Source organism: Arachis hypogaea, chromosome 10 (assembly GCF_003086295.3).
Source record: "Arachis hypogaea cultivar Tifrunner chromosome 10, arahy.Tifrunner.gnm2.J5K5, whole genome shotgun sequence".
Taxonomy (NCBI): domain Eukaryota; kingdom Viridiplantae; phylum Streptophyta; class Magnoliopsida; order Fabales; family Fabaceae; genus Arachis; species Arachis hypogaea.
In genome coordinates, this window is record NC_092045.1 from 7596559 (window position 1) to 7663899 (window position 67341).

A 67341-nucleotide genomic window follows, 5' to 3' on the forward strand; every position below is an offset into this window, starting at 1 on the left:
ATGTTGTTCAAGTAAAGAGTTTTTCCAAGTTATACAAGAACGCAATTAGAACAAGGGTCATACTTCTGTTCCACCCAAATTCATAAGATAAAGAACGAAAACAATTCTTGAAATATAAATCAGTACATGAATTAAAATAGAAAAATAATAGTATCAATCCATACAATAGAAAGAGCTCCTAACCTTAACAGTGGAGGTTTAGTTGCTCATGATTCACAGAAAAAAACTAGGATTCTGGTAAACTGTAAATTGTGGAATGAGGTAGAAGAGAAGAAAATTTTTTTCCTTTTATATCTAATTCTAATTAATGTAAAATATATTTTCTAAAACTAAATAATATCTTTTCCTATTTTTAAATAAAATAAAATTTAAATCAGAATTAATAGGAGATTGCGTGCTTGCTTCTTGGAGAGTTGGGGACCACTTGATTTCTTAATAATCCACGCCTAACTTGAAAAATCTCAAGTTAGGCGCAGCCTTGGCCGAATTGATGGAGAAGAAGTATAGACTATTATATATTGTTAGAAAGCTCTGAAAGTTAGCTTTTCAACGCCACTAGAATCACATCGATTGGACCTCTGTAGCTTGAGTTATTTAGGTTTGAGTGCAGAGAGGTCAAGGTTGACAGTATCATTCGCCTTCTTCTCTTTTTCTGCGGAAACTCCATCAAATCCATCCTAATGCTATCTAAAATAAACAAAATTGCACAAGACTCAAAGTAGCATCCATAGTAGCTAAAAGATAATTAATTCTTGATTAAACTCAACAAATCAAATGCAAATTCACTAGGAAAAGGTAGGAAAGATGCTCACGCATCACAATACCAAACTTGAATTGTTGCTTGTCCTCAAGCAACCAAAATTAGTGCATGATTAAGATGTGAATTTGCATAGAGGTGAGAGTTCAGTTATGCTCATGTCTCTTCTTAAAGTAGGATTTATCTAGTGCAATTCTGAATAGTTTTGGCATCTCACTCTCCTTTGAATCAGAGGAAAGTCAATGTCATTCGGAATTAGAATCCGGATCATATTATGAATTCCCTGATCTTTATATTTCAGTTTAATCCTTGAACACAGCAAATTCCTCTTAATTCTCGTCTCTTTGGTGCTTTGCACCTTGAGCCTAGCCGTGACTTTAACTGCTTTGTCTCAACGGTTACTTGACACAAAAACACCACAAACACTTAACTGGGGAACCCTCTTTAAGTTCTGATTTTTCTTTCAGTTACTCCCAGACAGTGGTGCTCAAAGTCTTTGGCATGCTCTGTCTCAAGGATTACTTGACACATTCACACCACAAGCATATGACTAGGGAAACAACTCTTTGAGCTTTTAATCATGTCAGACCTGCCTAGTCATTGATGCCCAGAGCCTTGGACCTTGCTCTTATTTTTCTTTTGCTATTTCTTTTGCTTCAAGGATTAAGCTTTTATTTACTTCAGAGAATTCATAATAGTTCTCTAAATTCCTGTTCCTTATACATCAACATCCTTTGATTCAAAGTCAAATATGCACTATTCATGTCATGCATTCAGAATCACAAATAATACCACCACATTTAGGTAAATAAAACTACTCTTAAATATAAACTCAATTTCTCATTCAATACCTCACTTCTTTTTCTTTTGAATTCATGCTTAGTGAGCAATACTTGAGAAAAATTTTTTTTAACTAAAATCAAATAACTGAATGAATCAAAATCTAAGAACTGAAAGTACTAAAAATTATGCAGGCAATCAAAGCAACAGAAAACAGAAGACAACAAAATAAGAATAGAAGAGAAATAGAATGAAAGGAACTCAACCACCTCAGTTATGCTGGTGGCCATCTCATTCCTCCATGAAGAACATTCATCTCTCTTTTGTGCTATTAAAATAAACAGAAAAGGCCAAAAGTGAAGTGACAACACCAAACTTAAAAGTTTGCTTGTCCTCAAAAAAAGAAAAGCTCAAAACAGGGTGTCAAAAATTCTTTTTAATTGCTCCTGTTCCTGTTCTAAAGATTCTGCATGATCAAGCATACGTAAAACAAAGGAAAACAGTAAAACCTCAATAAAAACCAAACAAATAAGATAATTAATGCAACGGAAAAATAGCTAAGGATACGAAATTATTGGGTTGCCTCCCGACAAGCGCTTCTTTACCGTCACTAGCTTGACGGTCAGCTCCTCTAAGGAGGAGGATCATAGGGGCTCAGCTCTTCATCCCTCACTATGAACTTCTTTCCTGTGCTCCCATTAAGTAGCTCAATATGATCCAGAGAGAGGATTCTATTTACTGTATAAGTGAACACTGGATTGTTAGTCAATACCACCTTCATTCCTGGGGAGAAGTCTTCAGTGGGAATCTTTTTGTTTCTCCATCTCCTTGGTACTTTCTTCTTTTTGGGAACCTCCTCCTTAGTGGATGATGCATTCCTGACACCAAACTTAGATCTGATATTGGTGCACAAAATTGTAATCACACTTTTGCAATCCCGCACAACTTACCAGCAAGTGCACTGGGTCGTCCAAGTAATACCTTACGTGAGTAAGGGTCGATCCCACGGAGATTGTCGGCTTGAAGCCAGCTATGGTTATCTTGTAACTCTTAGTCAGGATATCAATAATTATCAAGTTTGATTGTGAAAAGTAAAGAACATGAAATAAGTACTTGTTTTGCAGTAATGGAGAATAGGTTGAGGTTTTGGAGATGCTCTGTCTTCTGAACCTCTGCTTTCCTACTGTCTTCTTCTTCAAACACTCTAGGCTCCTTCCATGGCAAGCTGTATGTAGGGTTTTACCGTTGTCAATGGCTACCTTCCATCCTCTCAGTGGAAATGTTCAACGCACCCTGTCACGACACGGCTATCCAGCTGTCGGTTCTCGATCATGTCGAAATAGAATCTAGTGATTCTTTTGCGTCTGTCACTAACACCCCACAATCGCGCGTTTGAAGCTCATCACAGTCATTCAAATATTGAATCCTACTCAGAATACCACAGACAAGGTTTAGACCTTCCGGATTCTCTTGAATGCCGCCATCAATTCAAGCTTATACCACGAAGATTCTGATTAAGGAATCCAAGAGATATCTACTCAATCTAAGGTAGAACGGAGGTGGTTGTCAGGCACGCGTTCATAGTTGAGAATATGATGAGTGTCACGGATCATCATATTCATCCGGGTTAAGGACAAGTGATATCTTAGAACGGAAGCAAGCATGATTGAATAAGAAACAGTAGTAATTGCATTAATCCATCAAGACACAGCAGAGCTCCTCACCCCCAACCATGGGGTTTAGAGACTCATGCCGTAGGAAGTACACCAAGAAACGTGTAAAGTGTCATGAGGTACAGATACAATGTCAAAAGATCCTATTAATAGTAAGCTAGTAACCTAGGGTATACAGAAATGAGTAAATGACGTAAAAATCCACTTCTGGGTCCACTTAGTGTGTGCTTGGGCTGAGCATTGAAGCCTTCATGTGTAGAGACTTTTTTTGGAGTTAAACGCCAGCTTTCATGCCAGTTTGGGCGTTTAACTCCAGTTTTTATGCCAGTTCCGGCGTTAAACGCTGGGAATTCTGAGGCTGATTTGCAACGCCGGTTTGGGCCATCAAATCTCGGGCAAAGTATGAACTATTATACATTGCTGGAAAGCCCAGGATGTCTACTTTCCAACGCCGTTAAGAGCGCGCCAATTGGCCTTCTGTAGCTCCAGAAAATCCACTTCGAGTGTAGGGAGGTTAGAATCCAACAGCATCTGCAGTCCTTTTTAGTCTCTGAATCAGATTTTTGCTCAGGTCCCTCAATTTCAGCCAGAAAATACCTGAAATCACAAAAAAACACACAAACTCATAGTAAAGTCCAGAAAAGTGAATTTTAACTAAAAACTAATAAAAATATACTAAAAACTAACTAGATCATACTAAAAACATACTAAAAACAATGCCAAAAAGCGTACAAATTATCCGCTCATCAGATATCAGGAGGAGTTTTATTGATTGTCACCAAAGGAGGTTTGAGCTACAGATTCTGATGTGCATCATCAAGGGGTTCTCGAAGGTTTGGATCAATAAGCTCAGTCTGCATGCACATCTCTTCTTCACCCGCTGAATGTATATCTTTGAAGACATGAAAGATGAGTTGCTCATTATGCACTCTAAATACTAATTCACCTTTTTCCACATCAATCAGAGCTCTTCCAGTGGCTAGGAATGGTCTTCCTAGAATTATAGAGGCATTCTCATCCTCCCCTGTGTCAAGAATCACAAAATCTGCTGGGAGGAAGAACTTACCCACTTTGACCAAGATATTTTCCACTAATCCGTATGCAGGCTTTATAGATTTATCTGCCATCTGTAATGCTATCCGTGTGGGTTGTGCCTCTTGGATTTGCAGCTTCTTCATCACAGACAAGGGCATTAAATTGATGCTTGCTCCCAGATCACATAACGCTTTCTCAAAGGTTATGCTCCCAATGGTGCATGGAATTTGAAAGCTCCCTGGATCCGACATCTTCCTTGGTAAGTTATTCTGAATGATGGCACTACATTCCTTAGTCAGGACCACTGTCTCGTCTTCCTTTAAAGGCTTCTTCTTTGACAACAACGCCTTCATAAATTTGACATAGAGAGGCATTTGCTCCAAAACCTCAACAAAAAAAAATATTAATTTGCAACTTTCTGAAGACTTCCAAGAACTTCGAAAACTTCTTGTCCTTGGTCTCCTTTTAAAGTCTCAAAGGATATGGCATTTTAGGCTTGTACTCAAGAGCCTTTGACAATGTAGGATAAGTGTCAAGAGAGTTTGGGAATGGGTTGTCCGCACGCTTTGGAGGGACGTGCTCTACTTCTCCTTCTTCTCCTCTGGAGCTTCTTCTTCAACTGGCTCCTCATTAACTTGTGCTTCCGTACTTGCCACTTGTCCACTTATCAAGGAGATAGCCTTGCATTCCTCTCTTGGATTCACCATTGTATCACCAGGGAACGTACTTAGAGGCCTCTCAGATATTTGCTTGCTCAACTGGCCTACCTGTACCTTCAAGTTTCTGAGGGAATCTCTAGTTTCCTGCATAAAATGATTCGTTACTGCTTCCATATCAGTATTTTTCTGGGGCTGAGAATTTGCCTGCTGAGGTGGTTGTTGATAATGAGACTAAAACTGGCGGTTATTATGATTATTCTGCTGAAAATCGTCCTGAGAATTACTGTTAAAATTCTGTGATCCCTGAGGTTGCTCTCTCCACCCAAAATTTGGGCGGTTTCTCCACTCCTGATTATAGGTCTTAGAGTATGGGTCATTATTGGGGTTTCTAGGAGCATTCCCCATGTAATTGACCTATTCAAAAGAAAATTGAGTATAATCATAATTCTCATTTTGTACAAAATTACCTGTCATGTCATAAGGGGTCTCTTGATGTGCATTCTAAGTGTTGACAGCTGAAACCTGCATCCTACTCAATTATTGAGAAATTAAACTCATCTGCTGACTCAAAATTTTATTCTGAGCAAGGATAGTATCAAGAGCTTCTACTTTCATAACGCCTTTCTTTTGAAGGGTCTCAGAGTTCACAGGATTCCTGTTAGATGAATATAAATATTGGTTGCTAGCAACCAATTCAATAAGCTCAGTAGTTTCCTCCAGTGTCTTCTTCATGTGCAATGAACCACCTGTAGAATTATCTAAACACATCTTGGATATTTCACCCAAGCCTTCATAAAAGATGTCTAGCTGGGTCCATTTGGAGAACATATCCGGAGGGCATTGCCTAGTTAGTAGCTTGTATCTCTCCCAAGCTTCATAAAGAGTTTCACCATCATTCTGCCTGAAGGTCTGAACCTCCACCCTAAGCTTAGTCAGCTTCTTTGGTGAAAAAATTTAGTAAGAAACCTAGTAACAACCTTGTCCCATGTATCCAGACTCTCCTTGGGTTGAGAATCTAACCACAGCTTTGCTCTATCCTTCAAAGCAAATGGGAAGAGCATGAGTTTGTACACATCCGCGTTCACTCCATTTGTCTTCACAGTATCACAAATCTGCAGAAAATTAGAAATAAATTGATTTGGGTCTTCTTAGGGAAGAGCATGATATTGACAATTTTGTTGCACCAGAGTGATCAGTTGTGGCTTCAACTCAAAGTTGTTTGCAGCTATAGGAGGCACCACAATGCTTTTTCCATAAAGATCTGCAGTAGGAGTAGTGTAAGAGCCATGCACTCTTTTGGGTTGTTCATTCCCAACTGGATTTGCCATATTGACATTAGCAGCATTATTATGATCCATATTGGACTCTGCAGCCTTGTAAAGTCTAGCTTGTTGCAAACGCCGTCTGAAGGTCCTTTCAGGTTAAGGATCAAAATCAAGAAGGGACTATTTATCCCTGTTCCTGCTCATAAACAAACAGAAAATAAAGGAAAGTGAGAATCTCTACATCAAAGTGTAGAGAATTCCCAGTGAAATAACCTGTGTAAAAAAATTAAAATAAAATAACTAAATAAATAAGAAGTAAAAACTTTGAAATTTATATAAAAAAATGAATGGGAAAATAAAAATAACTAGGGACACCAAACTTATTTAAAAAAAAAACTAATTGAGCAACAATTCAAGAATTAAAGCTAATTTTTTTATTTTTTATTATATTAGTGAACCTGAAAAATAAAAATAAAAAAATAAAAAAAAAACAAAAATAAAATAAAATGAAATGAATAAAATATATATAAAAAACAAATGACGGAACAAAAGAAAGTAAGAAAAAATAAACAAAAAATAGAGTAAAAATAAAATAAAAAAAATGACGTTAAAGAAACACAGAAAAAGGATACAGGGGGTAGGGAACGTGCTAACGGAAAGAACAATAAAGGGAAAAGAAATAAATAAATAAATAACTAAATAAATAAAAATTAATAATAAAAAAATTAATTAAAAGAAAAATTATCTAATTTATGCAATTAAACAACTAATAGTTGTCAATCACAGTCAATCTCCAGTAACGGCGCTAAAAATTTAGTGCGAAAATTATAACCCACAAACTAACTGGCAAGTGCATCGGCTCGTACCAAGTAATACCTCAGGTGAGCGAGGGTCGATTCCACGAGAATTGATGGATTAAGCAACAATGGTTAAGTGATTTACTTAGTTAGACAAACAGAAAAGAGCGTTTGGGTCTCAATTGCATTAAACAGTAAATTCAGAAAATTAATAAAGCAAGCAGTAAATAAGTTGTGAATAATATATGGAAAAAACAGTTAAGGTTTCAGAGTTATCTATTTTCCGGATTGACTTTTCTTACTAACTATTTTAATCATGCAAGATTTAATTCATGGCAAACTGTATGTGACTAAACCCTAATTCCTTAGACCTTTTTAGTCTCCTCTAAAATTCATCAACTGCCAATTCCTTGGTCACTTAATTCCTATTAGAGGGTGAAGTTCAATTCTAGTTTATATGCCACAAAAATCCTAATTACCAAATATAAGAGGATTATATGTCACGTATCCCGTTAAGTCCAGATAATTAGAAATTTAGGAGAATATGTTTTCAAGCTATTGTTCAAGTAAAGAGCTTTTCCAAGTTATACAAGAACACAATTAGAACAAGGGTCATACTTCCGTTCTACCCAAATTCATAAGATAAAGAACGAAAACAATTCTTGAAATATAAATCAGTACATGAATTAAAATAGAAAAATAATAGTATCAATCCATACAATAGAAAGAGCTTCTAACCTTAACAGTGGAGGTTTAGTTGCTCATGATTCACAGAGAAAAACTAGGATTCTGGTAAACTATAAATTGTAGAATGAGGTAGAAGAGAAGAGAATTTTTTTCCTTTTATATCTAATCCTAATTAATGTAAAATATATTTCTTAAAACTAAATAATATCTTTTCCTATTTTTAAATAAAATAAAATTTAAATCAGAATTAATAGGAGATTGCGTGCTTGCTTCTTGGAGAGTTGGGGACCACTTGATTTCTTAATAATCCACGCCTAACTTGAAAAATCTCAAGTTAGGCGTAGCCTTGGCCGAATTGATGGAGAAGAAGTATAAACTATTATATATCGTTGGAAAGCTCTGAAAGTTAGCTTTCCAATGCCACTAGAATCACGTCGATTGGACCTCTGTAGCTTGAGTTATTTAGGTTTGAGTGCAGAGAGGTCAAGGTTGACAGCATCATTCGCCTTCTTCTCTTTTTCTGCGAAAACTCCATCAAATCCATCCGAATGCTACCTAAAATAAACAGAATTGCACAAGACTCAAAGTAGCATCCATAGTAGCTAAAAGATAATTAATTCTTGATTAAACTCAACAAATCAAATGCAAATTCACTAGGAAAAGGTAGGAAAGATTCTCACGCATCATCTCTCCCCATGGATGAGCTTGGGATTTTTATTTTTTTCATGGATATTATTGAGTTTGGGGATGCGCATACAAAGGGACTATCCAATGGTTAGCTACCAGAATATGTCGGGTTGCTTGTATAACCGATAGATGAGCTCATTAACCATAAGGCAGGCATTCATCATATGTATCTATGTGACATTATTTGGATGTGTATATTGTAATTAGTTTGCCTATGTGAATAATTTTATTTAATTGTTAATTGCTATATTTGACGTAACTGCTCTTGATTGTGTTTGAACCTTATTACATGTGTTTATGACTGAAATTGGTTGGGTTGTGGAGAATTGGATGTTGATTGAGTTGTTTGGGCCTGAAGTCGTGATTGATTATGTGATGGGCCGAAGACCGTGATTGGTTTGAATTCTGGTTTAGTAAAGTATGAAATATCAAGCTGGTTCAGCATAGACTTAATGAACCTATGTTTGAAACAAGTTGGTTATTCATGCTGTTAGGAAACTTTTAAGATTCTTTTATCTGAAAAGGGAGTTTGGATTTCTGGTTAATTAACTGATTTTTTTTAAAAAGGTTTTGAATTTTTTATAGTTAAACCATCGATTTTCAAAGGATTCATAAAACAACGATAACTGAGTTTGAAAACAATTTTTCTTGTTAAATATCTTCTTATAACAATTCTGAAACTCTGTGGTGAGACCGTGTGGTTAGATTCTCACCCCCTACAGCTTCATCTTTTTAGGAGACGAACGAAGAGGCTTACGAAGAGTTTAATCGCAACTTTGCTTATACGATTTTGTTGTTATATTAGTTTAATTGTTATTTATTTTTTCTTGGCCATCAATATTGTATTTTAAAAGAGGGATAAGAAATGTATGTTATGTATGTATATTATATTCATAAGTTACTTATGTAAGAACTTTTGTATATATGTATATGCTTGTCTGTTTTTAAGATAAAATATTTTTGCGATTTTTTTCAAAGAAAACAACAATATGGTTTCAAGTCAAAGACTCTTATTTTATTATTAAGTATATGAAGTCGTCGTAATACTTCTTGATATCAGAGTGGCGCAGCTGAAAGCATGACATTCTGACAGTGATGGTGTTATAGCTGTTATTGTTGTTATTGCAGTAGAAAGTGAAGGAGAAAGAGGAGAAAGTTTTGAATTGTGCAGGAGAACGAGTCCATTGCACTTAAATTCACTCAGAAATGAACCAAAATTATATAATGATTGCGACACAATTAACTCAAAAATGAACTGAAATTACATAATGAACTGTGACACAATTAACTCAGAAATAAACCGAAATTGCATAACAATTGTGACATAATTAACTCAGAAATGAATCGGAATTTACCATAATAATTGCGACACATAAACTCAGTTTGAAAACAAATGCATAAACAAGACTGAATCATAAATAAAAACACATCTAAAATCAATTTTGGATCAGACAACATCATTAATATGTATCTTCTTCTTTTTTGTTTGGTATTTTTTTTTTGGTTTTATTCCTATTAAGAGAGTGAGATAAGAAGAACTATAAGAAAATGAAAAAAGAAAGAGAAGATAAAGAAGAAAAAGATGAAAAAGAAGAATAAGTAGCAACAGAAAATGATGAGGAAGAGGAGAATGAGTTTTGCATTGTGCAAGAGAATGAGTCCAAATGCACCTTAATTCACTCAGAAATGAATCGAAATTATATAATGATTGCGATACAATTAACTCATAAATGAATTGAAATTACATAATGGACTGCGACACAATTAACTCAGAAATGAACCGACCCGAAATTACATAGCAATTGCGACACAATTAACTAATGAATCGAAATTTACCGTAATAATTGCAACACATAAACTCAGTTCAAAAATAAGCACACAAATAAAACTGAATCATGAACAAAAACACATCCAAAATCAATTTTGGATTAGACATCGTTATTAATATGTTTCTTCTTCTTTTTTGTTTGATATTTTCTTCTTTTTTTGGTTTTATTCTTCTCAAGAGAGTAAATAAAAAAAATTAAGAAAAAAAGAAAGTAAAGATGAAAAAGAAAAAGATGAAAAAGAAGAAGAAGAAGCAGTAAAAGATGAGGAGAAAGAATTTTGAATTGTGCATGACAACGAGTCCAAATGCACCTTAATTCATTCAGAAATGAATTGAAATTATATAATGATTGCAACACAATTAATTCATAAATGAACCGAAATTACATAATGGACTATGACACAATTAACTCAGAAATGAATCGAAATTATATAATATACTGCGACACAATTAACTGAAAAATGAATCGAAATTACATAACAATTGTGACACAATTAAAAAAGAAATGAATCGATTACATAATGATTACGATACATAAACTAACTCAGTTAAAAAATAAGTACACAAATAAGACTAAATTGTAAATAGTAACATTTAAAATTAATTTTGGATCAGACAACATCATTAATATGACAAAAATTTAACAATAAGGACAATATGTATAAAGAAAAGAAGAACAAGAAGAAAAAAAAAAAAGAAAAAATGCGTGATCTAAAATTAATAAGATAAACTTAAATGTTAAAATTACTTAGATGGGGTGAATAATTCAAACTCTAAAAACCGAAAGTTATAACTGAATTATAATAACGTTCTTTTATAATAATGTTTGAATTATAGAACAGTTAGGGTTGAATTATAATGCGCAGATTAATTAATTTTACTATATTTGTTTAATAAAGCGTTTTATTGTGGCTTTATGCAAAAATTGTGTCCAAATAAAATGGATGATGAAATAAGGGGTGGCTACGTGTTATAACTTATAAAATATTATTCAATCCTAGTCTTGATGAGCTGTAACAGTAATCCAAATCCAATCTCTCAAGTTCTACTTGCCATTTATCCAAATTAAATATTAGCCAAAACAAATGCACCTGATTCTGATCAAAAGAAACGTCTCCATTGTATGAATGGAGTGTTTAGTGAGATAGACTAATTTTCTTTAAAGGAATTGGAATAACAGATTGATTAATTTTATTGATTATAACTAGCTTTAGCATGTCTTGATATATTAATATTTGTTGTAAAATAAAGGATATATATAAAATAAAGATGTATAAATAGAAGATTCTATTATTAATATAATTAGCTCAATAATTTTTATATATATATAATAATATTATATGTTGTATTGTGTATATATATACAAAGATAAGAAAAAGTATTAAAAATAAAGAGAGAGAGAATTGCATTTGATACTATCTCAATATAATAAAGATAGTTAATATTGCTATCAATATTATATGTAAAGAGTAATAGAAAATAGAATTTAAAATACTTATAAAATAAAAGAAGAGAAATAATTGTAATAGAAATATAAGGAGAAGAGTATTTGATTGTAACATAAAGAGGGAATAGATTTCTTATTACTTATCACAATATAATAGAAACTTATATATTTACTACTTTGATATATTAGAAGTGTATTAAGAGGGAGGAGAAAGTATAAAGAGAGGAAGAGGATTTTTATTGCTGTGTGTAAAAGCATACGATGATGCTTGCTATTTATACATGAAGAATGATACCACTTTCAACTTTCATTTATTTCCATTTGTCTTGTAAATGGATTCATTTAGTCTTGAGAATGAAATCCAACTAAGCCTTGCGTGGTCCATGGTCATCCACTTTTATCACAACACTCCCCCTTGGATGACCATTTAGGATTATTGCCTCGTTAAAACCTTACTAAAGAAAAACCCAGTGGGAAAAAAACCTTAGTGAAGGAAAAAGAGTACAATATCCTTTAGTGATAGGGACTGCCTCATTAAAAACCTTGTCAAGAAAAACCCAATGGAAAAAAAAACCTGACCAAGGGAAAAAGAGTACAGTCTCCCCCTCTTGCCGACATCATTTAAGGTCTCGAAATCGGCGCATTCCAATCTCATGTACCAATCTTTCAAAGGAGGATTTTGGGAGTGACTTTGTAAATAAATCTGCCAGATTGTCACTTGAACGGATCTGTTGGACATCAATTGTCCCTTGATTTTGAAGGTCATGAGTGAAGAAGAATTTGGGAGAAATATGCTTTGTTCTATCACCTTTGATGTATCCTCCCTTAAGTTGAGCAATGCATGCTGTATTATCTTCAAACAGGACAGTTGGAGCTATCTTATGATCAATCAGTCCACATGATAATAGAATATATTGAATCAGACTCCTCAGCCAAAAACACTCGCGACTAGCTTCATGAATCGCCAGTATTTCAGCATGATTAGAGGATGTTGCAGCAATCGTCTGTTTCGTGGACCTCCAAGATATAGCTGTACCACCATATGTGAACAGGCATCCTGTTTGAGATCTCCCTTTATGTGGATCAGACAAGTATCCAGCATCTGCATAGCCAACTAGTTGTGACTTGGATCCATAGGGATAAAGCAATCCCATATCAACCGTTCCATGAAGATATCGAAAAATTTGTTTGATTCCACTCCAATGTCTTCTGGTTGGAGAGGAACTATACCTTGCTAGTAAATTCACCGCGAATGATATGTCAGGTCGCGTATTATTAGCAAGATACATTAGTGCTCCAATGGCACTAAGATATGGTACTTCAGGACCAAGGATATCTTCATTTTCTTCTTTAGGACGGAATTGATCCTTTTTCACATCCAAAGATCTTACGATCATTGGTGTACTTAATGGATGTGACTTATCCATATAAAATCTTTTCAAGATCTTTTCTGTGTATGTTGTTTGATGAATAAAGATCCCGTCTTTTATATGCTCGATCTGCAGGCCGAGACAAAATTTAGTCTTTCCAAGATCTTTCATCTCAAACTCTTCTTTTAGAGTTTTTATAATTGTTGGAATCTCTTCAGGAGTCCCAATGATATTTAAATCATCAACGTACACAGCAATTATAACGAATCCAGATGCATATTTCTTTATGAAAACACATGGGCAGATATCATCATTCTTGAATCCGTTTTTGGCCAGATACTCAGTAAGACGATTATACCACATTCGTCCAGATTACTTTAGACCATATAAAGATCTTTGCAATTTGACTGAGTATAACCCTTGCGAATATTCATTGGATGGTTTAGATATCTTTAATCCTTCAGGGACTTTCATATAGATATCCCGATCTAATGAGCCGTATAAATAGGCTGTTACCACATCCATTAAATGCATATGCAGTTTATGATATGCAGATAAGCTGACCAAATAACGCAAAGTTATCGCATCCACTACAGGGGAATACGTTTCTTCATAATCTATACCGGGCCTTTGTGAAAAACCTTGTGCTACAAGTCGGGCTTTGTAGCGCACAACTTCATTTTTCTCATTTCGTTTTCTCACAAATACCCACTTATATCCAACAGGTTTTACATCTTCAGGTGTACGGACTACAGGTCCAAAGACTTCACGTTTTGCAAGTGAGTCTAATTCAGCCTTCATGGCTGCTTCCCATTTTGGCCAATCATTTCTTTGTCGACATTCTTCAACTGATCTTGGCTCAAGATCCTTACTTTCATGCATGATATCTAATGCCACATTATATGCAAATATTTCATTGACAATTGTCTTATTTCGGTCCCATTTCTCTCCTGTAAAGACATAATTTATCGAGATCTCGTTATTTTCACAATTTTCAGGTACCTGAACGTCTTCTGGCGTTATATCAGAATTTTGGACAACTGCAGGTGTCTTTACTATGTCTGTTTCGACAGGAATATTATTTACCTCTTTTCTCTTTCGAGGATTTTTGTCTTTGGAACCGACAGGCCTGCCACGCTTCTGGCGTGAATTTGCTTCAGTGGCTACTTGTCCTACTGGGACATCAATTCGAATGGGGGCATTTTCCGCTGGTATATAAGATTTGGTAATCCTCTTTGTATCGGAAAATGCATCAGGCAATTCATTTGCTACTCTTTGCAAATGTATAATCTTTTGAACTTCCAGTTCACATTGCCCTGATCGAGGATCTAAATGCATCAAAGATGATGCATTCCAATTAAGCTCCTTTTCAGGAAGCTTCTTCTCTCCCCCTAATGTTGGAAATTTTGATTCATCAAAATGACAATCCGCAAACCGGGCTTTAAATACATCTCCAGTTTGTATCTCAAGATACCTCACTATAGAGGGAGAATCATATCCAACATATATTCCCAATTTTCTTTGGGGTCCCATTTTGGTGCGATTAGGTGGTGCAATGGGAACATATATCGCACACCCAAATATTCTTAAATGGGAAACATTTGGCTGCTGGCCAAAAGCTAATTGTATAGGAGAGAATTGATGATAACTCGTTGGCCTCAAACGAATAAGTGCTGCGGCATGTAAAATAGCATGCCCCCAAACCGAGGTTGGGAGATTTGTTCTCATAAGCAAGGGTCTAGCAATTAATTGGAGGCGCTTAATAAGTGATTTTGCTAACCCATTTTGTGTGTGAACATAAGCTACTGGATGTTCAACGCTTATTCCATTAGCCATACAATAAGCATCAAAAGCTTGGGAAGTAAATTCACCAGCATTATCAAGACGAATTGCTTTAATTGGATTTTCTGGAAATTGTGCTTTTAATCGAATAATTTGAGCCAGTAATCTCGCAAACGCCAGGTTGCGAGAAGATAATAAGCACACATGTGACCATCTCGAAGATGCGTCTATCAGGACCATAAAATATCTAAAAGATCCACATGGTGGATGAATAGGTCCACATATATCACCTTGAATCCTTTCTAGGAATTCAGGGGACTCAAATCCAATCTTTACTGGTGATGGTTTTAAAATTAGCTTTCCCTGAGAACATGCAGCACAACAAAATTCACTAGTTTTAAGAATCTTCTGGTTCTTTAGTGAATGTCCATGAGAGTTTTCAATAATTCTTCTCATCATGGTTGTTCCCGGATGACCCAATCGGTCGTGCCAAGTTATGAATTCATTTGGGCTAGTAAACTTCTGGTTTACAGTGGCATGTGATTTAATTGCACTAATCTTGGTATAATACAACCCAGATGAAAGTGAGGGTAATTTTTCTAATATAACTTTCTTATTTGAATCATGAGTTGTGATACATAAATACTCATGATTTCCCTCATTCATCGTCTCAATATGATATCCATTTCGGCGAATATCTTTGAAACTCAACAAGTTTCTCAGAGACTTGGTAGACAATAGTGCATTGTTTATTATAAATTTTGTTCCTCCAGGAAACAAAATTATAGCTCTTCCGGAGCCTTCTATCACATTGCCTGAGCCAATAATAGTGTTAACATATTCCTCTTTTGGCACAAGATGGGTAAAATATATATCACTTTTGAGAATAGTGTGCGAACTTGCACTATCCGCAAGGCATACATCTTCATTACATATCCTTGCCATTCTCTGAGTCTTCCTAAAGGTTTGATCAGAGTCTCGTGCTGATAACGTGTTGTAAAATAAAGGATATATATAAAATAAAGATGTATAAATAGAAGACTCTATTATTAATATAATTAGCTCAATAATTTTTATATATATATAATAATATTATATGTTGTATTGTGTATATATATACAAAGATAAGAAAAAGTATTAAAAATAAAGAGAGAGAGAATTGCATTTGATACTATCTCAATATAATAAAGATAGTTAATATTGCTATCAATATTATATGTAAAGAGTAATAGAAAATAGAATTTAAAATACTTATAAAATAAAAGAAGAGAAATAATTGTAATAGAAATATAAGGAGAAGAGTATTTGATTGTAACATAAAGAGGGAATAGATTTCTTATTACTTATCACAATATAATAGAAACTTATATATTTACTACTTTGATATATTAGAAGTGTATTAAGAGGGAGGAGAAAGTATAAAGAGAGGAAGAGGATTTTTATTGCTGTGTGTGTGTAAAAGCATACGATGATGCTTGCTATTTATACATGAAGAATGATACCACTTTCAACTTTCATTTATTTCCATTTGTCTTGTAAATGGATTCATTTAGTCTTGAGAATGAAATCCAACTAAGCCTTGCGTGGTCCATGGTCATCCACTTTTATCACAACAATATTATATTTTTTAGGTTACGTTGGAAATAGAAACTCAATCTTATTCAGGGAAAACTCAAACCTAATTAACTTCATCAATTAAACAAGCAGCGATGGGTTAAGATTTGGTTCGCTAGAATGTCGGGTCGTCGACTTTTACCGATGTTTACACACAATAATTTTCCCCCTCCAATTCTACAAATTCATCGTATAATAACTTCGAGTCTTTATCCTAAATATATAAAATAATACAATTGGTTTTCATTTAGAAGATAGTTACATTTATATTAATCATTTGTTTCAGTTTAAAATATGATTTTACAACAAAATAAATTAATTTTATAAGACAAAAATTATACTAAATTTCTTGGCGGTTGCTAGCTGTTAGCACAAATTTCGACGTATAAAAAAATTTAACCATAATTCATTGAAATATGGCATGAATAGTTTGGCCATAGAAGAATTCCCCTTCGACCATAGCAGGTAATCGAAGTCGAAGACTTAATGATTTGAGGGATTAAGGAAATAGGGTGGAAACCAGAATATATCACGTTGTAAATATGGATACACCGTAAGAATATGGGGCTTGAAGAATGAGACAAAATAAAATGTGGGATATTACGATAAAGATTTTTTAGGGAGACAAGGTTTTGGCAAAGAAATGAGTGAATATTCTATTTGACTTTTAACAATTGTTTTAAAAGGATAACGAGATCTAAAAAAAAATATTTAAATTTTTATTTTATTTTTGGATTGAGTAGTTTTTTGTGTTAAAAAAATAACATTGATTTTTTTTTTTGCTCAGAGTTAATTAGTCTCATAAAATAAATTTCAGGACCAAATTTGGTATTTTTTGTCAAAGATCTCGTTATTTTTTGAGGTAATTGTCTGTCTTTTAAAGTAATTGTCAGAAACTATTTTAAATTTTTCTCAATTAGATCGTGGTCAAGACCATTTAAAAACAAGTCTATCTTCGTAATTTATAAATAAGAGAAACTTAGAAAGACTCAGAAATTTTAATTAATAACACCGTATTATTACACAAACTCATAAAAATTTTCAATCTTAGTGACATAATGAAAAAATATAAAGTACAAATACATGTAAATGTTGTAAGTCAACTTTTAATTTATTTATTTTTTTATTATGTTCGATTCATTTCCTTTCATTTTTTTATTTTTGTTGTGATTCTATTTCCATTAAAATTCATCTTTTTTACACATTTATTTATTTAAATTTATTTATTTATTTATTCTTTTCGTCATAAATTTGTCACCAATATCTTGACACAATTTGTTTTTATATTATTACTAAGTAAGTTTTGAGTCAAATTTAATCTTTTTCAAAAGAATTATATCTATTATCTGAACTAAAATCTTAATACAATTTTAATTCGATATTCTCTAAAAAAATCAAAAAAATAAAACACTAACAAATACAATGTATAAGTCCATAAATGAATGTGAGAGAGAGAAAGAGAGTAATTTATATAATAAAATACTGACGGCCTAGCTTTTTGAAACTGTATAAAAAACCAACGACTTGGGTGTTATTAACTTCTGAATCATAATTATTTTTTTATATATTTATTAAATTATTGACAATCGAAACTTTCTTTAATTGTATTTAGAAATAAAAAATAAAATTATCTTAAAAAATTAACAACGACTACTTTGATGAATTATAATTAAATGACAACAATATTAAGTGCATCTCAATTTACATGAAATATATCCAAAGATAAATTAAATGTATTGCTATTTTTTTATTACAGCAAATAAGAGTTAATAGTCAAAATCCTTTTTGAAAGATACTTTGATTTTCATTTTCGTCTCCGAAAAATAAAATTAATCAAATTTGTTCCCAAAAGATAACTAACCTGATCGCGTTAATTCTTTCGTCATCTCCTGTGATGAGGTGGCTAACGCTTGCTGACATGGCCTGTTAACTGCCAGTATGGCACTCGTTTAGTATACCTTCTTGTTGCTGATAAGATAAGTTTATTAGATCAATTCAAATCGATCCCTAAATTCATGAACCCTAATCTCAAATCCAAAGGAATCGAACCTCACATCCATAGCAAATTCCATGTTCCCAGGTTGTCCCTGCTGCCATCGGCGTCACTGCCTACGCCTTTAATGTTGCCATCGCCAGCGCATCGACGTCGTCTGCATCATAGCCGTCGCCTAAAGTAGAACAAAGTCTATCATTAACGTCGCTCTTCGCTATAGATTTTGTCGTAGCTCTCATGCTTGTCCTTCGCGTCCTTGTCTTTCTGACCCTTCACTAGGTGAAAGCCATGGTTGCACCCTCCAATGCAAACAAGTTGCATACAACACTTCCTATTCCGAAATCGCCACCCATTATTACTGCTATCTTACCCTAAACATCATTACTTATGTTAATCTAATATAAGAGCCAAGCAAACAATGATACACAAAATATGGAATATGGAATTTGGTATTTAATTCAAAGGTATGAACTAAACAATGATACACAAAATAAAATTTTAATTATTACTTAAAGTTTATTTGATGGTTGGTAGTTAGGGGAGGTGAACTAGGGTGTTGGATCCGTAACATGTTCTTTCCTTGGTTGTGTGTGTTGCTTCTGGGAAGCCATTACGAAGGATTTTGGTTCGAAAATTGAAAATGTACTGGGTTATTTTCACATCAAGTCTAATATAGATTTTTTAGACTCAGGATTCTTTTTTCCAACCAATGCCAATTATTAGAGACGATATTATCTCAGAAATTCAATAAACAATTGACAGATATGGAGCTGGATGAGTGTAAGAAGACCACATTACATGGTGTCAACATACATGAAGGATGAGATAAGAAGAAAGCAGCAACAACAACTACCACGAGACATATAATGATGATGATGAGCAATCCATGCCTTGAGTGCAATTTCGGATTAGAATTCATGGACTTAGGGAATGATTTGAATTTATCTAATAAACTTATCTTATCAGCAACAAGAGGGTATATTAAGGGAGTGCCACGCTGGCAGTTAATAGGCAATGTCAGCGAGCATTGGCCAACTTAGCGCAGGAGATGACAGAAGGACTAATGTGATCAGATTGGTTATTTTTTGGGGACGAATTTGATTAATTTTATCTTGGGAGACGAAAATGAAGATTGAGGTATCTTTTAAGGACGATTTTCACTATTAACTCTATCAAATAATGTCAGTTCAAAACGACATGCAACTCAATTAAACATGCACAAAATGTCACCAAAAGTATTATAACAAAATTCTATAGACTAGTTACAACAAATTCATGAACAAAATCCTTTAAAAATGGACAAAAATATATACAAATCACTTAAACATGCACAAAATAACATCAGAAGCATTATAATAATATTTTGTTGTCTAGTTACAACAAAAAGAGGACAACAACACCAAGTGCACCTCAATTTAGATAAAATACACCGAAAATTGTTACTAATTACTATACACTAACCCACTTTAAACATAGAAACACTCAAATATGAAAAAAAACACATTCAAATCTCTCAAACACATGCAAATATAGCTAGGTTAAATTATACGAGAAATATTACGTAACATGTGTACACTGACCTAACAAAGTTATTACCAAATGAACAGTATAATTGAGAACAATAATATGTACTTTAACGCAAGAACACAAAATCAATCTATTAAATAAACAGAAATATGACTATCTAGTGTTTTGTGATCGAAAATGGGAAAGAAAAAAATGAAAAAATTGGACGATTAGTGAACAACACCTTCAATAATTTTTCGTTTTCTGTTTCTGTGTTTCTTGGTGAAGATTTCGAAAATAGCTTTGAGATTTCTGTGATTTTTTGCGAAGATTTTGAGCGCCTTTGAAGTTTGATCGTCTTAGTTTTGATCGAGAGAGAAAATGTGTTTTTCATACTACTGAACAGGCATGTATTTACACACTCTCTAATTTGAAATTAGTTTTTATTGGACTTGGACCAACTTAATTGAATTTGAATGGCCAAAAAAATTTGTATGTGTTCCGGCCAAGCCCAACCATGACCCAAGTTCGTCCCAAGTCATCGATCCGACGGGTCCACCGACCCAGATCAAGAGGATATCCGCACGTCATCTCCCACTCCACAAGAAATTTGCACAGCTAGCAGAAGCTTCCAAGCAGGTGGGCTTGGTCACAAGGGGTCCACCGAGTACAGGGTATAACTTGGGAGGGACCTACCCTTCCCAGAGGTACGTCACCCTTCTAACCCTAATTGGTCGACTATTCGTACAGACTCTGACTTTAGTATCGGGGTGTCCTTGCAGATGGCCCCATCCACCGATAGATCGACGAATAGGCCAAACGCGCCGCTCCAGCAGCTCACGCCTAGGTCCAGATCCTCTCCTTCCCTTACTCCATTATTCACCTTACCGATCCACCAAACACCCGAGCAACCGAACAGTATGTATAACGTAGGATTTTTTTCTAAAATAAAATAAAAAAATAATTATTTCTCTAAACCCGGTTTTTTAACTTTAATTCCTCAAATATGATTTTTTTTATTTTTTATTTTTTGCATGTAGGGCAAGTTCGCCGCATCTCTCGGCAAACTCTATAATTTTTACCGAGTTTGCCTGACCTCGGAAAACTTCTATATTTTTATAAAGTTCGCCTTATCCTGACGAACTTTAATATGTTTCTTCATAAATATCAGATTGGGTGAGGAAAAAAGTTGAAAGGTTAACAATGGCAATCATTATCATCGTCTCCAAAGTACACAAGAATAAGTCGTATTTTTTTTGAAAAATAGTGATTTATAATTAAAAAAATTCTGGTTAAATATGACTTATTGCTGTGTGTACTTGTGTATTTCTGGAGACGATAATAATAGTTGTTATTGGTGTTGTCGACATTGAAAAAGCCATATTTATTGTCGGTGTACTTTACTGCATTTCTATATATTGTTGGAAACGACGATAATGGCTTAAAAATTAGAATTTTTGAAAATTTGGGTGAATTATAAGAGCTAGACGAGTTCACTCTAACAAAAAAATCACATTCCTAAAATTAAGGTTGAAATATTGAATTTAAAAAAAATAATAATTTTTTTATTTTAAAAAATATCGTATAACGTAACTACTATATATACAACTTTTTAGGACCTAAATTGAATGGCACTTTATCAATAAAATAGTTATTGAATTAAATTTTAAATACTTTAATCCATTTATATTTGCTCGTATCATGATCAGTGGCGGATCCACGGGGGACCTAAGGTGGCCATGGTCCCCCCAATTTTTTTTAAAAAAAATAGTAAATAGTAATAATTAATAATATTAAATTTTTTTATATATAATATTAAAAAAAATATAACTTACAAAATTTTATAAATTAAAAAAACTAAAAACTGCATTATGTATTAGATATTTGAATTATTGTTGCTCTTGTTAACAAATAGTCCATTCTAATAATTAATAAAAATGGTTCTATTATACTAGCCCAAGCCCATACTATTAATTAAAGTAACCCTAGTACATTTTTCAAATATTTGTTTCAAACTATCATAGGCATAGCGCCACTTTTCTCTCTCTTTTAGTGATTCCCAAACTTTTGGTCTTCTACTCTTCTCATTCTAATTTTCTTTCCATACCAAAACAAGACATACGAAGAAAAACCATTGAAGAGAAGTGAACAACAAAATATTAACCATTGAATGCACAACAAAGATTCAAAGAGGTATATTTCAATTTTTTTTAAGTTAATGACAATGTCAAGTATTATTTACATTATTTATTTAAAATAATTAATTTATTTTTTTTTATAATGGACAGTGTTCAAAGATTGAAGTGAGGACAAAACTCAATAGAATTATTTTTTTGTGAGACTTGGAACAAAAAATAATCAGGTAAATCAATAACTTTATTTTTGGTTATTATATATTTGTGTTTCTAAAATTATTTGTTATTGCTCAATAGGTTTAATATTTTTTTAAGAAAATAATATATATGCAATTATTTTTGTTAGATAGTTCAAGTTAAGTTAAAAATGTCAAAGATGAAAACAATTCACTCATTTTTCAAGAGAAAAGAGATAATATATGATGAACAAAATTCAGCTTCAGATTCTTTGAGTAATGTTCAAAATATTATTGAACAACCTGTGACACAACTTGTTGAGCAAGATATTCAACCCCCTGCTTCCAAAATAGCAAGGACTGAAATAGATCAAGTTAATATTGATACATTGATGCGTGATCCCGGAAAGCGTCCGCAAATTTGGAATTATCCTATCAATCAACAAGATGAAATCCGTAGAGCATACATAAAGTTTGGACCATATCAATTTATTATGGATGAGTACCCTCTTTCTGGTCTAGAAAGTCATCCTCGTCGTTTCAAAGCTCATTGGTTTAAGAGTTTTTCTTGGCTAGAATATTCGCCAGAAGTGGATGCTGCATTTTGTCTTCCATGCTATTTATTTTCTAGAAAATCAAGTCCATTCACATAAGGAGGATTTTGCAATTGGAAAAAAGTGAATAATGGAAAGGATTGTGCATTTTTATCTCATGTGGGTAAATCTCTTAATTCTCCTCATAATATTGCTGTTAAGTCTTGTAAAGATTTGCTTAATCAATTATGTCACATTGACAAAGTATTGGCTAAGCAAAGCTCACAACAAGTTTTAAGCAATAGATTGCGTCTTAAAGCCTCTATTGATACTGTCAAATGGTTAACGTTTCAAGCTTGTGCTTTTAGGGGACATGACGAGAGTCATGAGTCTCAGAATCGAGGAAATTTTCTTGAAATGTTAAAATTATTAGCTTCTTACAATAAAGAAGTGGATGCAGTTGTTTTGGATAATGCTCCTCAAAATGCAATATACACATCACCTTCTATTCAAAAGGAAATTCTACATGTTTTTGCTAGAAAGGTGCAAAATGAAATTCGCAATGAGATTGGTAATGCAAAGTTTTGTTTGATTGTTGATGAAGCTAGAGATGAATCTAGAAGAGAACAAATGGCACTTGTTGTTAGATTTGTTGATAAGCATGGATTTGTCAAAGAAAGGCTAATAGATGTTGTTCATGTCAAAGATACTACTTCTGCTACTCTAAAACAAGAGATTTGTTCTGCATTATCTCATCACAATCTCAACATTCAAAATGTTCGAGGTCAAGGGTATGACGGAGCTAGTAATATGCGTGGAGAGTGGAAAGGGTTACAAGCTTTAATTATTCAAGAATGTCCTTATGCATATTATGTTCATTGCTTTGCTCATCAATTACAGCTAGCTCTTGTTGCTGCGGCTAAAGAAGTTGTTGATGTTCATGCTTTTTTCCAAAGTTTGAGTAATATTATCAATGTTGTGTGCTCTTCTTGCAAACGCAATGATGAATTACGATCTGCTTATGCAACTGAAATTTCCCATTTAGTTGCAACTAATCAAATTGAAACAGGAAGAGGAGCAAATCAAATTGGCACATTAAAAAGATCAGGAGATACCAGGTGGAGCTCTCACTTCAACTCAATTTGTAGCCTTTTACGTATGTTTGGAGCAACAACTTCAGTTCTGGAAGATTTGGCTACTAATGGATCTACATATTCTCAACGTGGTGATGCTACTTATGCTCTTAAATCTTTATTATCATTTGATTTTGTTTTCATTTTGCATATGATGAAAGAAATCATGGGAATCACTGATAAACTTTGTCAAGCATTGCAACAAAAATCTCAAGACATTTTGAATGCTATGCATCTGGTTTCTAGTACAAAGTCATTGATTCAACAGTTAAGAGATAGTAGTTGGGGAGCACTTTTGGAGAAAGTTAGTTCTTTCTGCAATGATCATGCTATTCAGATACCTGATATGGGTGCTTCTTTTAGTGACATAATTCGGTCTCGTCGTAAAAAGGATGTTGTCACTGTTGAACACCACTATCGTGTTGACATTTTTACTAGCGTGATAGATTTTCAATTGAAAGAGCTAAATAGTAGATTTAGTGAGCAAGCAACCGAGCTCCTCATACTGAGTACATCTCTAGATCCTAAAGATGCTTTCAAGTTATTCAGTGTTTGCAACATATGCAATCTTGTAAAGAATTTCTATTCTTTAGATTTTTCTGAGCAAGAAAAGATTCAATTGGATTATGAGTTACAACATTATGAACTTGATGTGGTTAAAGCTCCAGATTTTCAGAATTTGTCTACTCTTGCTGAATTGTGTCAAAAATTGACAGAGACAGGAAAATCAAATATATATCCTTTAATTGATAGATTAATTCGTCTTGTTTTGACTCTTCCTGTGACAACAGCAACAACTGAACGGGCCTTTTCAGCTATGAAGATTATTAAAACAAGGCTTCGAAACAAGATGGAAGATGAATTTTTAGCAGATTGTATGATTGTATATATTGAAAAGGAAATTGCTTCAAAATTCACTTCAGAGATGATAATTGATGATTTTAGTTCCATGAAGCATCGTCGAGCAAGTTTAAAAATATCAAAATCTTAAAGTATGTAGTTGAACATTGACTTTTATATAATATAATTACTTTTTTGATATATATGCTACAAATCATATTTTGTTAATTTTTTGTTATATTTTATATTTAATTGGCCCCCCTCTTATGAAATTTCTGGTTCCGCCACTGATCATGATAAATATAAAAGATAAAATTATTATACGTTTACGTAATCAAATTTATACTAAAAGGGATGCAAATAAAATATTAAATTTGGCCGAAAATGAATACCTTTTCTTTTAGAGTGTTTGCTAATGGAATTAAAATAATCATTAAAACCTAAATTTTAAAGTTTTTTATTTGTTATAAATAAAATCTTTTAATGTTTATTTTCTCCACAAATAATCTTATAGTCCTAGTTATCTAAAATTCTAAACCCGTACAAGTAATCAATCATCAATGATTACCATAATTAGACCGGGAGATTAGTATTACACGCTATTAGACTCTCACACCAAATAATTAATCAAGTCCGAAAAAGCTTGAAAAATATTTGATTGATATTGGTTTCTAACCATTTTTCTAACAAGTGATTAATCTCTTATAACAAAATTGATAAAATGGTATTAATAAAGTAATTTCTTATTTTCAAAAAATTTAGATGATTCAATTGCTCCATTATATTATTTTTAAAAAATTTAAGAATTGATTGGTTTGTGAAAATATTTTTTAGAGTAAAGTATCATTTTTGTCCCAAATGTTTGGGGTAAATCCTATTTGTGTCCCTAACGTTTAAAATGTCCTATTTGTATCTCTAACGTTTGTAAAAGCGATTCAATGTTATCCTGCCGTCAATTACACACCATGAACGCTTTAATTTGAGTTTTAAAAATCTCTTCTTAAAGTTAGAATACAAATGTCTGGGATAGAATCGATGATCCACTCTGAAAAATAGCTCATCAAAAGTTGAAACTAATTCCTACAATATTTACATAATTCACTTTTCTAGGACATAATTGAATCTAAACACAAATAGTGGGTATAATATTAAAATCAAACACATCCAAGTGAGACCTAATTGAGAATGAATACATCTAAAGAGAATAATTGAAAAATAAAATCTGATTTGTTAGTATAATTGATAGTAGGATAACATTAAATCACTTTTATAAACGTTAAGGATACAAATAGGACAATTTAAACGTTAGAGACACAAATAGAACTTACCCAAACATTGGGTACAAAAATGATACTTTTCTCTATTTATTATTTTTGTTTTTGTATTTTTATTTTTTTAAAATAATTTTTATTTTTAACTTTTTACATTTTAAAAAATATGATTGGTTTGTAAAAAGAGAATTTATTTTCAAGCATTGAAAATAATGAAAATATGTTTGGTTAGTCTATTTTTAAAATGTATTTTTAATATTTTAGAATTTAAATTTATATTTTTATTCAATTATAATTTTATTTATTTAATTTTTTGTTAAGTTAACATTAATTTTTATATGGTATCAAATATGAAATAAATTACTATCTTAAAATAATTAATTGCATCCATAATAAAAAAAATTATTTAACAAAAATAACAATAATAAGTTTAGGGTAATATGTGATATTAAACAAAATGGAAGAGGAAATTACATGATTCTACCAAAGCCAAAAACATAACTTGGATCACCTAAATATAGATTATGTAATTCGAATGAGACTGATTCGAATTTTCTATACCAAAAATAATTTGAATCAGTTAAATTCGAATTAGACAAGTTCAAAATAATCCAAATTAAACCAATTCGAATTATGCATGTATTGAATTCAAAGAGTAATTCGAATTACCTTTATTCGAACTACATGCAAAGGTGACTCACAATAGTTCGAACTAGGCTGATTCGAACCAGCCCATGACTTTGACACCCATAGTAATTCGAAGGATGCTCATTCGAATTACAAAGCTTTACCCTATAAATAGAGTTCGAATTGAGCTCATTCGAACAACAATCCCAAACCCCTACCCCACCAAATCCCAGAGAAAACTCTATCCGTACGACTCTAACAAAGTGTTCAACTTCACAATCAACTGATGGAGGATAACCCAGATCGACTATATCGTTTGGAAGGGGTCGCTCACATAGCTGGTGTCATCAATGAAGAGATTAGTGTGCACTTATCCTTTTAAAATACGATTTAATGTGTTATTTTTATATTCATGCGTTTTGTGTGTTATATTGGTAGTTGTTATTTACCATTATTTAGTTATATAGAGTTGTTTTATTAGTCGTTATATTATTGGTTTATTAGTGAGTACAAATACATAGAAAAGTATCCTACCCTCATCCCGATGCTGAGTCCACATCGCATACTCAATCTTGTTAGCCCAATCACACATGATAGGGTCTTTGGTTCGTAGAATATCAAACCAGTAATCAAATTCAACCTCAGTCTTAGCATATGCCGCATTGACTAGAAGCCTACGTGCATCCTTTCCCTTAAAAGTCAGGGAAAAATTTGCAGCCACATGTCGGATGCAAAATGCATGGTATGCAGCTGGTGCTAGCCAACCTCCGTCAGGAGTCTCAAGTGCCACCTTGATACCGTTGTGCCGATCTGATATCACCAGAATACCCGGCTGCGGAGTGACGTGCTGGTGGAAGTGGGATAAGAAAAATGATCAGGACTCAGCATTCTCACCCTCCATGAATGCAAATGCAACAGACAAGATGTTGAAGTTTCCGTCTTGTGTAATCGCAACTAGTAGGGTACCCTTGTATTTTCCATATAGGTGAGTCCCGTCAATATTGACCAACGGTTTACACTGCCAAAAAGCCTCAATACAAGGTGAAAATATCTAAAAAAGCCAGTGAAAATACGCTTGCGAGTCGTCCACCTGCCCACCCACTCGCAAAGGACTGGTCCTCAATACTGCAACACAACCAGTCATTGTCAACTGCACACCTAAGATCCATCATGGCAACTCATTATATGACTCATCCCAATCTCCATAAATGTGTGTTAGGACCTTTTGCTTAGCCAACCAAACCCTCCTATAAGTCGTCTTGAAGCCGAAATGTGCCTCTGTCGCATGCAGTAGCACCTTGATACAAACGGCTGCATCAGCTCTAACCATTGGTAGTATGAAGGCCGAAATCACATGATAATTAAAACTCCTGTGATCGCTCGAGATAGACATGGCCAGACAAGTATGAGGGCAGTTGTACCTTTTTACCTCCCAAATACCTCTACGCTGGCGGAGACCGATCCTAATCAACCATGTGTACCCATTGCCAAATTCGGTACAATTGCCAAGGTACTTGCGATAATCGGACTCCACCACTTTGTACTGTACCCCACGTCGGATGCTATATGTCTTTACACTTAACACAGCCTCCTCTTTATCTTGAAATTGCTGACCAACCTGAAACTCTGATAGGCCTCAGTTACCTTGAGTATGTCTGGCACCAAATCCAATAGGTTCTCCAGCAACCCCCTGCTCTCTCATGGCATCCAAGTCCAAACATGAAAAGTGCGAGGGGTATTGCTGAGTCCCTAAGCTAGACGCTCCGCCAGTCCCAGCTGGATTACTCACTGATAGCACTGTTATCATCGACAATGATGTCCGGCTCCAAATCATCAGCGTCATCATCATCCGGCAATGCATTGTCTATACCATTCGGTGCCCCACGCTGTAATGAAATCGGTACCCTATCAATGATACCAACTTCTCCGTCACCACTGCGGTTGAGATCAACTACAAAGGACGGAGAGGCAACCACCATTTCCCGAGGTGCAATCACATGCACTGATGAAGATACACCAACAAGTCTCAAACTAGAATAGGCTGCCGTTGATGGAGTTTGGATATTCTGGTTTGAACCACCTGAGTTAGAAACCACATCTGCAAGCTTTGCCAACAGCTCAGGTGCCCTGACCTCGAAAAACTGCCTACGACAATGGGATAGAACCTCCAAATCCTCGTCACTCCCTATGACAAATGAATCGTATTTCACATCATCTCGCAAAACTGAAATTGGAATGCGATAGAATAACTTTTAAACCCGTTTCACGACTTGCAACCCCAGTTTCTGTATTATAGAATTCAGAAACTCAGCGAAGCTTGTTGTAGGTTTTAGAAAAATAATGAAGCAATCTTTATCGCTAAACTTAACACCAGAACGTCTTTTCTTTTTAATCAATCCTCTATAGTGCACCAACACTAGAACACTCTCCTCACTCGCCATTGTGTTTCATTTTAACGAGAAGAATTTACGTTCGCACTATATTTATACACGTCTGGGGCTTCATAATTCGAAACACCCTCATTCGAACTACTATGTCATTGCTTCTTTGTATAATTCGAATCAGTATGATTCGAACTACCCTATCACAACATCCATGCATAATTCGAATCGAACTGATTTGAACTACCCTAGGACTAAATGCATGCATAATTCGAATTGGTCACATTCGAATTGCACTTCCCTATTAATTCGAATTGGTCTAATTCAAATTACTATTAATTTTTCTAGTTCGAATGAGTCTCATTCGAATTACATTAAACTGTACTTTTGGGCGATCCAAGTAACGAATTTTATTTCGGTAGAAATGTGTAATTTCTTTTTCTATTTAGTTTAATTTCGAATTTTACCCATAAGTTTACATGACATGATTTTTCAATATATATACAAAGTAAAAATCACCATTAAAACTAAAAAGAAGAAATAAAAAATATCTACATTATTCAACACTTTAAAAAAGTACTAATCAAATTATTTATGATAATTATTCCACATTTAATTTACAATTGCCTCTCTTATCATTTTTATTTATTAGTATTTTATTAATTAATTATTGATTAAATAAATTACTTTCGTAACAAAATCATGTTTTCTTTATTTTATTAAAGAAGAGGCGATCATCGTGTTTAAAAAAATAACGTGAAAGAGAATTTTTAAATAAAAATATTTAAAATTAATATTTTTAATACAAAAATAAATTATATTAATATTAAAAGATAAATATAAGATACAAATGCAAAATAAATAAAGCATACAAAATAATTATGGTTAAATTTGATTTTGAAAATAGAAGTACAATTGAAAAAAAGAGATTATATTGACTAATAATAATACAAATGAGTATTTATATTGAATACAAATACAAATGAATCTTTATGCCTCTTGTTAATTATTGTTGAATTCATTTTACAAACTTTAGTGTGGCATCCGGCTGTCACGATAGTGTAACGTTTGTACGTTGAAAATTGTTTCAAGGACTAACATGAGTTATGTTCACAAAGTTTAGGGACCAAATAAAGGCAATTGAAACTTTAAGGACTAAATTGAGACTTACTTGTAAGTTCAGAGACCAAATTGAGTATTATCTCAACTAATATCTAAAAATTAAATTCATATTTATTAGATATTACATTCATACATCGATGTTTTTAAATTTTATTGTAATTGAATTTGAAAAAAATGTCAAATTTTTAAATTAATTTATTCAATTGATAAATTTACTCATAATATCTATAAATTCATACACATAACATTCATAATTTCATATTAATAACATCCATAATTTTGGACTCATAATATTTATAATTTCATACATATAATGTCTATAATTAATAAATTTTTATAATTAATATTACCAAATTTTAAAGTATGCATCTTATTGTATTCTTCAAATTATTTCATATGTGCACTAATATGTCATGATTTTAATTATTTTAATATTTTTTATTTAATATTCATATCTATGTTTATTTATTGATTTTAATATAACGAATTGATAATTATTTTTAAAAATTCATTTTTTAACTTTTGTTTATATTTTATTTTTTATTTTTTAATAGTCTATACGTAAAATATAAATTGTATAGTAGAAGTTGTTAAATTTTTTTAATTTAACCTCCATTAATTTCTACAAAAAAATTGTATTTTAATGAGTAATAATATGATTGAGAGATATTAAGAATTTAATTTAGAAAAAACAGATATTGATTTTGAAAAAAATGTTAATGACTTCAATCATGCAGAAAAAAGGTGAGCAATCAAAAAATGTATGTCACTTACTTAAAAAAAAAATTTTATGTGACATTTCTATATTGTAATTACTCTTTGTCTACTTAAATTAAAAAATTATCTAAACAAATAAATCTAATTGGATTATTGTTTTATCTTGTCAATATATTAAAATTAAAATTTCTAAAAATAATATTAAAAATTAATTTGTCTAACAAGGTTTAATAACTCCTACATGTGGCCCCCTCTCTCTTCCTTCATCGGTGGAACACGGTTGTGCAAGTGCAACCTAACACTGATCTCATTCCTTCGCTGACTCCAATTATTACCATTTTTCTTCATTTTTCACGTTTGAACTCGGTCCGCTTTCTTGGAAAGTCTTTATCTTTCCTACACTTTTGCTTCTAATTCTATAAATACCCTTTCCCTCTTACACCCTCTTCTCTCTCTCTCTCTCTCTCTCTCCATATACTCTTCACTCCTAATCTTATTCTGCTTCCTCTTTCTCATCATGTAAGTCCTTTTTCTCTTTTCATCCTTTTCTTCATCATTATTATTGTTATTCTCTTTCCATTTCTCTTATTACAGATCTAATTAGAGTTTTCTCCGTATGCTGTAATATAATTCTGAATCTGGTTCTTATACTCCTTAAATCTTCTATTGATTTCATACATCTCTGCTCAAATAACAGATTTATATTACGCTCTTTTAACATTAAGTTCCTCTGCTAAATGAATTTCATACCTGAAAACGTTTCAACTTCCAAACAAGGCTTTTCTTTGTCTGGTTAGGTATTATTTTGATTCTTTGTTTGTTTATCTGAAATGTGAAAAGTCCATCTGAACTGTGTAATTTGATTTCAGATCTGGTGGCTACTTCCGCTTCTGGATTTTTCAGCAAAGAATATTGATATCTCATACATATCTTACAGATTTTCAGTGCGTGGAACTGCTAAATATGTTCTAGTTTTGCTTTGTTTTGAATCTTCCTACTTACTTAGTTCTTATCCCATGTTTTGATCTTTTATCGCTTTTAGTAGGTTGATTATGACTTCATATTTGTCTCAACTATGTCACAAGTTGTTCAATTTTTCTCAAGATTTCGTACATAGTTCATCTCTTTTATTTGTGAATTGTTTTTGTGTTGAGAGTTGCACATTTATGAGATTTCAACAAAGTAGTGGAGCTTATCTTTTTGAAGTGTTGAGCTTATCTTTTTTAAGTGTTAATCCTCAATATAGTGTTTTAGATTCTAATGTTCACTAAAATTAATGTGAAGTTTTGCACAATTATTTCTTTGTATGGTATTATTTGTAAGATTTTTGGGATAGAAGCTATGAAAATCAAACGCTTTTGCTGGACAATAGATGACTAGTTGTAAATTTTTTTACATTAAATTGCATAAAAATTAAATTTCTGTGGATTCCTGTCCAATTGATGTGTATATTGAAAAGAATGCCGATTGCTTTTGTTAACCCTCTAGATTGAACTTTTTCCCAGTTGAAGTTTCCCCATTGACTATGTATTCTCTCAAATATTGCTACTTGTGTTGAAAATTGACTTATCTTTCTCCTTGTTTAACATTTCAGCAATATAAACTCGAAGAAAATGGAAGTTATAGGTGGCTGAATGTTGCCAAGTTCTATGGCCTACACTGGTATGACTGTGTTTGTACCTATAATAATTTTGTTGATTATCATTGATTAGTTTATTTTTTTAACTTTAGAATGTAACAAATTCTTGTTGTAATTTATAGATCTTTGGGCAATGTGTAAGGGAGGATACAAGTTTAGCAGCCTAAGAAACAATTCGCTGACGAAGATAAATCAGAGCAATCACAGTAGTGGCAGAACTTGTGTTATGGAATTTGAATCAGACTGGACAAAGCACAGAAAATCATCCGCTTACACCGCTCACGTGATTCGTTCTGCAACATCTATCTTGCCTTGGTCTTGTAGAGTCCCAATTGGTGAAGGGTATCATGAATTCCTTTAATTATATAATTCACATTAAGAGCTCTGTTCATTGTTCGGTTAATTGGTCACGGAAAATTCTCTACATCTTGGAGATATATGGTAAGTGTATTTGCTGATTTGGAAAAGATGCCTGGTTTTGTTGCTGGAAAGAAGAGATCTACAGGCCGAAACATGTGTTTCACCAATTTGGCCAATCAAGACAAGTTAACTTGTTTGCAAACCAATCATTTCTTTGCCTCTGAGGTACCGGAAAACGATGATAGCCCCATTCTACCTGGTCTGCCTGATGATGTGGCAAAACATTGCCTTGCACTTGTGCCTCGTTCTAACGTCCCAACTATTGGTGGTGTCTGTAAGAGATGGAGATCATTTATTCAAAGCAAAGAGTTCATTACTGTGCGAAAATTGGCAGGGATGGTTGAGGAATGGCTCTATTTCTTAACAATGGATACTGAAGGAGAGGGAACTCATTGGGAGGTTATGGATCGTCCCAGTCATAAATGCCAAGCTCTTCCACCGATGCCTGGTCCGGTAAAGGCTGGATTCGGAGTGGTTGTTCTTAATGGAAAGCTTCTTGTTATTGCTGGATATTCAACTACAGATAGAAGTACCTTTGCCTCAGCAGAGGTTTACCAATATGACTCGCTCCTCAACAAGTACGATTTTCTTTTGTGCTTTATCTAGAAATCTATAAATGAGAGTACTTAAATTTTAACATTTGTCAATAGGATGCAATGACATTGTTACTTTCATTTTTGTATCTGACCCTACCTGGTACATAAGACTTTTGTGTTTTTTGTTAATTTAGTTAGAAATCTGGGGAATATATTGCATATGATTAATTCTGATATGAAATCTAGTTCAGCATAGCCTCTTTTCCTGTTCATAATTTGGAGAACTTAATTGTCTGTTAAGCTTGTGAATTTTCTCCTGTAATAATTTTGTAAATTTTTCATGTGTGTGTTCCATTTTGGATATCAAATGCAGTTGGAGCAGACTATCAAAAATGAATGTGGCTCGTTATGACTTTGCATGTGCCGAAGTCAATGGCTTGGTTTATGCTGTAGGAGGCTATGGATTGGATGGTGAAATTCTCTCTAGTGCTGAGGTGTACGACCCTGACACCGACAAATGGACACTGATAGAGAGTGTCCGGCGCCCAAGATGGGGTTGCTTTGCCTGTTCATTGGATGGTAAGCTCTATGTCATGGGTGGAAGGTCGAGCTTTACAATTGGAAACTCCAAGTTTGTTGATGTTTATGACCCTGAAGTCCACAGCTGGGGTGAGTTCAAGAACGGCTGTGTTATGGTCACAGCGCACGCAGTATTAGGAAAGAAATTGTTCTGTATGGAGTGGAAGAACCAGAGGAAGCTAGCAATATTCTGTTCTGAAGACAATTCGTGGAAAATGGTACCACTTCCACTCACTGGTAGCTCCAGTGTTGATTTTAGATTTGGGATATTTGATGAAAAGCTGTTGCTATTCTCACTGGAAGCAGGACCCTCTTATCAAACTTTGTTGTATGATCCAAATGCAGCTAAAGGGTCAGAGTGGCAAATTTCTGATATAAAACCATCTGGTGTGTTCTTGTGCAGTGTAACAATCAAGGCATGAATATGAAATACTAATGAGGATCTGAACTTTGAAGAGTGGAGTGGAGTGGAAAGACTTCATTGGCTTTTAAGTTTTATACATTTTAATAAAGTTTAGGAAAGTAGTTTGTGTGTGTCATTTTATATTTTCCATTTCTTCCACGTGTTTTGATTATGTACTTCTGCATGTGTCTTTTATTTATTTGGATTACGGTATCATTTAAGTCTTATATGTGGCATAATATGGTGTATTAAGTCCCAGTATGGGAACTCTTGAGTTACTTTGGTACAATTGATTTATTGAATTTGAGGCTTGAGCAGCACTTTTTCAAATTATGGTGAGTGAATGATGATTAACAGTAATAGTCATTTCAATTATGGTCTACATGTTTGTGCGCCTGGGTGACTACTCTCCAATCTGATATGCTTGGGTGACTACTCTCCAATCTGATATGCTAAAGTCAAAGTCAATAATTGAAAGGGAGCATCTATGGTGTGTGGTTGGACCAAAAAAAAAATCCACATTTATAGAAATAACGTGGTTCGTCTCTCAGTGGCACTTTTTTTTTTGGGGTATTGTGGTACCTGTTGTTATTTCTGTTCTCCTTCACATATTTCTATCGTGTGAATGAATAGCACTTCAGATTTCAGTATTTTATCTCCTCAAATCTAGGATTAGTTTTAATGACATGAGGTTTTTGCGTTACACATTGGGCCAATTAACATTGCAAAACACTGGGCCTATGAACTTGTCCGTTCATGTGATCCAATAATTATTATTTTTTTATTATACTACTATTTATATGAATGCATTATTATTTAAAAGGAAATTATCTTATATTAAATAGATTATTCAATGATCATGCATAATCAAAATTATTTGTTTTACTATGCATTTTTAAAGTGAAAATTAATTAGTCTAATTTTTTATTAGACACAATCAATTAGCGTACTATGTTGATATATAAGGACATATCGTGGATTAAATATAATAACGCAAGAGTTATTATATTTACGGAATGAAATAATAACATGTACAATAATGTTAATTTAATAGCTATAAGGACATAGGAGACTCGTTCAAATTCGAAGCTTCTTTCCAGGTTGTACCTCATCATCATAGTGGGAGCCCCCATCGTCACCATCCATATCCTTTTCCATCTTCTTTCTGGCAAGTATCTTATTGATCTTGTGCAGTTCGTTATTGAGCTTCTGGTCCTTGTTCTGCTTCCGCGTCTTCCGGCCATCTTGCATCTTCACACCAAACTGGAATGCAGCCTTTGGCATTGCTTCCTTCTGCTCATTGTAAGTGGCCCATTCCTCTTCGGTCTCAAAGTCCCACCGATGAAGTCGACCCTTTGCCTGTTCAATGCACATTTTCATTATTATCACTTTTAATACAAACAGGTTATCAGCATGATGATTCTTCTCAAAGGGTCATCTTGAGAATAAAAATTAGTATAATCATTATTATATGTTTTCATATTTATATAACAGTTTTCTGAAATTAGGAAAATATATAATATACTTGAAAATAAATGAAAAACATTGCAGCCAGTTTAATAATAAGAAAATAAGGTAACTGTCAATGCAATTACTTACCCTCCCACCCATATCCATTTTGGACAAGTCATCTTCATCATCACTATCCACTATTTCACGGTTATATTCTTGATACCCTGGGTAACATTCAGAATAACTCTCAGAAATGAAATTGGGGTCTTTTTCTCGGGCATCTTTCTCCCTCAGTTGTTGAAGTCTCTGATCATCTCGCTTAAACACTGATCCCAAACCTCGATCTTTCTCTTCTTGTGTCATAAAACGCGGATCTTGTGGCATATCTAAACCCGCTTGCAAATCATAAGTCTGCATATCTTGCTGAAGGTATTGATCAGGGTAAGCCAGCTGTTCAGCATACTGGTACTCCTGCCACTCTCCTTGGTAGCCACCAGCCAAGGCTTGTGTTTGCATATCATATTCATTCTGAGAGAAGAGTCAGATCAATGAGGGCAGAAAGTCAACTCAAAAGCCACACTCTAATGTTTCTCTAAAAATTAGGGTGAGGACAAGGTACTAAACATGAAATTTCCAGTTATATTCACCAACTTACCGATTCTTGCCATGCTTGAGGGAGTGCAGCAGGTGGCACAGGACCATAAGTAGGTTCAGCAAAATATGAAGGTTTGTCCTTGTTCCTAGGAGACTCTTCCATGTCCTCAGAGAGAGGACTTTGGCTCAAGTCTTTGCCAGGTACGTCATACGCCACACCCTCACCAACAAAAATGTCATCTTCTTCTTCTCTAGCAACAGCTGGGCCTTGTTTCTCTCCTGAATTAGCATGACTTTTCTTCGATGGAGGTGGTGGTGGTGGGATGAACTCTCTTTCAGTTTGATTCTTTACCCTCCCACCTTCAACCTTTGATGAATTCTCTTCATCATATCCATTACCAACAGCCAAATTCTTTCCTATGTTCAAAATGGATGGTGCCAAGAGTACATTAACTATTAAAATTTCCAATAAATTATCAGAAATATATGACTATATAAAAGATAGGGTAGCAGCCTCCCTCTCCAATATTTCCCCGAGTTTCTTTGACATTAAAAATGAATGAGGAAGTAAAAAATATAAAAGTGCTTACCATTGATGTATGTTAAATACAACTTATATAATCGACTCAAGTATGAGCACGATCAATTAAACAAACAAAAACGTTCGCAAATACAAAGATAAAAAAAGAACCTTAAGAACAGCATCATAATGATGTTTGTAACATAATAATTAGAAAAAAGTCAGATAAATTTTAGTAGACCATACTGCAAGAGATTTTATGAAAATTGCATTACCTGATACAATAAAGCATATACTCTACACAATAACATCAAAAAATTCCAGATGAACTGCTCATTGCAGTTATTACCTTTTGCATCTTTTTCCTTCTTTTTCTTCTTCAAAACCTTCCCAGAAGAGCCAAGACGAAGATATGACATTATTTTAGCAATCCGATCTAGAACAGATCCATCAACGCTAACTGTAACCATTTCCTGTGAAAAAATAAGGGCATGTACATGTGGCGACACATTATAGGCAAGCTATAAAATGCAGAAAAAAAGTGCCACAGAGGAATCAGCAAGATCAAAAACCTCCGGTACTGGACAATCAGCCTTACTACGGTGCAAGGTCGTTGGAATATCATGAGAATATCCACTCTCCTGACATACAAAAGCTGGAATCTGTCAGATAAGTGCTTCTATTCTAGAGAGTAACAAATAAGCTGGTAAAGGATCAGATTAACCGTTCCATCGATTTGAGTTGTAAACCTAAAAATGTCAATATAGCTACCCTATTTAACCTTTCCCCCGTTATTGTTTATAATTATCAACATATGTAATTAAAGTGAATCAGGATGCAACAGCTAGCTAAAGGTCTCAAACATTCCATATCTGATGTCCATGCATATGATGCTACATTGGACAACCTACAGTTCGTAGAGACATAAGTAGAAACAGAAAGAGGCAGCGAGAGACATGTAATATCCACAGCCAAGATGCTTAGTCTGGTGAATGTCCACATGGTGTATTGACTTAAACTAGGTGAAAGAACCTATTCACTAGGAGATAAGCAACTACCGCAAGGATACACAAGATGAAAGCTGTATATTGCCCAATATGCATGTACTTGCAAGCAAACATGCTAATGGCCACACCAAGCATGATAAACAAATAATTGACACACAAAGCATGAAATACAATAACCATGAGTCTCATATCATAAAGAACAAAACCGCATCAATTATCAAAGTACATGGAAATTCTCACCATGTTAAAAATAAATGTCATTCGACCTGGAAAGAACATTTCATTTGTCTTTATGATGGTCTGAGGCTTCACTATCCACTGATAAACTGACTGAAAGGAGAAAAAAAATTAAAGAATTGAAACATATTACTAGAAGCAAGCAACAATAATTCATGAATTGGAGCACAAACTTCACATTCAAACTGATAAAAATAGGAGGGGGGAAAGCTTTAGTTCATATTGTCAGTAAATATTCAACAGAAGTAAAGAACCTTTGCAGTTGATGTGCGAATTGAGACTTGTTGGTCTTCCTTAGATGCTCTGTTGGCAAATCAAAAGCAGGTAGTAAAACTTAGATTCATTAAAAAATAAAACCAAATAATAATTAATAAAGTTTTAATTGACAGATTTACAATAAAATGATCAGTATCACTGACACTTCTGGACTAAAGTTACCTAGGTTTCCCATCAAGATCATCCACAGCATCTGGCTTCTTGTCAATCTCGCTTCTAACTTTGTTCAGCAATGCATAATCTAAACCTTTGACCAAATGTGTGTGCTCCACATCACCTGCCCAAAAGCAATAAACGCAGCATGTTCTGTTTTTAGCATAAGTAAGTCAATATTCAATAAAAGTTACACTAAATATTGTTCACATATGTATTGACTTTACAGTCATGTCTGCAATAGTAGAGGCAAGAACTCTATTCTAGGGCGATATAATCAAAAACAAAAATAACACAACAGAAAAAGAAAGATCATGGATGCACATGGCACTGGAATCCTACATTTCAACTTCCAAAGCATCTTGTAACAATCCAGATCTCAAAAGCTTTAGAGAAAACAACCAAAAACATACTATCATACTAATTTCTTTGTGAATAAGATGGCAAAACTCAATTATACAAGAGTATGAATGCGAACCTCCAAGGTACTTGCTCTTCTCGATGGATAATTTGTGTGCATCAGCTGACCTTCAAAACATTACCAGATTGTTAGTAGCCCAAGCAATGGCAGGTAGCATAATTTTTTTTTTCTTTTCATCTTATTTTGGCCGAGTTAACTAAAAGACGAATGATGTGATATTAGACAACAAATATAACATAAACAGTAGAAAATTCACCTTAAATCTACAGTACCAGGAGGAGCAACAGCGTGAAATGCCAGCTCTGTAGGTTCATAATCAGGATTTTGATCTTCTCTACGCTCTTTAGCACGATCTCTATATTTTGGTGTTTCTGGTTCTTCTGGTTTCTCTTCCCTGTGCAACTTCCAGTATCAGAGTAAGTATGCACATCATATACACGACGCAAACTTTTAAGCAACCCTCCATTTTTTGTTCACTCTACTCAATAAAGATAAGTCAAACTACAAATATAAAGGTATCCATCGAGTGAAAATTCTCCACTTTTATCTTTGGCAATCATTGCAATAAACAATTGTAAATAAGTTCCTGAGTAAGCTTCATTGATGTCGGAAATCCATTCATACAAGGGCTAATCATCCTAAATATCAAAACGGTGGAAAGGCATAGTTACCTTCTTCAAGCTTATATTCTAATACCTGAATATTAACCAATTAATGAAGACAAATGTAGAATTGGGAAAAATGTTGCCCAGAAACACGGAAGAGCTAGTAAAAACATTGGTACACCAAAAAAAAAAGACCTTTTTTTTACAATAAACATGAATTGGATATGACTTACTTGCGACGTATAGGTTTCTCTTTGTAATTCTTCTTCGACACAGTCATTGGTGTAGTGTGATTTTGTCCGGGGCTGAAATCAAGCTGAAATTCCCAATTCGTTCGAAAACTCCTGAAGCTGAACCAAAAAGAATCATGAAGGTTTTTGGAGCAAACTTAAATTACGGTTATGTCCTTCCTACAGACAGACTAACAGATTCAGTAGAAATTTAGAAATGAAAAGATTTAGATGCTGATAAAAATGTTATCGACAAAAAAAAAATATTTAAGAGGATTAATTTTGACAAAAATAATAAATTATCAATTGAGTTATCTGACATTAAGGTTAAACGTTGATGTGTCAGTTAACAATTATTTATAGTTACAAACGTTACTCATACTTTTAATTTTTACAATTTTAAAAAATACTCAAAATTATAATTTTTTTAAATTTCTAATCTCCTTTTTGAGTTAAATTTTAAAGTGATATTTGAATTTGCAATCATCTCAAGAATCAGGATTTCACACAAAGAATCAAGATTTCACAAAAATTACAAAGAACTTTCAGTGTTTATCTCAAGGTTGCGAGAACCAGTCATTGAACTGGTCGAATGACAGGTTCAATGGTTCAATAGTCCAGGTTCAATGGTTCAATAGTCCAACCGTAGTTAAACCAGTTTAATTAAATAATAATAAAATTATTAAAAATTCAATATACAATTTCAAATATACAAATTCAATAATTTCTAAACTAATAAAATTCAAAATTTTTATAATTTGACATAATAACTTGTTCATATTCTATCATTAAAATTCTATAAAATAAATTATAACAAAATAATCAACAAGAATACTCATTGCAATAAAAATTTAGAATCACAAACTCACCTATAAAAAAATTCAAACCTTTAGCAACAAAAAAATTCAGAATCACAACAAATTTCAACAAAAATCTTCCAATCATTCAACAACAAAAACTCAGAATACAGAAAACTCAACATCCAAATACAGAGAATCCAGAAGCAGAAAAACTAACCAAAACAATCCAAACTTAACATCCAAAATATTCAGAATCACATAAGCAACAACCTAACTCAGAACACAATCCCAACTAAGAATCTAGTTCAAAAACAAAACTCAGAAGCCAGAATCTTAGAAATTGAAACTGAAGAAGCAGTGGCTTACCGGAGACACGGCCAGAGAGGAACGGAGGTGACAGAGTGAGCTCGGAAGAGGATCAGTTTGCGATGGCGAGGCCCCGAGCAGAGATTCCCCGGCGAGGCTCCGGGCAGAGATTCACGGAGGAGAGGACGCGCTTGAAGAGGATCGAGCAACCGTTCGCGTCACGTAGAGGAGAAGAGGATCGAGGAGGACGACGACGACGACACCCTCTGTCACTTCCGACGACGACGATGAATGAGGCAGGCTTCACGACGAGCACAGAGACGACGAGGAGGAAAAGAGTGGCGGCGGCTGGGGGGCTGACGGTGGCTGGTGGGGCTTCACGATGTGCAGGAGGCTGGGGGCTGACGATGGCAGCGGTGTTTACTCTGATCGGGTTAGATAGGAGTGAAATTAGGGATTTTTTTGAGAAACTGAGAATGTGAGAGTGAAAGAGAAGGTAGAGGGGGTCGCCGACTCGCCGTTTTGATGCTGAAGGGGAGAACCGGGCCTATAAAAAATTCGGTCGGTTCATTGGTTAATAATTTGATTCGATTGGTTTTTTAACCGATTTTTTAAATGACAGTTTTAGGGGTCAATCGAATCAGTTAGAGGACCAGTTTCCAATTAATTCGGTATAATTGGCTACTTTGTTCCGATTTTTAGAACCTTAGTTTATCTATTTTTCCTTCACAAGAATTAGAAATTCATAAATTCAAATCAACAATATTATACCAATTCATAATCAACATAATTAATCAGCTACTCACTCATTTAATCAAAGTATAACTTAACTGAATAACTAAAAAAAATATAAAATAAAAACCAAGAGTAAATTTCACAAAGACATGAACCCAGAAAAGAGAGAAGACCAATCTGTCCGAGCACGACGAGGGCAAGGCAACAACGATGGATGAGGACGCGGAGAAAGGAGACGCGACGGCAAGGTTGCTTGGGAGCCACGGATGCGACGGTGCAGTGTAGGGGAGCCACAGATACAACGGCGCAGTATCGGAGACGCACCGGAGCCGGCAAGACGAAACAGAGGAGACGCTCGGCGATCACGAGTTCTAGAGTCGGAGTGCGATTGGGAGAGACTAAGAGATTGGTGAAATGGTGAGGAAGAGAATCATTCAAGTTAGGGCTCTCTCTCTTAATGTAACGACGTTGTTTTTGTGCTGGGAGGAAAAAAATAAAATTTTTAAACCGGTTGGGTTTATGTTCTGGTTAATGGTTATTAAGGATTTGGAGATTCTGATGTCTCATGGTCAAAGTGTTATAACCGCAAACGGTAAATGTTGTTGTAGCTACCGCGGATTGATAGAAAATGGGTTTATTGTGTTAAAATCATTGCGGGTTTGATTCCTCGAGATAGGGGATTGTTTTAAAATGAAAATATTTTGGCTTTTGAATACCTGACAAGTTTAGTAGGTTAATGCAAATTGATGAATGCATGTGATGTAAAATTTTCTACTGTAATTAACATATTGTGTTTGTGGTGATTGGTTGATTTCTGAATTTCTTGTGAAATTGATTGAATATATTGATTTTGGTTTTCTTTTTTAAAATTGATCATGATTAATTTTGAATGACGGATTTAAAAATGTTGATTTGAAATGCTGATTTTGTTAGGTTGAGGTTGAATTGAGAAAATTCGTGAAGGGTGGTAACACCAGTTTTTAGGGGAGGCTCTGCCGGAATTTTTCTAAAAATTTGAAGAGTTTTGAAAGTTTTGGTTATAATTTCAAAAATGAGTTTAGTTTGGTTAACTTTATCAAAAGAGATATGTCTTGAATACTTTTAAAGATTTAAAAAAAATCGGATTCTTATGATTTTGTTAATTCGTGAGTTTAACTCATTTATTTTTAATAACAGCGAAAAGAGATTTGATTAACTAGTTAAAAGATTTTTAAAAGTAAATTAATTATAAATTCAAGAATTTAGAAATAGAAAAGTGAGTTTAAGGATTTAATGGAATTAAATATAAGAGTTGAGAGAAAGAGGGTTATTTTAAGGAATATGATGATAAATTATGTGATGTTTGATTTGGAGGAAAGTCATGTGAGGGTTAAGATAAATATTGGAAGTTTAATGAGTTGTTGGGTGTTGGGAAGAATGGATATGATTTAGGCTTGAACATGGATGAGGTTTGATGGGTATTGATCTCGAGAAGTATTATTGTGAAAGTTGCTTGAAATTGAAGATTTAGAGAAGTTTGGCTTGTCAATCTATAATATGATTAATTAGAGAAATAATTTAACGAAATTGAAGGGGTTATGTCGTGTTTGAGTTAAATTGTTGCTAGCTATGAATGATTATGTTTTATTTGAATTAGTATACAACCTTGACCTCGAGTCTAGGATGTTATATTAGAGACCTCATACTTGCAAGTCGTAGGTAACGGTCCAAGACTCACCCGGTGAATGATAAAGGGTGCGGAGTAGAATTTTAGCGGAGTTATTGATGAGTTTGTTGAGGATTGTGATTTTAAGTTGAGATTATATAAAAGATGATAAGAAGTGAGATTAATATGAAACTTATGATGAGAACTTGATTAAGTTGAGATATGTGCGAGTGATTATGATTGAGAATGACAATTATGTCAGTAATGATGTGATGAGAATGATTATGATAATGAGAAATGATGATGATTAATTTTGATTGAGGATGATGGGGATGATTATGATTTGAGAAATGACAATGATTGATTTTTATTATGATTGTGAATGAAGTGCAATGAGTTTGAGGGTGAATTTGATAACTAAATTGATTCAGATTGAGATATACCTGCTTGGGTAGATGCAATGGCGTTGTTCCACTTGTTTTGGGTTATGGTTTGATTTTCTGGGGTAGATGCAAGAATGGAGGCTTTGTCCCGCTTGCTCCCAGTTTATATTTGAATCTCTTGGGGTTAGTGACGACTCCAGAAAATTATAATAGTGGGGGCAAAAATAATATATAAAAATAATAAAAAAAGTAATATATGATATTTAAATCTTGGAGTATGTTAATTAGTCATATTTTTAATAAATATAATTAACATATTAAAAAATATATTAATTTATATTAAAAGTATTTTTTCTCATTTCAATGTTTTGATATTATTGCATGATACGTTTATTATTAATACTAGTGCCTTGTTAAATGTCTCATATCCGTCAAATTATATTTTTATTGAATATTTTTTATATAATACAACAAAAATTTATAATTCAATAATTCAAGAATTTATAAAGAATATAACTCAAATTAACTAATTTTAAATTTTTACAAAAATTGTATGAGAAACAAAAAAATTATGAAAAAATAAAATTTTAAATCAAACAACTACAATTCTTTTTATATATAAGTATAGATAAAATCATGTCTCTTTATATTATGTAAATATTTAAATAATTTGTTAGCATTTAATTACAAAATTGACATTTTTTAATATTTATGATAAAAAAATTTTGACAAAAATAATTATTATATGTAAGACTAAAATTAAATTAAATAAAAAATAAAAATAAATAAGTAATTAATATATATTATATTAAAAAAGCTACTAAATACTAATAATCTTATTTATATTTAAAAAGCTATATTTAACTTTAGATAACTAGATAATTGAATTATTATTATTTTTGTTATTATTTTTTTTAAATATATATAATATAATAATTTTTATCATTGTATTAATATTTAATAACATTTTTTTTACACACAACTTTTTTTTAAGTTTAGAGGGCAAATAAATTATAACTGTGGGGCAATTATATATACACTTATTATTGTTTTTTAATAAACTTAATGGGAGCTCCACACACATCAATGTGGGTTCGTTTCTGTTGGGGTAGATGCACTAGTTCGTCCTCACTTACTCTTGATTGAGAATGATATGTGATTTAAAAATTTATCGAAGTTATGAATTTTTCTTGATAGATGCATTGGGTCGGCTCCACTTACTCTAAGTTGAGATTTGAGATTCTGTTGATCCTTTATCGTAAAATGTGGTCGGGCACTTGTACTTTTCCGGATGTTCTCCCAATGTATTTGATATATGAATATGAATTTTTAAGCTTGGAAATGCATGCAAGCAGGGACTGTCTAGAGTTCGCTATCGAACATGTCGAGTTTGACTGTATAACCGACAGATGAGTTCATTGGCCATAGGGGCAGACATGCATCATTTGTATTTATGTGTATTGTTTGGGTATACATTTTGTTTTTGATTTGTCTATTTGAATAATTGCATCTATCTGCTATTTGATCTAATTACTCTATTTGTACTCTCTTTTTGTGTATTTTTTGTATTGTTTTGTCTATATTTAAAAACTGAGAGATCCTTCATGCTGGCAATGGTAATGCTGAGAGTTGTTCCTGATGTGGTGATGGAGGTTGAGGCAAATTAGACTTGGTATTGTCCGGATACTCCAATTTATGTATTGATGGGTAGGAATGAGCAATGTAAGTTTGTTTCATAGTAAGCTCTTAGACACGTCTTTGGTCCTTTTTTCTTATTATCCAATTTACTTTATGGAATTGTAAACTAAAGGAAATTCATTACAACTTTTTCAAAATAAGTTTTCTCACATAGTTTTTCCAAAGGGTTATTTCAAAAATAAACTATTTTTATAATAAAATTCTTTCTATTTGCAAGTATTTCTTTGTTTTGATGGTATTCTCTTTTTTATTGAGAATTCAAAAGGATGATGCTCTCACCCTTTTTACATCCAATACTTCAGTGAGAGGTTTAGTAAGCTTTAGTGCGAAACCGCGACTGAACTACAGAGCTATATATATTTGTATTTTTTGCTTTTAGTTTAGTTGAGATTTTTTTCTGGTCATTTGTCATTTTGAGTTTTTAGAGCGGCAAGACTTGTATTTGAGGAATTTTGAATAAGTCTATGTATTTAATATTATGTGGATTTAATTATGTGATTAAGTAGTTTAAAGTAAAGACTTTTCAATTTCTTAATTAAAAATTCGGTCGTATTCGTGAAGGCTCAATATTAAATAAATATAGTATGAAATTAAAAAAAAATTAAAGAAGTAGAAGTAGATGACGTTTGAACGTTTAGTATAATCATAAAGTGTTAAAAGTTAAGGTATTACACAACCAATAAGATTCGTAGTAAATGAAAAGGACACTCTTTATGTGATCATTGAAAGTGCCCTCAAGTCCTATGCTCATGAAGGCACGCTTCCTCTTCTTGGTTTTCATCCTACCAACTTCCTCCTTTAGAATGCACGCTTTGACGGTCTGGATATATATAGTTGAATAAAATTTACTGCTTTTTATATTTATTATTATTTCAATATTTACCTAAACGCAATAGGTATTGGTTAGAGTCATGAAATCGGTTCTCTCAAAATTTAAAATGATGATAGAAAGAGTTATATAAATGGTTATATCTACTCTAATACGCACTCTTACGCAATATTTTTTTAGGTTTGCATGAATTTTTTTTGCATAGATATCTTTTTTTTCTGTTTTAGATCAAACTCTAAACTTTTAAATCATAGAAACTCTGATATTAAGTCTGTATATTATAAAACTAGCTCTTTTAAAAATTTAAACTAATAAGAAGAGGCATATGAATAGAGATACAATATTACAATAATGTAAAGTTTGGTTCATGAGATTTTTCAAGCTGACTGGTTATTTTTATTAGTTTTTATGAAAACTGCTTTGACAGCTCTGAATCCATTGGAAGCCATAGGATCTTATGGGGTGAGGAACTTTGTGCTGTGCAAAAAGCAAGTATGTTCATCAAAAGCAGAACCGAACACAGAGCTGATATCCCAGAAAAGCAATGGTGGTAATGGCTGGAAGGCATGGTTCAACAAGTCATTTGGATTGAAAATTTTATCCCATTAAAGAGATATATCAATTTAGTGTAGTACAATGCAGTGTTCTAGCTATGATTGTTCTTTGTTATTCAATAATAATGTGTTTGTTGCAGTTATGTGCTAGTGCTACTACTAGTTCAAGTGCTTTGTTTAAGATAGCACAGACGATATTTTTAACACTCAAGATTATGAATTCGTTTAAAAAGCTTCAAAAATTATTTTTTTTAGGCTTTTGATTTATGAAAAGTCACATTAATATTGTTTAATATAATTTTTTAAATATTTTTAACTTTTTAAAAAATTGTTTAAAAGCTTTTGAAAAAATTACTCATTTTCAAAAATTATTTTATCGCTCCTATTCAAAAGATGCATCTTCTTTATATGTGTATATGGACCTCTTTACATGCAACGCGTACTAATTTTAGACTTCAAAATTAACATGGGAATGAATATGCTATTTATTTGGTACCCTATGATTAAAGGTACTACTAATCTTATTCCATATGTTGAGAAATTCGATATATAATATGCGAAGTGGATAATGTTTTATGTGATGATATGAAGGATAGGATAATTAAGAACACTCTATGTTATCAAATATAATCCATTGAAAGAAATTAAAAAGAAAACAAACACACACATGCCTTAGTAGTCAAGGTTGGAATATTGAAAAAAGAAAAAAAAAATATGGGAATACATATAGCCAAAAAAGTTGGATATATTTAAAAGAAAGGTCGAAAATTAAAGAGATTTCCATGCTTTTATTTCTTTAATTTTAATTTATGGGTAACATGATAATAATTGTACGCAGAGCAGGTACTCCGTTGGTTCAAATTGAGATGCTTTAGACTCTCAAAATTATATATAAACTGTACCAACCAATGAAGAAAGATTATTATTATTATTATTAAATCAAATGAATCTTTGAAAAATGCACACGATGACTGATGACAAATAGATTCATAAAAATACTTAGCAGCAAATGATCCCTTATAATTTATGAATTTGATCGCTTACATCATAAAGATGGAAGTTATTCACAATTTAACTCAGTCATATTTAGGGTTTCAAATATATGCAAAATTATCAAACAAAAAACAAAGTGTAATGTAGATATCTTAGAGACTCATCGTCTTTTAATTCCATAGTTACAATTTACCAGAAATATTTTAAAAAAATACAAGTGAACTCCAAACTTATTCGGTTAGTCTGTCTTAAAATAAGATTATGAATATATACAGAGAGAAAACACAAGTACATCCAATTATTTTCCATTTCTTTCTTTGAGAATACTCAATCTCTATAATAAATCACATTGGATCAGCTCAGCTGCAAAAAAACTAAGGCTCCGTTTGGTTGATGTATTTGATGAGACATAGACACAAAGACACAGACATTAAAGACATGGACATAAAATATTTGTGTCTATGTATTGTGTTTGGCAAAAATAAGAAACAAGACACATATATTTAAAAAAGACTGAATTACTCTTCATTCAACCACAAGTTTTACCACCATTACAATACACCTATTATCCCAAACAATGCATGCCATCACCATTAAATTTTTATTTCTTCTAATAATTTTTTATTTCTTCTAATACCATCTTAAACTATCATTTAAATATTAAATATATAATTGTTTTTGAAAAAAATAAAAAATTAAAGTTCAAAATTTAAATAAATAAAAAAATTTAAATGTACAATTTTTTTTTTGAAAAAAATAGAAAAGTAAATTTAGTTGTAGAATCTAAAAGAGAAAGAGAAAAAAAAGATTTGGAAAGATAAGAGGACAAATTTTAAAAACTCAATAAGGGTAAAAGAGTAAAAAATTAGTGTCTCACAAGTTGTGTCTCAGTGTCTCACCAAATTGAAGGTACACAAATTTAGTGTCTCCGTGTCCATCCGTGTCCTCCCGTGTCCTTCGAAAATCTGTGTCTCACCAAACCAAACAGCAGACATGTGTCACCGTGTACCACTGTGCCTATGTCTCAGTGTCTATGTCTCAATAACCAAACGCTACCTAACTGGACACATTATTTTAATCCGAATACCCTTCAGTAAGTAATCGCCTCTCTTCCTCCTCTAACCTAGCAAGCCATTTGAATCCAAGATCACATCCTGCCTTTGCCGCTATCTGGAACTTTTCTCGTGCCATCTCTACGGGATCAACTGCAAGACTTTCTTTCCCCTTCCCAGCTTTCCGAGTAGCAGAACCTCTCTTTGCACTGAATTTTGTTATTGTTTCTGGAACCTTAACACCTGAGGCAGAATACTTTATTTGTATCATAGTGAAAAACTACGTGATAAAAAAGCGTAAGCAAGTGCCACCATATCAAATCCAATCTAATTTATGTTTAGACCATCCCCTTTGCTTTCGGCAATCATGCACAATAGAGAAACCTACTTTTAAAACTGCTCGATTTTTAACCATAAAAGAACATGGTAAGCAAGGCATACCCGATAACCAAATGATTGGGATGGGGGATGAAAAGAACTGAAACACCCAACAATATAATACAACAAAATAAGGAAAGGAACACCGGCAGGCATGCTGACCTTTAAGAAGAAGAGATCCAAATGCTATAGCTGCCCCGGCATGGCCCTGTGTACACATAAAGACTAAAAATAAGAAACCAGCAGAAAATATTCTAGAATCAAGAAACTAAAAAATATGAACTTCTCAGACTCCTGAATGAAACAATAATGAAAATAAATCAATTAGGTTATGCTTAAACTCTTCTAGATTACAAAGGGTGTAAACAATTTGCGCTGACCAAAACCGAAACTAACCAGACATATAAGGAAACTAAAATCAAGATAATTTAACAAGCAATACAAGTCTAGGATCTCATATTACCTTCTCTGAAGCCCTATGAAAACACCACAATGCTGAAGCAATATCTTGCTTCACGCAATCGCCCGTCAAATATACAGCACCCAAAAGGTAAAGAGCACCTGGATGCAACTAGAACACAACACAATAAGCACAAGTAAGGTTTTGTCAGGAATTCATAAAACAGGGAAACCAAAAACCTTCCATATAGGTAAGGGAAACATACCTGATCAACAGCTTTCTGCAAATAATAAAAAGCTTGTTGATCTGATTGGACATAGTCATTCTGTGCCAGAAAAATAATATATCAGCAATCATCATTGTGTCAATTTAATTCTAAACATCAAAATCAGGCAAGTAAAATAAACAAGAAACCAGTGATCCCATTCCCTAAACCTCACTAGCTAACAAAAAAATAGAAATCACATAATAGAAAACTTGAATCCACAAATGATACAATACAAATTAATAACCTAGCATTTCGGTGAGTCAGTGACGCACCTCAATTCTCAATTGACAACCCAATGCAAATTGTGCATCAGCATCACCCATGTCAGCAGCTTCAACCAATAAAGCAGCTCCAACGGCCTTATTAGCGCCGGGAACATGATACTTCATGTGCAATCTGGATAACCAATACCTAGCATGCGTGTTGGTGTTGTCAGCCTCCAAAGCAAGCTCAAAATTTTCCTTTGCTCTAAGAAGCAGAGGGATGAGGCGTGTATCATTGAGCTCACAGTAATCGATTACCCTATCGACCTCCTTCAACGCGTTCCAACCTTTTGCGATGAACGCCATCGCCTTCTTGTTCCTATCGTGCATTCCTCTCTGCTGATTCAATTGGAAGAAACAAGTGGCAGAGGGTTTCCACAAGGACAACACCCTCCACAGCATCTTTCTCGATGGAGCTGCTTCATGGTGGTGAGAGGAAAGAGTGAGAAAAGAAGAATGGTGGCGTTGAGGCATATAACAAAAAATCCTAAACCCTGATCTGGGTGAAAACCAGGTGTCAATTAGAGGTGTTTAGTTTGCGGTTAGGTCCGATTTTTTGAGAAAAAAATCATCCGAACTAATTATATATAAAATATTCGATTTGTTTTTGTGAAGCCAACTTTTGGTTTGATTTTCGGTTTTTGCCGCTAATTAAAAAAAATAACATGTCCTAAATTTCTAATCATATCTAGTATACTAAAAACTTGTCCTAAGCTATTTTCAACTAATAATATGCAAAAATAATACCAAGTACCAACATATAATTAACAAAATAACAAGTTCAATTTCATAAAGTAATAAACGGTCACACAGCACAATAAAAAAAATTACCAATTCCACCTTCTAATTCACCAAAGACGCATTAAGTTTCTTTTGTTATTCCCTGCATGAAAGCCACCACAATCATCAATTAAACATCAGAGAGTAAAAAATATGAAAAGACAAATATTTGGTCAACAATTTGACAATTTTGTTTCTAGAATGTTTAAAAATACAACACAACTACTATTTGCTAATTCCTATTCATAAATTCTCAATTTGCCAAACCTTCCCAGTACCCAGCACACTTAATTTAAGGTGGTCCAACAAAGTAATCACCAACTATTCTACATAGTTTGCAACGAGATACTACCATGTGATCAAAACCAAGGTTCTGAAAACCGGACCGGTCATCGAACCGCTCTAGTCATTGGTTTACTGGTTTACTGGTCTAATCGGTCTAACTGTGGTTCAAACGAAAAAACCGTTCCATGATAAAAATAATAAATAAATTATAAATAAACATCATAAAATATCTTTCAAATTTAAAACCCTACGCAAACTATCACCAACCAAATGTAATTAATCATCAAAATATGCAAAATTAACAAGGTTATGGCAACCAAAATAGGCCCTGCTTTTTGTCTGAATTGTACAAGATATGATTAACAAGGTTAAATATTGAAGTTAGTTAATCAGACCAAAAAAGAACATTTTCCAGTTGTCTCACTGAGTCCAGCCAAATGGAACAAACATCACTGTGTACTATCGTAATTCTAGATCATATCTTACTTTCCCATCAGGCAGTGAAACAACAGACTCAGTTCAAGAAGATGTTATTATCTTCACCAGCTCCCAATTCCCATTTGAAAGTTGAAGCCAACACTGAACCTTTTGAAATAACGAACTTCAGAAGTAAGGGAAATAAATAGAAAATTCTAAACTATCCATGTCTTACTAATAATGAGAACAGAAAAACTCAATCTCTTGAACTGAATAATTACATCAGTTATCCAACTAAATAATTGCATCACAGTTATCATAAACTGATTTCAAATCCCATAAGCAGAGTGAAATTAAAAACATGAAGCATATAATAAATCAAAAGATCACTAATTGCAAATTTTTTAATAAGAACGGAAGTTAAGAACAATGAAAAATGAAGAAAGATTAACATTTTTCAACCCAATTTTAACAAAGCTCATCACAATGATTAATAACAACAAAAAACACTGAAGGAACAGTGAATCAGTAACATAGGCAGTCCAAATTTAAAATTTAAAAGTTATCAATTTAAAATCTATCATCAAATACAATCAGTGAGCAAAGCCAATCAACCAAGCACTGACTGAGCATTCTGTTCTGATTCTGTGACTGGGATGCAACAAATTCAAGTTACAGCAACAAATTTAACAAATCTTAGTAAAGTCCCGATTTACAGCAACAAGACAAATTTATTGATTAGCAATTCAGCAACATGCAAAAATACAGGGAGAAGGAAAATCTGAAAAAGAGAGAACAGGGAAGCGATGGTGCAGGGACTCACCAATGGTCGACGGCGAGTCGGCGACCACCCCACCGAAGGAGACGAAGCAAGAGACAACCCCACGAGTTGCTTCTGCCGCTGGCGACGAGACAGACGAACCACGAGATGCCAGTGACTGAGACGAGATTCGAGTGACACTGGGAGGCAGAATCTAGCAGAGACAACCACGGACGACGAGCAGCAACCAACACGCACAGCTCGAGCACTCACTCGCGGAGGGAGGCGCGAGCAGCCGAGCACATATGAGAGAAGCGAGATGCGAGCACACGAGCGGAGGATCCGGCGAGAGGCCTGAGGGCCGAAGACGGGAGTTCTTGAGTGCGACGGACGGCAGCAGCACTCTCTCACTCCGACAGACGGCGACAACGATTGGTTGAGGCTGCTAGGGTTTGCTTTCTTTGGTGGAGGCTAGGGCATTTACTGAAGTAAGGAGCTGGAGAAGGGGTGATAACGCGTGCAATACTGCAATCCCTTTCTGTTTTTCCCTTTCAAGAAAGGAAACGACATCGTTTTAGATTGGGCGGTTTTAGACACTGGACCGGACCTTTTTTTGCGATTCCCGGTTAAACCGGTTCGACCAGCTGGTCCGATCCGGTTTTCAAAACATTTTCAAAACAGATCATGTCACTTTGCTTATGCAGTTATCCAAGAGATCGATGAAATATTCATTATGTTCACAACCACAATTCAAAGTTTCAAACGCATAACAAATCAAGAATTAAGAACAACGGCCAAGAAAATCAGAATTAAAAATCAAGAATCAGAACCAAAAAAATCAATAACAAATTAGAAATGTCCCAGCCAACAACCAATAATAAATTATAAATTATAAATCAGAACACAAAAATTAGAATAACAGCCATAAATCAGAATCCGAACACAAAAATTAGAAATTTAGAATTAACAAGACAAAATCAAAATAAAAAAATAAGGTCAGATCAAAAAGAAATCAAAACCAACAAATAATTAGAAGAATTACCTGAGACTCGAGACTAGAGCAGGATGAAAAAACCGAACAGACACGACGGTGAGACACCAAGCTAGAAACGGAGGGACGACGGATAGAGGTTGGATGGAGACGAACGGGGGACAACGGCGACGACAAAACCGAAGAGCAGAGGAAGTGTGTGGCTGCTAACTATGATGCTGAACGGCGATGCGACTGTGAAGGTGTCCGTCGCCGGCGTATAGTGGAGAGTTTTGAGGTTACGGGCGTGAGCGTGGGTGAGTGCGGCCCTCTGGAGAGTGGAGAGAGTGTGTGGTGTGATGCGAGTGTTTTAGTTTGAGGTTAGGTTTCCGTGAAACTAAAGACTTAAAATTAGATCATACTTTTACATGCCAATGTGTTATAATAGAATGTCAATTAATTTTTCACACAAAAGCTCCGGAGTTCAAATCCAGAATCATGTTCGCGTTTAGAGGAAAAAAAAATTAGACAAACAAGCGTCCAAAAAAATTGAACGTATTTTTTTGTGCTTCCAACGTGTTTGTCAAACAGACTCATAATTTCTTCATATTTACTTAAGAAACTGTGAATTCGAATCTTTTTATTTATACTAAAATAAATACATAAAAAAGAGATTTGTACAAACTAATTCTTTATTCATAAATATCAACAAAAATAATGTTACAATCTAAAAATTCAATGTTTTGAAAGGAGTAAAAAAAAAAAAAAAACAGATCTATAGGACACTACTTCAAAATAATTATAAACTAAAACGAAAGAAAATTGATTCAACAAATTAATAATAGTATCAGTTTATCTCCCATGCATAAGCATCTTCACTCTCGTCCCAACAATCATCATGTGCTGGCATCTCATTCTCTCCAAGATTCTCTCCAAGAGATTCACAATCATCACCTTCATCGACAACAATAGATGTGGTGACTCGAAGCTTCACATCAAATGGCCAAATTCCTGCGTAGCGGTCACATCTAGACATTTTCATAATCTCCCTGGCAAATTTGCATATGGAAGGCATAATTTCATCTAATAGCTCAGTTGATAAGAACATTGAAGTGAAGGTTTCTTGCAAGTATTTGAATTTCTCTTTGTCATCATCAGTGGTGGGTTGCAAATAACTAGGAATTCTATACCAAGGAACCGAAAAGATTTGGTTGACAGTAGTAGAAGTAAAAGAAGAGAATTCATCATCAATATGTGATTTAGAAGTTGATTTCTTGGTAAATTTTTTATGTTGGATCATTTGATTGGTACAACAAAAGTTTATATGGAAGCAATTATAAAATGAATTTTCTTCGGTTATAGGCCATAAAGATGGTTTTTCAGAACATGTGAGTTCTATTGAATAGGAGGTAGCCATGAAAGCTTACTATTAATTAATAAACTAAGTTGACAATGAAGAAAAATTGCAGTTTTAGGATCTTTTATTTTTACTCTAATGTTATGGTTATATATATAATGATTTCATACAACAAAATCATAAATGTTTATCTTATATTATCTTATCTTATTAGATTGTTTTAGATTTAAAATCTTATTTATTAAGTCAAATATGATAAGATTTAAGAATCTAGGATTTAGAGGGACAAATTAAAAACAAAAAAAACAAAAAAACAAAAAACAAATTAGATACATAATCTTAAATTTGCATTATTATAGATATGATTTCAAATTTTCAATTCTTCCACAACCTCTCAAGAAAGCAGTAGCAGCACCGCTCCTACCCTACTCAGCGACCTCTCTATACACACCCTCCCATCCCTTTCCTTCTCTTCAGAAACAAATATCTCAAAACCTTAACTTCTCAGTCTCCCACCATTGCCAAACCACCTTCACACTGCAGCCTCAACACCGGAAGCACCGACGGCCGCCGAACACACGGAACGCCACGTGACGGCAGAGACGACATTCAACAACACTGATGTTGTGGCAGTGGATGAAGAGACCTGGTTCAGCTTCGACGACGGCAGTTAGACGGCCGCGGTGTCACGGCATGAGGAAGAAAACCTCGATAGAGGCTAGGTTTTTTTTTTTTTTTTTACGTGATGGAAGGTATCTTTCTTGGCTCTGGTCTTTGTCTAAAAAATATAGATACGAAAGGGACACTCCAATTTTTTTAATATTTTAAACATAAATTAAAAGGTACGAAGACTGATTTCTATTCTCTAAATTAAATTATTTTACAATTTAAAAAAATACTACAATAATTTATAATTTAAAAAAATATCATTATTAATCTAATACTAAAAATAAAAATATGCCTTTTTCTTTAGATTAGGATTTTTTGTTATAAAAAAATTGACTTAAAAATAATTTAAAAAAATGAATTAAAAATTTTTAATTACTTCATTATTGGAATATAGAAGATGAATATAGAACTAACATTTTTTTGTGACTATAGAACTAACATCTTGACAAAAAAAAAGTTTTTTCACATTTTGAGTACACGTTGTTAAAGATGAATGATTCAATAATCACGAGATTTTTTACCAACATTTGTGAAATTCTTAAGAAACGGACAAATGTTTCTTATGTACACAATCTTAACGGTGTTTATTGGGTTAAGTCATTTAAAAAAAATTCTCTCTCTTTTATTTTGAAATTATTTGGATTTTCGAATTGACCCCAAACAATTGTTATGTATATTAAAAACTTTCAATTTCTGATTCTTGAAACATAATTTTGACTTCATATACAATCTTTAATTAATATGTTCATAGTCCGTAATAAGTCAAGTGAAAGGTTTTATTATTAATATTTAATTGAATATCTTTAATAATTTATTATTAAAATTTTTTAAAAATTATTTTCAGTAAAATTAAAGATATACCAACTTAAATATCTAAAATTAAATTGCACTTTTACATTCTAAAAATTAAATAGTTAACTAACTAAATATATAGTCATTGTACTTAAACGTTAATTAAATAAATAGCTTACTAAATATTGCTTGCAATAATTACATTTAGTTTTTAATTCTCGTTAAACCCGTTTGATTCTGCCTGAACTAATATTTGCGTTAAAAAATATTAGAGTATATACCAATTTTGGTTCTCAAAGAATTTTAGATTGAACACTTTAGTCTCCAATTAAAATTAATTACTCGATTGGTCCCTAACAATTAATTCCGTCAGTCACTTAAGTCCTTTACTCCGTTAACTCTAATGGAGGACAAAATAGTCCCTGACAACTTTAACAGGAGACAAAATGGTTTCTGATCTTCTTTGTTCGTAGACGACACTGTTCTCTCCCAATTTCCATTATATCTCGCATAACACTAGCAGTCTAACACTATAACTTCAAACTACACAATGCACACTCTATAAATGTAATGTTCACAAGAAAAAAAATCCTCAATTTGTTCTCAACCAATTCATACTCAGGAAACTAATGCCTATATCTCTCAACTAGTTATCGTCTTCGATGGATCCCCTGAATCTAGACAGCAAGTCTGGTTTGTTAAGACCTGTCGTCGTCGTTGCCATCTCCCTCCTCCTCTGTCCTATCATCTCCAAGACCACATTGTCCACCACTCTGATCGCTTCCTTTAGCTTCTTCTCCGAACCAATGTTTAGGAATCACTTCAGTTTTCATATGAGTGGCAACGGTGACATTGCTCGTTGTACTGATAGCTTGGATGGAAGGTCGAAACTATCTGCCAACTTGGACTCTGGAAAAGAAGGAATGAAGCACTCGATATCTATTTCAAATGAGAATTTGCATATGATGTCGAAGGAGAATCTTCTCATGATGTTCTAATATCCAACAATCTATATTGCTTGTTAGAGAGTGGAGAAAGGCGTGCCCTTGGAGTAGTTGTGGAACTTGGTCTTGAGGATGTCGTGGACGTGTTGGGGTTGGAGGTGATGTTATCGAAAACGTGGAAGTGGATGCTTTTGGTGGGTGAAGTGCAGAGGAGGTGGATGTACCAGTCACAAAGATTTAGGAAGTGTGTGGTCCATGACATATTGAAGTAGGTGCAACACGTGTGACAATTACACTATGGCTTAATCTTGGAGTTAAAGAGGAGGAAGGAAAAAATGAAAAAGAAGACTGTGAAGGTAAAGAAGGAGAGTATGAATATTAGAGTTATGCAAGATATAATAAAAATTGGGGAAGAACAGTATCGTTTTCAAATAAAGGGGTCATGGATCATTTTGTCCCTTATTAGAGTTGTCAAGGTCTATTTTGTCCTCCGTTAAAGTTAATGGAGTAAAGGACCTAAGTGACTGACGGAATTAATTGTTAGAGACTAATCGAGTAATTAATTTTAGTTGGGAATTAAAGTGTCCAGTATAAAATTCTTTGAGGATCAAAATGGATATATATTCAAAAAATTATATCCAACACCTTAAAAGGCAAAAAAGATGCTGTGTAACGAAGGCTGTTTATACTTTATACTAAAATACTAAAATGAATACGTAAAAAAGTAATGCAGTATATGGAATTAAGAGATTACCAGCAAAAAATTAAACAAAACCATATTAATTTATATTATTAATTAATTAATTTTAAATTTTTTAAATTCAAAATTTGAAAAAATTAAAATTGATTAAGTAAACCTAATTAAAACCTATAAAAACCTTCATCTTCTCTCTCACATTAACCTACTCACCTCTAACAATCACACACACAGACTCCTCTCTCTCACCGTTAGGCCCTCTCAGCCACCCCACCGCAACTCACTCATCTTCTATCACCGACATCTGACTCGTTGGATTCACCACCGTCGACAAGAACAATTCAATTTCTTTTTTCTCATTACACACTTCCCATTCTAATTCAATTTGTTAACAGGATCTTGATCCAAGAACAACTGCTAGAATATTTATTAATGCAAGATGCATCGGGGAGAAGAAGATCAATGGGGATGACTGTTTCATTCTCAAGCTTTGTGTCACAGCTCAAAATGAGCCATGACTGGCGCTCAGGAAAAAGAGTTCCTTAGCAAGCCTAACAGATTCGAATATAAGATAAATAAAAAGGTTACAAATAATTTTTGATAAATTTACACTTTCTAGAATGAATAATTACATAATTTAACAAAAATAAAATAAATAAATATAGATGGATCCTTCCTGTGACATATAGAGCAAATGATGTCTAAGAACTCAACAAGGAATAGAACCCATTGCAGATCATTACTCTTGACTAGAAAGGCTCACATAATCAAATACTTATTCTTGAAAAATATTTTTTTAAAAAGGGGTGAGTTTTGCAACTCAGTGACTAGACAGTACATCTATAATTCACATGAGACCATCTAAACATTATTATGAAAATACTTTTAGTTAGAAAATAATAATTTATATGAAAAAGTGAATCAATAAGGGAGTTCTCATACAGAAATTAAATCAAATAGTCCACACTTGGGGCGGCTCCACCTCTAAGGGTAGCCCTTTCCTCTAGTGTGTCCGTACGGAATAACAGATCCAACGTGTGACCTACACGTTAGGCTAGCAACGCCTCTGCTAGCTGAGGTCTGAGCCAGATGCATCTAGGTTAACGTCATAACCGTCGTTAACTACGATTTTCTAATACGAGCCTCCCAAACCAATTCAAAACATATAATTTCAAATACAACCAATCTTTGATCTTTCAAATATATACAGTATCAAATCAAATTAAATAATACTTTCTTATCAAAAATCCTTTTCAATCATATGAAATGTCAAATATACTTTACAAATTCATAGTATATGAGTGAGTATTCACAATACTTTAATGTTTCAAAAGCACGTATTCAATAAAATTGAATATTCTAAAATAATACAAAATTTCATCAAACATGTATATAGTCTCATGTGCAGATTAAAAATTCGAATTTCACAAAAATAATATTTAGTTCTAATAAATCCATTATTAAAATCAAGTTCAAATCCTTTGTTAATAACTTGTAAGTATAGTCATAAATTCAAACAGCATATATCAAAATAATTATAGATATAAAACCAAATAATTATAAATGTAAAGCCTACTTACAACTTAGTCTCAAGGGACTGAAGATACCAAACCCGGGGTACCAAACTAAAGGGTACAAAAGAGCGAAAAATTTGGACGGAGGTAGCAGCAGCTCCAATAAGCAAGCAAAATAGGGAACAAAGGCACAATGGAACAGAAGTGACGAATGGATAAAAGCAGAGCAACGACGATAATATCAACAACTGTGGTAAAACAGTAGCAAAAACGGAAACAAAATAGAACAACCACTAACCAGACTAGAACGGTGGTAAAATAGAACTGACAGAAGTGTGAAACCCTTCCTACGATGTTTTCAAAGGGCAAGGATAATGGCTGAACTAGTGGAGGAAGAATGGAGGATAGAGCACGGCTGGATAGGACATCAGCTTTCCGATGAGCTCTCCTCCGGCAGCGACCCAGCAGCTCAGCGACGAGCTCCTTTAGTGATGATGGCAAACACCGCGACAGCCCCAACAGCGACGGCAGCGTCACTACTCTCTCTCTTTCCTCTGGTGTGCAACGGCGGCTTGGCGAGTTCGGCGGTGACGCGGCAGAGCGTGGTGGCGCGAAGCAGCAACAAAGCGGCGACGGCTATGCGACGGCAACTTGGCAAGTGCGGTGACGGCGGCGACGAGGCCCACCAGCGCCGCTGCATCTTCTCCTTTCTCTCTCTCTCGGATATCACTCTCTCAGATCTCCCTCTCTTCTCATGTCAACAGTGGCGGCGACGGTGGCAGTAACACCCACCGCGCCGCCTCTCTCTTCTCTTTTCCCTTCACTGGTCTCCCTTCACCTCTGCTCTCACTCTTTCCTTCTTCTCCTCTTCCTTTCTTTTTTTTTCTTTCATTCCCAACTGCTGCTGTTAGGTGTGTGTGTGTTGCTGAAAAAGAAAGGGGGCTAAGGTTTCTTTGGGGTAAAGGAATAATTAGGTGTTAATTAGGTTAGGGTTTGGTAAAAGAAATAAGAGTAATATAGGAATTTTAATAAAATTGGAGGGTTGGATAGTAATCAAAGAAATCAAATGTAAAAGTTTTTTAAAAAAATTCAGGATATTATATTCTACCCTGATAAACCAATATTTTATGGTTTATATTGTATTTAGTTGAATGGTTTTATCAAGCTTTTCACCCACTTATTCATATGATTTGCATGATTTTACAATTCCTTCCTAATTTAGTTCTATGATTGAAAACATGCTTCTTTGGTCTTAATTTAGCTAATCTTAATCCTCTCCTATTACCATTCGATGCCTTGATCTGTGTGTTAAGTGTTTCATGCTTCATAGGACAGGAATGGCTTAGAGAATAAAGAGGAAGCGTGCAAAAATGGAAGGAACACAAGGGAATTGAGGAGATGACCAGCGAGAAGTCACGCGGTCGCATGGCTTACGGGACCGCGCGAAATGGAAGAAATCAGAGTGACACGTTCGCGTACCTGATGCGACCGCGCGGATTGGAAGCTGTACGAATGATGCAAATGCGTGGACGACGCGCACGCGTGATACGAAAAACGCTAAGTGACGCAATCACGTGGACGACGTGGACGCGTGATGTGCGCAATCTGCAGAATTACAAAAGTCGCTGGCAGAGATTCTGGGCCGCATTTCAACCCAGATTTTGGCTCAGAAATACAGATTAAAGTCAGGGAACATGCAGAGACTCAACATGCTTTCATAATTCATAATTTTAGTTTTAGATGTAGTTTTTAGTGAGAGAGACTCTCTCCTCTCTCTTAGGATTAGGATTAGGATTAGAATTTATTTTAGGATTAGGATTTCTTTTCACTTCAGGATTATTTCATCTTCATATCAGGTTCAATGTTCCTTTTATTTATTTCCTCAATTTAATTTATGGATTTCTATGTTTAACTCAACTTCTTTACTTGGCTACAACTGCCCAGGTTACTTTTGATATTTTTATTAATTCAATTTGAGGCATTTCAGATCTAAGATTCTTATTTAGCTTTTTATATTATTGGCTTTAATTGATTAACTGGAAGCTCTTAAGTTACCAACTATTCATGATTGATTGTTATGTCGGCTAATTAACTGGAATTCCATTAACTCTAGTCTTTCCTTAGGATTTGGCTAGAACTTGGGAAATCCAACCAATTGGTTCACTTGACTTTCCCTTGCTTACGCAAAGGTTAACTAAGTGGGATTAATTTCCATTTTTATAGGAGTAACTAGGATAGGACTTCTGAATTTTCATATCTTGCCAAGAGTTTATTTCATAGTTAATTATTTATTTTATTTGTCCTTTAATTTACTTGTTCCCCACTTTCAAAACCCCAATTTACAAAACCCATAACCAATAATAAGAACATACCTCCCTGCAATTTCTTGAGAAGACAACCCGAGGTTTGAATACTCGGTTATCAATTTTAAAAGGGTTTGTTACTTGTGACAACCAAAACATTTGTAAGAAAGATTGATTGCTTGGTTTAGTAACTATACTCACAACGAGAGTTTACTATAACTTCTAAACCATCAATCTTCAGTTCTTCATACCCCCCTTACAAAAATTTTTGTCCTCAAAAATTGATATAAGATGGAAAAGATCTATACCAGCTTTATTTTTGCACACCTTATAAAAAAACAAATGGTTTCAGCATATACAATTTCAAATACCATATGGCATGAATATAAGAAAAAAAAAATGTAAAGCAAAATAGAAGCCAGAAAATAGGCCTGATGCAAAAGATTACACGGTTTTATCACACTATTAAACATGAGAAAGAAGTATAAAGTGATGCAAACGTTACAAAATAGGTTTGTGTCAAAAAGACATGGTTAACATTCACACACACCCTTGTTCCCTTGATAAGACAAACACATATAGCACTCTTCAACTTGTACCAAAATCTCCTTAACTTTCTCCTGAGATAACTCCCACTTCATAATTTCCTTATTCTGTTGCACATATATAATATATCCATGGTAGCAACCGGTCTCACATCAAGACTTGGGATTTCAACTTTCCAAACTTCAGCATAACTTATCTTCACAACTTCTTGTAACGTTGCACACTTACAAATTTTACATTTCGCGTCCATAATTCATGTTCCATAGAACTAACGTATCGTTGACTATATCTAGTAATCGCACGTAATATTGAAACAAGTTTGAATTTACTCAATGGGATACAAAACTAGGAAGAGAACAAATATCACGGACAGTGTTCGAAAGAATTCAGAAGGATGCGTAGGATCGCAACTAAGTAAGGATATACGGAAACAGTGAAACATGCCAAAAAGAAAATCAATCGCATCTTAGCAAGGAAATCTAAATCAAGAAACTTCGATAGAACAATAAAGAAAAAGGTGGTGTGTAAAGTCAAAACAAATTTATGTTGAATCAAAGAAGTACAAAGTTCACAAGAAATGGCCACTAAAGTCAACAACAATATTCACAAAGATTTAAGAGAATGATTAGAAACACAATCAAATAGGACATCCATCAACAAAGGATAAAACTAAGAGAGAATCATTAAAAGCATAAATGCTGTTACGTCAAATAAATTTAAGTTGAAACAAAAGATGCAGGGTTTATAAATTGAAGATTAATAGGGGTTAGGGCAAAGGTTTTTTTTCCTCAAGAATTTTAGAGGATACCTAGGTGCACAATCACGCAAGGATATGCATGAGCAATTGGAATGTGGTTGAAAGAGAATCGAGTTGTATTCGAAGGAAAAAAATTTCCAGAGTGAAGATCTCATATAAAGTTAATACAGGAATAAGTGGTGCATTGCAAATAAGCAGGCTCAAACAACATAAGGAAGTTACTTGGGCCATATAAGGAAGTGTAGGCAAGATCTAGGGCTATCTTATCAAAAAGTCAAAGAATGATTAGGGACAAGATTAGGCAGAAGAAGAATAAAATCAAAATTTTTTCAAAGAAAAATTCGGAACAAGAACTCTAGAAGAATACTACAAGACATGATGTATCACAACAAAGCAAGTTCAGATTTACATCAAGTTGTTACATAGTTTATGTAGAGAAAAACAAAGTCAACATCTATGTTGTCGATAATCTATAGGATGGCCAGCAACACGATCATATCGAGATATGTTTAAGAGATAAAGAAAAAGAATCAAATCGCATTTCAATAAGAATTAAAACAAGGAACTTCCGATATGAAAGAAGAATGAAGGATATGTCAAATCACGCGGCACGATTAAAGCGCATATTTCGACACAAAGTAACTCGAAAAGAATACCTAACATTCTCAAACTTAACGATTACCATTACTTAAATAAAAGGAAAGGAGTTTAAAGAACTATTTCTCACATGTTATAATTTCTAGCCCTATATGCACCATGCTCAATAACCACACCACAAGATGTGACAACGCTAGATATTTTAACTCATGTCATATTCAAGTACTAAGCCAAACACATTACTATCAGATTATATTCCAAAAAAAATAATTATTCAGAAAACACATCTCAAGAAAATAAAAAAAAATAGCCTGCACTGCTGAAACAATAGAACGACATCAACAAAAGAGGTCAATTATATAACTAGTAAAAATAGCATACAACTACTATAATAATTTTCAAGAGAAAGTCAGAGAATACAAATAAAAATATGATCTTACTTCAAAACCTCTTGATTTTTCACATTAGAACTACCATGTTTACAAACATAGTCAATTCAAATGATGAGATTCATTATATGCACGGCGGTTAAAAACATGTTCCATGTAGATTGCATATACTATCATACACATGGCCTACAAAATCAAATGAGCAAAATAGATAAAATTTTTAGAGCTAATATAATTATAAATAATTCTGTTAATTCAATTAATGAGTGCTTGGCAACTTGAAGATTAAACCATTTAATTTATTTACGGAATGTCTTCCTGAAAATTATCTTATGTAATGATAAGTTTAAAATAACAGGAAAGAATTAAAACCAAGTAAATCATTCTACTTTAAATCAACTTGGACAAGATTAGGCAATCCATAAAGCTGTGATAGTCTACATGTAGTTGTACATACAGTTGTTTTCAAACTCAACTTGTCAAATTTTAACCACATCAAATAAATTTTTTCATAAATTTAAAGAGACATAATTAGATGAGAGAGGGAAGAAATTTAAGATATAAATAGAATGAAGTTCTAACTAAATTAAGGTACAATTGTCTTATTCTCTTTTAAGTGTTTTGAATTAGATGCGACAATTACAAACCAAGGTTCAAAAGCAAAAATGACAGATCAATAATTGAATTCATTAAATACCATATTCTATAGCAATAGCAAATCAAGTGCCAAACTGACCCATTTATACTCCTCTTATGTATTATGTTTACATTGATTATATTGTCCAAACATGAAAAAAATGTAACAAGACTTGATAATTTTTTTCAATTATTGACAATTCTGAATTTTCATTAATGCCCAAATTCAGTACAACAGCTGATCAAAGGAAAACAATAAATTTAAAGGAAAATAACAGGTAACAATAAAGCAAATACTTTTACTCAGTGCACATATCAAAGTTGATAGGCATTTGAACTGTCGAATGTTCAAGATCCAAAAAGGAACAAAAGATAAGTCAAGAACAAACAATTACATACCAGGCAGCGAAGGAACTATTACATTGTGTTTAATGAAGATGGTTTAGCGAACCCAAATAGCAAGAAAAAAAAAGGTAAACTAAGGTCTATCTTATTATCTCCTATTTATCTTTAATTAAATTCAAATGACAAGCAAATTAAGATTATAGAATGTTAATTAGTTCATCCTTACATAAAGTAACAGGGTTTAATCATACACACGCAAATCAAGGCTCTATAAATCAAGGTTAATCACACACTGTATTTTTACTTCATAAAGAGGTAAAATAGCAGAACTAATATAAAAAAAGATAGAATTTTGAAAATTAAACTAATACATATCCTGAGTAGAACAAGAAATTAATATTCAATAAGTAATTAATCAGAAATCAACATATAGAGAGAAGCACACAAAACTAAAAGAGAGACTTTACATAGCTACAACGATGGTGGGAAGAGAAGATGTAGCAGTATGATCAGTAACTCAACAAATCCATGCAATTCACAAATTCAAATGCAATTTTATAAAGGAATTAGATGGTAATTCACAATAAACATAGATCAAATCTTCTAAGTAATTCACAAATTATTGACATTAGGAACCATAGAGAATAACACGAAGAAAAGATTACAGCACATATTCACAAAATCGGAGAAAATTGAAACTAGCTACGAGAGAAATTGCGAGCCGAAACCAAAGCAGAAACCAATGCAAAAATACGTTCGAGAAAATCTACTAAAGGATAAGTCAAGTTTGGATACAAAAGGACAGAAGCAGTAAAAAGCGGTAGAGGATCAGAAGACAACAATGACAGAGGACAAAGAGGACATTTCTATAGGCCTTTGATAGTGTCACAGTGTGTGCAAATAGGCAAGCTTCTATTTATACAATTGTGATCCTACCATAGGACACTTGCTCCATATTACACAGATTAAACCTAAGCTTTGATACCACTCTGTCACAACTCAAAATGAGCCATGACTGGCGCTCAGGAAAAAGAGTTCCCTAGCAAGCCTAACAGATTCGAATATAAGATAAATAAAAAGGTTACAAATAATTTTTGATAAATTTACACTTTCTAGAATGAATAATTACATAATTTAACAAAAATAAAATAAATAGATATAGATGGATCCTGCCTGTGACATATGGGGCAGATGATGTCTAAAACCTCAACAAGGAATAGAACCCATTGCAGATCATTACTCTTGAATAGAAAGGCTCACATAATCAAATACTTATTCCTGAAAATTATTTTTTTAAAATGGGTGAGTTTTGCAACTCAGTGACTAGACAGTACATCTATAATTCACATGAGACCATCTAAACATTATTATGAAAATAATTTTAGTTAGAAAATAATAATTTATATGAATAAGTGAATCAATAAGAGAGTTCTCATATAGAAATAAAATCAAATAGTCCACACTTGGGGTGGCTCCACCTCTAAGGGTAGCCCTTTCCTCTAGTGTGTCCGTACGGAATAACAGATCCAACGTGTGGCCTACACGTTAGGCTAGCAACGCCCCTGCTAGCTGAGGTTTGAGCCATATGCATCTAAGTTAACGTCATAACCGCCGTTAACTACGGTTTTCTAATACGAGCCTCCCAAACCAATTCAAAACATATAATTTCAAATACAACCAATCTTTGATCTTTCAAATATATACAGTATTAAATCAAATTAAATAATACTTTCTTATCAAAAATCCTTTTCAATCATATGAAATGTCAAATATACTTTACAAATTCATAGTATATGAGTGAGTATTCACAATACTTTAATGTTTCAAAAGCACGTATTCAATAAAATTGAATATTCTAAAATAATACAAAATTTCATCAAACATGTATATAGTCTCATGTGCAGATTAAAAATTCGAATTTCACAAAAATAATATTTAGTTCTAATAAATCCATTATTAAAATCAAGTTCAAATCCTTTGTTAATAACTTGTAAGTATAGTCATAAATTCAAACAGCATATATCAAAATAATTATAGATGTAAAACCAAATAATTATAAATGTAAAACCTACTCACAACTTAGTCTCAAGGGACTGAAGATAACAAACTCGGGGTACCAAACTAAAGGGTACAAAAGAGCAAAAAATTTGGATGGAGGCAGCAGCAGCTCTAATAGGCAAGCAAAACAGCGAAGAAAGGCACAACAGAACAGAAGTGACAAATAGCTAAAAGCAGAGGAACGATGACAACATCAACAACTGTGGTAAAACAGTAGCGGAAACGGAAACAAAACAGAACAACCACTAACCAGGCTAGAACGGTGGTAAAACAGAAATAACAGAAGTGTGAAACCCTTCCTACAACATTTTCAAAGGGTAAGGATAATGGCGGA

At 33.5% G+C, this 67341-nt stretch overlaps 4 protein-coding genes and 1 non-coding gene across 18 annotated transcripts; 3 read left to right on the forward strand and 2 right to left on the reverse strand.

The window, feature by feature from the left end:
• The first annotated feature begins 5727 nt into the window (after positions 1 to 5727).
• On the forward strand, positions 5728 to 5834 carry LOC112719550 (small nucleolar RNA R71). The gene has a single exon (XR_003161849.1). It is a non-coding gene; the product is annotated as a small nucleolar RNA R71 (small nucleolar RNA).
• A 17307-nt stretch (positions 5835 to 23141) lies between these two features.
• Positions 23142 to 24460, forward strand: LOC112715022 (uncharacterized). Its single transcript, XM_029289360.1, has 2 exons — positions 23142 to 24397; positions 24451 to 24460. Exons 1-2 carry the CDS (start codon positions 23142 to 23144, stop codon positions 24458 to 24460), a joined length of 1266 nt encoding a protein of 421 aa, XP_029145193.1.
• Positions 24461 to 32576: 8116 nt separating this feature from the next.
• LOC112715024 (F-box/kelch-repeat protein At1g67480) lies at positions 32577 to 34722 on the forward strand. The gene is made up of 2 exons (XM_025766754.3): positions 32577 to 33452; positions 33784 to 34722. The coding sequence occupies exons 1-2, from the start codon at positions 32893 to 32895 to the stop codon at positions 34409 to 34411; spliced, it is 1188 nt and encodes a 395-aa protein (XP_025622539.1). The 5' UTR covers positions 32577 to 32892; the 3' UTR covers positions 34412 to 34722.
• Positions 34723 to 35284: 562 nt separating this feature from the next.
• Positions 35285 to 41544, reverse strand: LOC112715023 (suppressor of mec-8 and unc-52 protein homolog 2). Its single transcript, XM_025766750.3, has 12 exons — positions 41054 to 41544; positions 39891 to 40007; positions 39309 to 39446; positions 39110 to 39159; positions 38641 to 38755; positions 38457 to 38505; positions 38206 to 38295; positions 37531 to 37599; positions 37308 to 37431; positions 36500 to 36855; positions 35992 to 36372; positions 35285 to 35751 (listed from the first exon to the last, which is right to left on the reverse strand). The coding sequence occupies exons 2-12, from the start codon at positions 39935 to 39937 to the stop codon at positions 35470 to 35472; spliced, it is 1701 nt and encodes a 566-aa protein (XP_025622535.1). The 5' UTR covers positions 39938 to 40007; positions 41054 to 41544; the 3' UTR covers positions 35285 to 35469.
• Positions 41545 to 47996: 6452 nt separating this feature from the next.
• On the reverse strand, positions 47997 to 54167 carry LOC112715026 (uncharacterized). 14 transcript variants are annotated; one of them, XM_072204545.1, is made up of 9 exons: positions 53476 to 54167; positions 52497 to 52971; positions 51743 to 51841; positions 51023 to 51074; positions 50201 to 50607; positions 49926 to 49985; positions 49724 to 49831; positions 49423 to 49468; positions 47997 to 49125 (listed from the first exon to the last, which is right to left on the reverse strand). In XM_072204545.1, exons 5-9 carry the CDS (start codon positions 50591 to 50593, stop codon positions 48905 to 48907), a joined length of 828 nt encoding a protein of 275 aa, XP_072060646.1. In that variant the 5' UTR covers positions 50594 to 50607; positions 51023 to 51074; positions 51743 to 51841; positions 52497 to 52971; positions 53476 to 54167; the 3' UTR covers positions 47997 to 48904. The 14 variants fall into 14 exon arrangements, with proteins under 14 accessions (XP_072060646.1, XP_072060647.1, XP_025622543.1 ...); XM_072204546.1 differs by having other exon boundaries at positions 50201 to 50610; positions 53476 to 53816; XM_025766758.3 differs by having other exon boundaries at positions 52497 to 52981; positions 53476 to 53796.
• Positions 54168 to 67341: the final 13174 nt, after the last annotated feature.

Bases quoted from the DNA above. Each gene is read 5' to 3' on its own strand.
- LOC112715022 (XM_029289360.1), top strand. From the start codon at position 23,142: ATGTTAAAATTATTAGCTTCTTACAATAAAGAAGTGGATGCAGTTGTT.
- LOC112715024 (XM_025766754.3), top strand. From the start codon at position 32,893: ATGGTAAGTGTATTTGCTGATTTGGAAAAGATGCCTGGTTTTGTTGCT. The intron at 33,453-33,783 runs GTACGATTTTCT...TATCAAATGCAG, and splicing joins TATGACTCGCTCCTCAACAA to TTGGAGCAGACTATCAAAAA.
- LOC112715023 (XM_025766750.3), bottom strand. From the start codon at position 39,937: ATGACTGTGTCGAAGAAGAATTACAAAGAGAAACCTATACGTCGCAA. The intron at 39,160-39,308 runs GTGAATTTTCTA...AATGTTTTGAAG, and splicing joins CCTGGTACTGTAGATTTAAG to GTCAGCTGATGCACACAAAT. The intron at 38,506-38,640 runs GTAACTTTAGTC...ATTTGCCAACAG, and splicing joins GATCTTGATGGGAAACCTAG to AGCATCTAAGGAAGACCAAC.
- LOC112715026 (XM_072204545.1), bottom strand. From the start codon at position 50,593: ATGCTGTGGAGGGTGTTGTCCTTGTGGAAACCCTCTGCCACTTGTTTC. The intron at 49,832-49,925 runs GTATGTTTCCCT...GTTGTGTTCTAG, and splicing joins TGCAGAAAGCTGTTGATCAG to TTGCATCCAGGTGCTCTTTA. The intron at 49,126-49,422 runs GTCAGCATGCCT...ATTCTGCCTCAG, and splicing joins TGGATCTCTTCTTCTTAAAG to GTGTTAAGGTTCCAGAAACA.